The sequence below is a fragment of the Bubalus kerabau genome, chromosome 9 (assembly GCF_029407905.1).
Source record: "Bubalus kerabau isolate K-KA32 ecotype Philippines breed swamp buffalo chromosome 9, PCC_UOA_SB_1v2, whole genome shotgun sequence".
Classification (NCBI taxonomy): Eukaryota; Metazoa; Chordata; class Mammalia; order Artiodactyla; family Bovidae; genus Bubalus; species Bubalus kerabau.
The window spans coordinates 62,968,816-63,040,904 of NC_073632.1; the positions used below are offsets into that span (position 1 = coordinate 62,968,816).

The 72,089-nt window shown below is 35.5% G+C and overlaps 1 long non-coding RNA gene across 1 annotated transcript; it reads left to right on the top strand.

The window, feature by feature from the left end:
* The first annotated feature begins 2,678 nt into the window (after positions 1-2,678).
* LOC129660030 (uncharacterized) lies at positions 2,679-16,694 on the top strand. Its single transcript, XR_008718316.1, has 2 exons — positions 2,679-2,816; positions 16,374-16,694. It is a non-coding gene; the product is annotated as an uncharacterized LOC129660030 (long non-coding RNA).
* The last annotated feature ends 55,395 nt before the right edge of the window (positions 16,695-72,089 follow it).

Sequence of the window (72,089 nt, forward strand, 5' to 3'; positions counted from 1 at the left end):
AGCAATCTGTAATCAGAGGCAAAGGTACTGTATTACTTGTTTATAAGCATAGAGGTAATATCTATAAAAGAATCAGTTTCTTTATTAGCAGAGTAGGGACAGTCAGAGTAATTTTCTCATCAACTGTGGTGAGGCCCAAATGAAAACTTAGTGTGTAAAAGTGTTTGTCAAACTTTGTTATCAATATTAATCTTTTCATTGACATATTTAATAACACAAACTTGAAACCTTGGGGTTAGGCTATACCAAAAGTGATCTCCATTTTAAAGAGGCCAAGAAAAAGTTACCAGGCTTTCCAGAGATGAATTTCACTTCAGTATAATGGTGGGAAAGTGTGTTAGTCATTCAGTCATGTCCAACTCTTTGTGACCCTAGGGACTGTAGACTGCCAGGCTCCTCTGTCCATGGAATTCTCCGAGCAAGAACACTGATATGGGTAGCCATTCCCTTCTTCAGTGGATCTTCCTGACTCAGGGATTGAACTTAGGTCTCCTGCATTGCAGGCAGATTCTTTAACATCTGAGCCACCAGGTCTATTCTAAAAAACAGCTTGGCTTCTCTGTCTGTGGAATTTCCCAGGCAAGAATCCTGGAGTGGGTTGCCAATTCTGGTGGGGGATAGCATTAAATCAGTATGTGTTATCATTAAAGAGGATAGGGTTAGGGCTGTTTTTTTCCCTAGTTCTCAAAATATTCCTAAAGATAAGTACTTTTTCACCAAAAATATAAAGCTCCCAAATGTGCAACAAAAGTGAGGGCTGTCAATATAGTAGCAATTCTGACATCTGGTTTTAGTTTCTACAATTTCTACATTATATACCACATCCCTCACCCCCTGCCAAAGCAGGAGTCCATAGTCAGCTAGTGGCATATTTCCCATGCATAGTCTCTCTCTGTTAATAATTCCCTGTCTCCAGCTAAATCAAAGTCCTTATATGCTGCTCATATGTAAAGAAATAGTTTTTATAAATACCAATCATGTACTGAAAACATTTAAACTACAATATCTTATTTTGATCAAATTTGTTCAGACCTTATGTTTCTCATTACCAGAAAAATCAGTTATTTTTCCTCCCAATGAAGTTTGGAATTTGTCTTTTACTCTTAACCAAAAATCAATAATAATAATAAAAAAGATGTCTCGATAATCTGCCAGAAGAGTCTTCTGCTAGCAAGTAATAACTTAATTTCTGTATAGCTCAGGGTGGTTGCAAAGGGAGTGTGAGAAGTTCATTATTATCCAGAAGTAAAAAAGGGAGCAAGCGAAGAAGAAAGCAACATCTTTCCTACTGGGATTTCTCTTGGACTACATGATTTGCATGAAGGGCACCACATCAAACACAGTGGGTGCCCTTTCTCAAATATTAATGTGAAGCTTGTTTTAAGTTCTCTCTTGACTTTGTGCCACCTCATATCAAAGGAACTTAAAAGTAGGACTTGGGGGTGGGGGAGAACTTTTCCAACTGTTTTAACACTTAGTGGAATTCTTTCTGCATTTGATCAGTGTGCATCAAATTCATAATAATTTGACATACATGCACATTTTTCTAGATGCCTATTTTCATGGTGATCAGGCTTTTTATGTTTTGTTTCTGTTTGGATTGTTTAACTATTCCAAATGGAAAGGATTTAAGAGATTGATAAGTAAATGGCACACAGAAGCAATAAATGCAGACACTGACAGTTACTTGAATTTATTGTGGAGGGAGGATTGCTAGGCACTCTTTATTTTAAATGAAAATTCTCAGCTATCTAAGTAGATGCTTTTAATCTCCTTCCTTCTGGCATGATTAAAACAAATCAGATTTGGGAACTAGTATGGAGATGAGTCTGCCTGGGTGCAGATGTGCATAAAATAGGGTATGGGTCATGGAATGAGATTGTTAAATTGATCCACTGTGAGTAAATCTAGATTTGTCTCTGTCTATGTGGGTCAAATAGCAATTTGATCTTGCTATTGCTCCTTAAATAATTTAGTGCTGCAGCAGGATAGTTCATATTCAGACATGTTTTTGGTTAATAATTTTAAGAATTAAAATTTGAAATATTAATAGCTTGATTTAAATGTAAGTATATTTCTTAAAATACAAGATTGATATGAGATTCAAATTTGGAAAATACCACTTAAAATTTTAAATTGAAGTAAGAGATTCATTAGTTAAAGAAGACCATTGTTTTAAAAACATAACTTCACTGATTATTATCAATCAATATATCACCTGTATGTTCTTCATTGCTCTCCAGCATGTTATCTGTCCTATTTTTTTCTGCTTTCTTCACCTTCCTCCAAAGTTAGATAAACTGAAAAAAATAGTCAGTACTATAAATAGACTTATTTCTTTAATATGCACCATATTGCTAGAACAAATAAAATACAAATGTTAAACAAAGCTGGTTTCAGTTTTCATTCATAATAATCAATAAACATAGCATACCCATTCTGGGGATTCTGAAGGTAACCTCTATGAAAAAAGATTTTCACTTCATTCATTACTCTAGAGGACTTTGTAGAGAATATTTTATGTTGTGAATTGAATCCTTGTTTCCCCCCTCCCCATTTCATATGTTGAAAGCCTATCCCTACCTTCCTGTGATGGTATTAGGAGGGAGGGTCTTTAGGAGGTGACTAGGATCAGATGAGATCATGCAGGTGAATGAGATCAGAGCTCTTGTAAGTCACAAAAGAGCTTGCTTTCTCCCTCTGCTCTTTGCCTTGTAAGGATATAATGAGTGGTATCATTATACAGGCTGCAAGAGGGGCTTCATCAGAACTCAACTGTGCTGCACCTTAATGTTGGACTTCCAGCCTCCACAACTGTAAGAAATAAATTTCCCTTGTTTGTGAGACATCCAACTTTTAGTATTTCTGTTATGTGCTGTGTGCTCAGATGCTCAGTCATGTCTGACTCTTTGAGACCCCATGGACTACAAACCGCCAGACTCTTCTGTCCATGAGATTTCCCAGGCTAGAGAGAATACTGGTGTGGGGTGCCATTTCCTCCTCCAGGGGATCTTCTTGACCCAAAGATTGAACCTGAATCACTTACATTTCCTGCATTAGCAGGAAGATTCTTTACCACTAGCAGTACCTGGGAAGTTAACACTTCTGTAACAGCAGTCCCAAATAGACTAACATGTCTTATTTGAAATGGATGCTTTAAAAATGAAACTGTGTGCTATGGACTGAATTATGTTCCTCCAAAATCCAGTGCTGAAGACTGAAACCCCATAGGTGAGGTTTTGTATATTAGAGTTTGGGGAGGTAACTAGATTTAGATGGGGATTTCATGATTGGATTAGCGCCTCTGTAAGAAGAAACACCAAAGAGCTTTTTCTCTCTCTTCAACCTGTAAGCACACACAGAGAAGGTGGCCTTCTAGAAGCCAGAAAGATACTTCTCACCAGAAATCCAACTATGCAGGCACTCTGATCTCAGACTTCCAGCCTCTAGGACTATGAGGAAAACATTTTTGTTGTTTTAACCACCTAGCTCGATGGTATTTAGTTATGGCAGCCCAAGCTGATTAATGTACTGTTTGACTACATATGTACCCACAAGTGATAAAACTATATTGTTGAGTAAACCGTGTTAGGTGTTTTTGACATTTAATATTTGAGATGAGTTACAGAAATAAATTATGAATTTAAAAATATTATGCTCTCGTGACTCATAATAATGTAGTGATTCAATGAAGTGCCATATTGCTTTCTTCATAATTTACTTCCCTGTGTTTATACGTGCTCAAATACATAATTCATTATACCTGCGGTGCTAGAAACAAATATGTAGACTCTGAAAATAATGTATGTGTTTCTGTTTCCATATTTAATATATTGATTTTTGTTAAACTATATCATTGTAATAGGTAGTATATATAAAGTGATAGATAATACAGTATAGTGCGATGGGTTTTTTACCAAGCAAAGTAAGACATGTAACAATATGCTAAATTATTAAGTATAATTTAAAACCCATGAACATACCCATACTGCCAAACTTAAAGATTTTTACATCGCCAATCTCTTGCAACTAGCTAAGTGCTTCTGTGCTAATTCCTCAGCCTTTCCTAATACCTGCCAAGAAAAACACCACGTTAGATTTTGTCTTCATTATTAAAAAAATAAAATAAAGATATTACCACAGAAGGTGGTATTTCATCTGAAAAAATACACTGTCCTTTTTTGCTTGTTTTCTGAGCTTTATAAAAATATTACAATACTCACTCTAAACATCCATAGAAAACATCCACATTCTAACCCCTGAAACATGTGACTACTTTATGTTACATGGAAAAAGAGAGTTTGCAGATATGAATAGTTGAATGATTTTGAGATGGGGAGGTTATCCTGGGTTGGCCAGCTAATCCAATGCAATCACAAGGGTCATCAAAATGGAAAAGCCAGATAAAAGAGGGAGACAGAGAAGATGTGATGGTGGCACCAGAGGTTGGGGTGATACAAAAACTGACATGGGAAATGGAAGAGGAGTATGAGCCAAGGGACGTAGCAGCCTAAAATCTAGAAAGGGGAAGACAATGTCTTCCCTTTTAGAATCTCTATAAGAAATTCAGGCCTGTTGAATGATTTTAGCCCAGTGAGAAGCATTTATACATCTTATATACTTATGATTTCCAGAATTGTAATATAATTAATTTGTGCTGTTTCAAGCCATTAGTGATATGGTAATTTATTACAAAAGCAATAAGAAATTAAAATAGAACTTGATTGTGTTTTTCAAACAATGTTATGCATCCAAGGTATATCCGTGGCTTTAGAGTTGAACAATTTCAATGTATTAATATGCTACAATCTATTCTTTCATTTTCCTGTCAATGTATATTTGTAATCTTTTCAAAAGCAAAGTTTTGGGGTTTTGTTTATTTGTTTGTTTTTGCCATTGAGTAGAACACTGTTAAGAATACTAAGAATGCCTTGAGAGCTTGTTGGGAAATTCTTGCAGGGGAGGGCAGCTACTTGTATATCTTTCACCAAAGAACAGTATTTTCCTTTATCAAGGAATGTCATCCTCTTTGAGCAAGCATGCAGCTACAGGAAGGATATACATAGAGCTGGGAGGAAGGAAGGGAACACCTTCCTGGCCAGTCAAATCAGCCAAATAACCCTGATAATCAATGGCATGATAGATGTCGCAGTCAGATCTGCCTCACATCTGAGAATGGCTTTATCTGATGGCTGGTGTTAATTTTTTAAAGTTTAACTAGATTATACAGCTGGCATTAGAATTTCCAGATTTTTAGTTTCATAGTAAACAGAAAATTGGTATTTTAACTAGCTGTATCAGTTTTTCTTCTCTCATCAGCTTTCATTGATCCATAAATTCCCTGTTACATGCTATGAACTTTGTAGTGTTCCAGAAGGTGAAAAGAAAATGAATTGGAGAAAGAGTCAAAAAGTAGCGGTAAATTTTTTTCAGAAGTTAGGAGGTTTCAGATATGATGAGCACAACAAACTACTGACCATATAAAAGAAAAATAAAATAATTCAGATATTCTGTAGTGAAATAACAAAGTGTTAAAATCACCAAGAGATTCTGAAAGGCAGATTTTCAGATAAATGAGATTTTCTAGAAAATAATTAAACTTTAAACACACAGCAACTTTTAACAGCAAAAATGAAAGCCAATAGTCAGTGGAATTATAAGTTCTAAGTTTTTAGAGAAGATAATCATCAACCTAGAATTAAATACCCAACTAAATAACCATTCATAGTTCAAAAGCTATATATAGATATTTGAGAAAACAAAAACTTGAGAGGGTGTAAAATCAATGTGTATTTACTAAAGGAAATTCTAAAGATGTACTAAAATAAAATAAAATCACTTCAAAAATGTGAATATACAAGAAGGAATGATGAGCAATTATATTGATGAATAAGAACAGAAATCTAAAGCAACACTGATTTATAAGCCAATAATAATGAAGTTTGTAATTTAAAAACAAACTAAACCTATTGGAATGGTTTGACAGGTGAGATAGGAAAACAGTTCAGTTCAGTTCAGTCACTCAGTCATGTCTGACTCTTTGCGACCCCATGAATCGCAGCATGCCAGGCCTCCCTGTCCATCACCAACTCCCGGAGTTCACTCAGACTCACATCCATTGAGTCAGTGATGCCATCCAGCCATCTCATCCTCTGTGGTCCCCTTCTCCTCCTGCCCCCAATCCCTCCCAGCATCAAAGTCTTTTCCAGTGAGTCAACTCTTTGCATGAGGTGGCCAAAGTACTGGAGTTTCAGCTTTAGCATCATTCCTTCCAAAGAAATATTTACTTGGAGTTAAATCTTTCTAAGGCATAATTTTGGGAGCCAAGAAGATATAATCAATAGCTTTGACTTTGTTTAATTAAGTCTGAATTTAAAACTTTAAATCACTAAATAATAGAGAACATATTTTCCAAACCTATAGAGTGAAAGTGGTCTGAAATTTCAAAGAAAAACCACCAGACTGTTTTCCAAAGTGGCTGAAGCAACATATGAAGGTTACAATTTCTTCACATCCTAATCAATATTCATTATCATTGTCTTTTTTATTGTATTTATCCTAATGGGTATGAAGTAGTGTTTCATTGTGGTTTTGATTTGCATTTCCCTCATGACTAAAGATGCTGAGCATTTTTTAAAGTACTATTGCATTTATTTATTTTCTCTGAGAAATGTCTATCTCACCTTTACCTACTTATAAATTGGACTGTCTTTTAATATTGAAATAATAATCTATTATTATACTTATTGTAAGTGCTATTTATATATTTAAGATCCAAATCTTTATCAGATCCATGAATTTCAATTCTTTTTTCTTATTTGGGGGGAGAAATGACAATATATGTCAACACAGAAATTTTTACATGAATGTTTATAGTGGTATTATTGAGATCACTCCAAAATTGAAAACAACTAAATGTCCATCAACTATGAATGGATAAATAAATTTGTTCTAGCCATACAATGAAATACATTTCAACAATAAAAAGGGATAAAGTACTGATACATGGTATAACATGAATAAAACTTTAAAACATTATATAAAGACAGACAAATCACTTATTATATGATGACATAATTACATTTACATGGAATGTCCAGAATGCACAAATATATAGAACATAAAGTATATTAGAAGTTGCAGAGAGATGAAGTTGAATGTTGGCAGCCTGGGCAGTGATGCCTAAAGGGTATGATACTTCCATCTATGGTTTTGAAAATATTCTAAAATTGATCATGGCAATAGTTGCACAGCTATTTGAATACACCAAATACCTTTGAATTATACACTTTAAATGGGTGAATTGTATCATATGTAAATTATATCTCAATAGAGCTGCTAGCAAAAACAAAAAATTAATAAAGTAGATGAATATGAGGATAAAATATCATGATAAGAAGAGATATATTGTATTATAAAAGGATGTCTTCATTGAAATAAATCATACTTTACAACAGGTATAAATTACATATAATAAAAATATAGTATTGAAATATTGGTTAAACATTTGCTATAGAGAAGCTTCCCTAGTGGTTCAGTTGGTAAAGAATCTGCCTGCAATGCAAAGACCCAGGTTAAATACCTGGATTGGGAAGAGTACCTAGAGAATGGAATGATAACCCACTCCAGTATTCTTGCTTGGAGAATTCCATGGAGAGAGGAGCCTGGCTGGCTACAGTCCATTAGGTTCCAAAGAGTTGGACATGACTGAGTGATTAACAGTTGCACTTTTTTTCATTTACTACAAAGCTATAATCCAATTAATAAGATTGCATCTAAGCTTAAAGCATTGAAATTAAGTAAAGAAAAGGATACATCAGGGAAAAAAGAGGAATAAAAATAAATATATTTGTATATCAATATCAGATCAGTTCAATTCAGTCACTCATTTGTGTCCGACTCTTTGTGACCCCATGGACTGCAGAACACCAGGCTTCCCTGTCCATCACCAACTCCAGGAGCTTGCTCAAACTCATATGTCTACTGAGTCAGTGATGCCATCCAACCATCTCATTCTCTCTTGCCCCACTTCTCCTCCACCTTCTTTATAAATATCAGATAAAATATATCAAATAAAGGTGGTAACTAATAATAAAACAGTTCATAAGGAAAATGTAACAATCTAACTTGTTTGCTACAAAAAGCAAATATATTCATATACAAATATTATATATTATATTTATTTATACCACAGAAACCCTTATACATGGTGATACTATGCATATAAATACAGTCTTCCAATTGTGTTAAGAACTGAAGGATCCCATGGATAGAGGAGACTGGTGGAGTATAATCCATGGGGTCACAAAGAGTCAGACACCACTGAGCCTCTGATCATGTGAATAATATAGAATCTATCCATAAAAATAGAAAATTAAAGAAAGGTAAGTATCCTTCAAGATTAGCCATAAAGGATAAGGGAATCAGGAAAAACACAAATAAAAATATTAGAAATTTTAAAAAATTAGAATATTTTATATCAGTAATGACTGATATAAATAATGTAAAAATAGTATTTTTATTAAATGGGAAATATCCTAAAATAATATTGTTACTGAGTCCAAGCTTGTATTGCTCCCTGTGACATACAATAAATGCAGAGAGGTGGTGTCAGGGCGAGGAATAACAATTTTATTGAGAAGGCAGCAGACCTAGAAGATGGCAGTTCTTTAGTCATTAAGTCATGTCTGACTCTTTATGACCCCATGGTCTGTGTGCCAGGTTCCTCTGTCAATGAGATTTCCCAGGCAAGAATTCTGGAACGGGTTGCCATTTCCTTCTCCAGGGGATCTTCCCAACCCAGGGATAGAAACTTTGTCTCCTGCTGCTAGGCAGCAGATTCTATACCACTGAGCCATTAGGGAAGCCAGAATTTGACAGACTACTGTCCCAAAGAACCATCTTGCCTAAGTTAGAATTCAGGCTTCTTTTACTCTAAAATGGGAAAGGGTGTGGATGGCCATTGCAAATTTCATATTGACAGCCCCATAGGGGTAGGAGGGTGAGAGCAGGGGGAGTGGGAGAATCAACATAGGTCTGGTCAAGATGTTCTAATAAACTTCCAACAAGACGAATGTTATTTTCTGTCCTACAACTTGTTATCTCTATATGAATTAAAAATGTTATGCTTTTAAAAGTCCAGTCTAGGAGCAGAGCCTTTAGAATGTATATTTCAGGCTATAGGCAACATTCCTCTACAAAGCTGTAGATCTAGCATTGATAAGCACAGACAACAAAGCACAAGGTTTAGAGCTAAAGTAATAGATATGGAGCCATGTTTGTTCTCTGTTATAATATAATTTAAGAAAATAAAGATAGTTAATAGATGACTAGATAAAAAAATACATCTATTTAATAATAGAAATCCAAAGCTATTTCATATTTCCACAAAAATGTTTGAAATCAAATAACTTGCAAACAATTTTACAAAGTTTATAAATCATGATACTAAAATCAGACAAGGACATAAAAATTACATTACAAGTAAATCAAAATTGTAAGTACAAATGTTTGAAATAAAAATTTAGCAAATTAAGATAGGAATATATTAAAAACATAATATTGACACACTATGACAAATTTAGGTTTATCTTTGGATGGCAGAAATAATTCAAAACCAGAACATTATCTAATGTAATTCAGCATAATAACAGACATGTCTTTATAGAAGAAAAATGATAGGATAATTGCAATATATTAAAAAAAAATAAAATATAATACCATTTCATGATTTTAAAGTCTCTTGTAAATAAAAATACAAGAGAATATCGAAACATTTTATTTCACATCAGAAATAAAAATAGCATGCCCACTAATATTTCTTCAACTCATTATTTTCTAAAGTCCCCAGCTATTGAAGTCAAAACATAAAATAAATGAATAGAATTATAAATACTGGAAATAAATGTTATAATATAGAAACAATATGGTTTTCTAAGAAATACTGTAAATCAATTTTAAAATTATGAGAAATATTAAAATTTATCAATATGGTAATAAAATATCAATATATTAATATAATTACATTTACAAATACCAACAAAGATATGAGCAATGCAGTTTCATAAAGATTAATATCATTTTGTGCAATATAAAATATGAGTTTCTACTGTTAAGTATAACAATCTGTATGCAAGTCTTTTTTAATATTACAAATGAAAAGTATTAAAGAGATATAATGAATAGAGAAGTAAATAATAAATTATTTATGGAGATTTAGTAAGAAGAAAAATAATAATATAGGAGAAAGGGGACATTTCTAGAGCTAAGTCCTTGAATAATAAAGATAAAGAAGGGTAGAAAACACAAGTCCATATATTAACCTTATGTGATACCAGAGATAATCCATCCATGCTGCTGCTAAGTCACCTCAGTCGTGTCCAACTCTGTGCGACCCCATAGATGGAAGCCCACCAGGCTCCCCCATCCCTGGGATTCTCCAGGCAAGAACACTGGAGTGGGTTTCCATTTCCTTCTTCAATGCATGAAAGTGAAAAGTGAAAGTGAAGTCACTCAGTCGTGTCCGACTCTTAGCGACCCCATGGACTGCAGCCCACCAGGCTCCTCGGTCCATGGGATTTTCCAGACAAGAGTACTGGAGTTGGGTGCCATTGTCTTCTCTGAATCCATCCATAGTAACCAAGTAAAAGTCAGTTTAGGACAGCATGCAGGTAGATGGTAGATGGGGTCTTAGGTACATTGTTTTAGTTGTTTAAGTAAAAGGGGAAGCAAAATCCAAGATAAAGCTATGAGAGAAGTTTGAGAAAAAGTATGAAATAATTATACAAAACAATGGGAGAATGAATGGGATATAAAAGTATAGTGTAACTAACAGACAGTTAGTAACTATAGAAATAAATGAGACCAACACCTAGCAGCAGGTCTTTCCCTTTTTCCCTTGAACATATCCTGATTCATGGTTTTAGGCAGAGAGTCATCAAGAGGTTGGATTGAGCCAAGATGGGATATTGCCAAGGGTGTATGGAGAGAGGAAAAAAGCAACAGCTAGTTGACAACTTAAACAATGATGGACCATGACAAGAGATGTATAATACAGGTGGAGGTCGACAGACAGGTAGCATTAGGATGGTGTGGTGACATGAGTTTTACGGAGAAGAGAGCATTACTAATTCAGAAGTGTGGCAATAAGGAACAAAGGAGGGTACCACCCACTGGAATGGAAGGTACCATTCCAGGCTAGTGGAATGGGAGGTGAGAAAGTAAAAATATCCATTGCTTAAGAGGATTGGAGGTGGTCAGTGTGCTCAGCCTGATGGTAAAGGAATGATCAGAGCAAATAAAAAAATATTTAGAAAACTTAGAAAAATCACTATTTCCAAAAGTACAGGGTGACTCAGATGGTAAAGAATCTTCCATCCCTGGGTCAGGAAGATACCCTGAAAAAGGGACTGGCTACCCACTCCAGTATTCTTGCCTAGAGAATTCCATGGACATCGGAGCTTGGTGAGCTACAGTCCACGGGGTTGCAAAGAGTCTGACATGACTGAGCAACTAACAACAAAAGTACAGGAGGAGTATTTCAGAAGTTGTAAAAGGGTACAAAATTGATTAGAACTGAGGATATAAAGGCTTAAAGGAATGACATTCCAGGAGATGGCTGTGCTAAAAGTCCCGGGCGCCTTGTGTGTTGAGTACAAAAATAAATAAAAGCTAGTTGGCTTCCATTGCCTTAAAACTTAGGTGAACACTTTTGGGGAAAAAAAAAATCTGTAATCCAAAGATCATTGTTACTTCTCTTGCCAATCAGCCTTGAATTTTAAAAGTTGGTTTTAAGTACATATTTTATCCAGAATTTTAGACATTCTTTATTGGGAGAGTTTCTTAGAACAATCTCAAGAATCCTAATTATGTATTCATTTCAAAAGGATTCAACCCTTCTGGATGCTTTATTTCTGCCAGACCATTTGCTATTTGCTCCATCTGATTTTCATGAATCAAACCACCATCTGAGGGCTAAGGTATTACCCAGCCAGTTTTGGGTTGTTTCTGATTGAGTTTGCCCACTCACCTATCCTATAAGCAAAAGGTGGATTCTGTTACAAGTATTCTGAAAATATACAGTAACAATAGCATCTCTTAGTTGTAAATGTTGGGGTTTTTTGTTGTTGTTTTGTTTGATAAGCCAGGAATGAAAGAAAGATTATGAAATCTAAGGGAATAACCTAAGAGACAGGGAGGCTTAATATCACTTTTTGAAAAAGTATTTGGTCAGAAAGCATTCTGATAAAATTTTAGTGTTTCTTGTGGCGTGTGAACTGCAGACTTGAGAAGAAAAGCTTTGGCCTTAGTGTGTGTATGCACGGGGGTGTGTATCACTGTGCAAGATATATGTATTCATTTAAAATTTTTTCCAGAAAGGATGTTCCTCATTTATCAGGATAAAAACAACAGCTTACTCTTAGGAGTTTGATCCAAGAGTTAAGTGTCATTTTATATTAAAGAAAAAAAAATCAGTATTATTTTGAACCTCGTGCTAAGAGGTAAGTGATCCTTGTTGGCTTACTTCATCCTCTACCAAAAAACAAAACAAAGCAACAACAACAACAGAAAACTCACTTATAACTGTAGAAGCCTGCACCTATGGCTGTCTTATTTACCGTATCTAAGACGTCTCTATAAGTCTCTCTTCTAGAATTTCTAAGAAAATTGGGTTTTAATATAGCTTATTTCGGAGAAGGCAATGGCACACCACTCCAGTACTCTTGCCTGGGAAATCCCATGGACAGAGGAGCCTGGTAGGCTACAGTCCATGGGGTCGCGAAGAATCGGACACGACTGAACGACTTCACTTTCACTTTTCACTTTCATGCATTGGAGAAGGAATGGCAACTCACTCCAGTGTTCTTGCCTGGAGAATCCCAGGGATGGGGGAGCCTGGTGGGCTGCCGTCTATGGGGTCGCACAGAGTTGGACACAAATGACACAACTTAGCAGCAGCAGCAGCAGCATAGCTTATTTAGCCAGAAATTGGTTACATGAAGATGCTTAACTTTTCTTTCCTAGATGCATAACAAATAAAGTTTAATTTCCTATCATCTAGTTTTATATATTCTCAGGGAAAACAATTATTGAGAAAGGATGCCCATTAAACTGTTAGTAGTCATTACCTCTGGACAAATAGATGATCAAAGAAGGGTGGAACCCTCATATTGGTTTTATACTCTTTGAAAAATATAGACTTAAGCATGTACTTTAATATTACAAACTGAAAACCTCAAGTTTTAAAAATTCACACTAAGTGTTATGTTAGATGCAGATTATGATACTTGAAGACAAAAACATAAAAATAAATGTGGAGAAAATCACACTTGAACTCAGCTGAATCATTTAGTGAAATACATGTATGAAAACGAAAGACTAGTCAACAATCTTGCTGCCCCCAGGGAAACCAGGAAATTGATGTCAATTCCTTTCTGGGCCTTTAATCAGAAGTGATTCCAGCAAATACCAAAGAAGCCATGGTGTTGATCTAAAATGATTACCAAAAAAGAAGTTCATGTTTTGATCTCCATTCATCTTAGAGTGCAAAGCAGGGATAGATACTCATCCAAAGTTAGTACAGTGATTAAATGCTCTTTCTTTGTATTTCCTATTGTATTTATCTTTCATGTTATGTTATTTAGAACTAGGTAGAAACAAAGATAAACGGATCAATGACACTTCTGTAATGACCGATAATAAGCCATCTATCTTCAATCTACATGTTTCCCACATTTTAACTAAACCTTAACATAAAATCACCTTCTTTATGAACTTTATGTGCTCTTACACATAAACCACTACACTATGGGCTAATGGGCCTCATAGCCATTTGGAAAAGAAATCTAATTTGCAATAGCCGAAGTTTCACATATAAAGCAATGGATGCTTTTAGTTTAGAAAAAAAGCAATGACAGATTGTGGGCAATCTGAAATGATTCAATTCAGGCAACTTTTTTAAATCTATTTTTTATGTGGAACATCAAAATGCTTTTGCTTTTACTCATCATGGCTGCTACAACAGTTTGTTTTAAAATTTCTGAAGTAAATGTCATTGTAATGATAGAGGCCATGTCTTAAACTTGAATGTCATCTAATATTTGTAATGTTTTGATTTTAGTCATATCTGGGAAATTATAAACACTAATTGAAAAAAATTCACATACTCCCTGTGTTCAAATATCTTTAATAAGTTATCTTTCATTATTATGAAACTATATATTTTTAAAAGCTTGAGTGTTATTATGTTGACTCAATTTCTGTACAATTGAATATTTTCCAAGTTATAATAATCCAATAAAATCACATAGAAGAGAACAGCAAGCAAAACATACCTAACTATCCACATTTAGAAATATTCTTTCTATACTGCTTTTGTTGGTCTAATGCTTTTGTTGGTCTAATCAGTGACATCTTAAAAAAATAAGTAAATTTTAGAAATACATTTTATAACACATTTTATGAATACATTTGCCTCAATGGTTGATAGAATAATAAACTTTAACTTGCTTTGATTGTTCAATCTTTGTTTCTTAGTACTTTAGAAAAGTACTCTGTGATTAGTAAGAAATGAAAAATTAATTGGGACAGTGAGGCAAAAAAATGTGCCAATAAAATAAAATCAGTAAATGATATAACTTGGATATATGTTTATTAAACATATGGTAAAAAGGATCATACATAAAAATAAACATGTACTGATTTTCTTTTCTAATTTACATGTTTCCCAACATCTCTTTAAAATTGATTTAGGAAAATAGTAACTCTGATTAAGTGTAAATGTGTAAAAATAATTTCTTTTCCTAGAATACTTCTTCCAGAATTACATGGTATTAATTGTACATATTCCTTCACATTGTATAAAATCCCTGTATGTAATTACATAAAATTCTGAATTTCTATCCATTCAGTAATTCACCTATGCATATCATGAAGACTGACACCGGTTTCATCAGAAAACCTAGAATTTTGTCTACTCACTTAGCTCTTCTCAGATTTATGATTTTCTTTCTTTGGCAGCTATTGATTGAAATGTTCTGCTAATATCTTTCTGGTCCTTGTGAAGGATTTTTTTGGATTTTCTTGAATGACATTCATTTAAACCACCTAGTAGTATATCCTCCTTAACTCATATTTTAAATATATATCTATCTCTATCATCTAGATTTATTTACAGATACTATTCTGATCCAGATATTGGGTTTTCCAATCATATCCTTCTTTCCATGATTTGGAAGACATATATAGAATAGCATGAGGTAGCTGCAAGTTTTTTGCTTTTCCTAACTCTGTCGGTGAGTATTATCGTGGATGCCACTCACTTTTTGTAGAAGATATAGCAGAATTTTTTAATAGGATTATGAAAGAATACATGGGCATCCATTTTGATGGAGTATGTTAGCTTAGTCTATATGTTAGCTTCCAGATTTCCTGACTCAGTATGGCCAGACTAGAAGCTCATGATGAGACAGATCTGTAGAGTCTTTATATATATACATACATACATACTAGGTCCTTAGTATTGATCCTGCTCCATAATCCACCTAAAAATTCAATAAATATCAGTCACCTAAATTAAATTGCTTTCTGTCATCTGCAACTTTATCACAACAATATACCTTTCTGCCCAGTTAGGACTCATAAATTGGACAGGAAGGCTAAATAACTCCCTCTACTGTTGAGTATGTTGGAAATGTATGCATACCTTGCTGAGTGTGGAAATCATTACCACTTCAGTACTTCCCTGAATTACTCTACATGACAACCTTGTTGTTGTTTAGTCACTAAATTGGGTCCAACTCTTTGTGACCCCATGAACTGTAACCAGCCAGGCTATTCTGTCCATGGGGATTCTTCAAGCAAGATTACTGGAGTGGGTGGCCATGCCCTCTTCCAGGGGATCTTCCTAAGCCAGGGATCAAACCCACATTTCCTGCATTGAAAGCAGATTCTTTATCATGGAAGCCCTGCATGAAGATCTGCAGAACCTCAATTTCTTGGTTCTCTCATCCTTGACTATTTTCTTCCTTCTGAAAAGGGCTTCTCTGAAGCTTCTTTATTGGCTAATATGTGTGTGTGTGTGTGTGTGTGTGTGTATGGAACCAGAGAGCAACAACTGGGCAACTTGTGTTAGTTTCAGAACTTTGAAACTGATCTAGGGCACACGGAGATATGCTTTTTAATTAAACACATACATGCTGTGCTGTGCTTGGTTGCTCAGTTGTGTCTGACTCTTTGTGACCCCATGAACTGCAGCCTGCCAGGCTCCTCTGTCCATGGGGATTCTGCAGGCAAGAATACTGGAGTGGGTAGCCATGTCCTCCTCCAGGGGATCTTCCCAACCTAGGATTGAAACCAGGTCTTCTGTGTTGCAGGCAGATTCTTCACCATCTGAGCCACCAGAGAAGTCCATGAATACTGGTGTGGGTAGCCTATCCCTTCTCCAGGGGAACTTCCTGACCCAGGAATGGATCTGGCGTCTCCTTCAATGAAGGTGGATTCTTTATCAGCTGAACTTCCCAGGAAGCCCCAAACACACACATACATGACTGAAAACACAAAAGTGCATAGGCTATTCAAACAGACAATTGCAATTTTGGAGTTTATTAAATGTTCTTTAAGTTTGTGAACTACTCTTGTGAGTCCTCATTTTGATAAGGACAAATCTTAATAAATGTGTTGATATGTTCAATAAATATCAGTTGAGCATTAAATACTTGCCAGGGTACTATCCCATGTCCTGTCGGGGAATCACTGAGTTATTCTATGATGAAAATAGTGTGATTAAATCTGTGCTTTAAAAAGACCTCTGGATCCAGTGTGGAGAACTGATTGAAACTAACAAATGCTGGAGATGAGAAGATCAGTTAAGAAGGTTATTGAAGCAACACAGTATAGGAATGATTGGGACCTGAAATAAAACAGTGGTCAGGGCAAAGATGTGAAATAGATGGATTCCCTCAGTAATAAAGAGGCAGGAGCAGTAGGACTTTAAGGGTGATTAGATGCATGGTTGAAGTAAAGAGGTTGAAGAAGGAAAGAAAACCAAATATTACATCTAAGTTAATTCCTAAGCTACTGATTGTGTGAGGGGTATCAAATACTGTGCTAAGAAACAGGAATAGAAATAAATTTTGAGTCATTTTTAGAGTTAGATAATTGTGCCACTAACTTTTTTTAATATTTGTCATAAAAACTTCAAATATTGAAAGCAGATAGAGCAGTACCACAGTACTATGTATTCTCATAAATAGAATAGTACAATTTACTGACATAGACTTATCATGCAATTTCAGCAAGATCTGTCACATTTCTTTTATCTCTTTTTATTTGTTTTTCATCTTGAACCTCTTTTAAAGCAAGTGGCAAGTATATCTATTTTAGGTCATACTTTAGTAAACAGTATGCACTTCTAAAACTAAGGGCATTTATTTTTATATAACCACAATATCATTCCATACTTAGTAAAATTGACAATAATTCTTTAATTCATCTACTGTGCAGAGAACTATGACATATATATGGTTAACTGTATTGTTAAATTTTTATTGAAGTAGGTTAACATAAAAATGCACAAATCTGAATTGTACAGTTTAGTGATTTATCTTAAACTCATCTCTATAACCACCACCTAGATCAATAAATAACACATGTTATCACATTAGATCTCCATTCTCGCCTCTGTAAATTAGTCCTTGCTCTTTTTTACTTATATATGACCATAACTTTGATTTCTAAAACTATTGACTGTTATTTTATATAAATGGAATAACATGTTAGGCATTATTTTAGACTTCTTTCATCCAGTCTAATGTTTATGATATTATTCCATATTGTTTGTGTGTAGTTACAGTCTATTCATTTTTATTACTGCATGCTATCCAATTATGTAATACACAATTATTTATTTATCCAACATACTGATGATAGTCATTTGATTTGTTTCTAATAGAGATAATAATACTTCTATGAATATTATTGTTGATGTCTTTTATTGTACATACAAATGCATTTCTCTTCTTTATGTACTTAGGAGTACACGCATGGTCATAGAAATATATTTAAGCTTAGTTTGAAACTTAAAAGTTTTCCAAAAGAGTTGTAACAGTTTTTCACTCTTATTTGTAATTTGTTAGAGTCCCAGTTACTTTACTTCCTTTGAAATATTTGGACTTGTTTGCATTTGTTTTTACCCATTATGATTGTTGCTTAGTGCTGTTTAATTGTGTCTTAATTTTAATTTTCTCATACATAATTAAGAATTCACCTCTCTGCCCAGATGCATTGGTTGGATTGCATAAAGTTCCTATCTAAATCTGTTAATAATTTATAATTAGGTTTGCCAATTTCTTATTGATGAAAGTTCACTTTTATGTTTATAATCTCTTTCTCAGTTACATGTGTTGCTAAATTTTTTTCCCTTTTCACTCTCTTAAAGATTATAAAAAAATAATGATATAATGTCATTTAGAAAGTTTTTTTAGTTTTCTTTTCACAGTTATATCCATGAAATAGATGGCATTAATATTAGGATAGAGTTTGACACAGTTATCAAGATTCTTATTTTTCATGTGATCAGACAACAAACTCAACAGCATTTATTCAATGATTATCCTATTACCAATAATTATTTTTAATAATTTTTACATAATAATACCTATGAAAATCTGAGCATGTCTATTTTATCTATAGATTGTGTTTCAGTTCCTAGAATGATGAGTGATATATATAAATGCTATGAGCTCATTATTTTTTTCTGTGGAAACCAACCTTAATCTTAATGAGAAAAGACACAAAACATTTATAACTGCACTTCCCTTCTCCAGTGTCACAAATACCCTAGCTATATTTACCACAATTTTCTGCTAAAACTCTTCATTACAAATTTGGAGGTCAGATAAGATATACATATTTGTACCTGAAGTATATCTGTTAAAGAGTCCATAAGGTCAAAAATGGAGAATAAAATATTCTGACCAAGAGGAACATGGTTTCTATATATTGTTGTTTGTTTGTTTTCTTTTTGGTATAGATGGACTCATAAGATACTACAGAAGAATCTTAGACTTAATAAAGACAAAGGACACAGTTCAACAGTTAAAGAAATACAGTTAAGCAATGGAAATAAGGAGACTTCCAGATGTACTTTCTTTGGATACACTTCATCTTTTCACTTGTTACTTAAATATTTCCTTTCTTATTTAAATTGCCTTAATCTTTTTGCTACTACTTATCATCTTCATTTATTAAAACTACTATACATAAAGATGAAAAAAACAACTGCACAAAATGCAGAGTTCAGGCAGCAAATAAGAACTTGACTGATGTTGCTTATTGGATGTTATTGGACTTTACTACTATAAATACTATTCTGTTTTTAACTTAACAAAGTACCAAGATTTACATCTTTTGTCTTACAAATATTGATTGCACATTTGTTTGGTACCATAATGGTTTTCTGACATTTTAAATTTATAGATATAACATCCACATTTTGGGCAATCAAATATATCATCCATACTGATTTTTGGAAGTGTATGGAATTGTATGTTTGAATGTAAAGGGATGCTCTTTTACACAAATGTGAATATGAACATTATTTCCTTTTTCCTGGCTTTGTGTATAGAGATCTTCAAATCATACTCCAGTTGCTTTAGGTGCTATGTTGACATAACTTTTAAGGCGGACAGGTCTGAGTTATAATCATGTTAAGGGCAATCCAACAAAGGTTTCAGGAAAGTGGAAATTGGACATATATTGAATAGCTGTATGTGCCAGATATCAGATGTTTTCACACACAGTCTCTCCTACAATCAATCATTACACCCTATTTGTTCTTCTTACTAAATATATCTTGATCTACCCTTTTTTTCTTCATAACACTACCTGGCTTTGAATGATTTCAGGTCCAAATCATCACTCCTTCTTGGGATACTATTATTTTCTAACTACTTTTCCTGCCAAAAAGCTTTATTTCAAGACTCCACTATTAGTAATTCTCTTCCCAAATTACAGATTTAACCATGTTTGCATGTGTCTCTCAAAAATCATGTCACTTGCCTATGGAACAAATGACATAGATTATTCCTGACCTACTCACAGTCCTCATTTTCCATAATGTTTACTAATTCTACTTTTCCTTCTCTCTTTTCCATCCCAAATGTACCTAGTGGTCTAATTAATTACAACTTCTGGTTTATAAGTTCCATTTATTCTGTTTCCTAGTTCATCTTTCTCTGACATTTCTGCCACTTGCCCTTCACAATTTTCTCAAACATTCAAGTTGTGAGTCACACTCTTCTCAGTATTCTCGTAGCACCCAGTCAATTCTAATCACTGCCCTACAAAGGTCTTTGAATCTCTATCTAAGCAAATTTAGCCTTTAAAAAGAAAAATACAAATTCCATAGTTTTCCAAATTTCTCTGAAAGATGAATCATATTATTTCATCAAAAGATTTTTCCATGAGATCCATGGAAATATTAAGCTGTTCATTCTATTTTTTTATCTCTATAATTATATACAGGATTCTCAATTACTATAGACTTAACTTTCCTCAAGGGATTCCCAGTGCTAGTGGTAAAGAATTCACCTGCCAATTCAGGAGCTATGAGAGACATGGTTTTGATTCCTGAATCAGGAACATCCTCTGAAGTGGGAAATAACAACCCACTCCAGTATTCTTGCCTGGAAAATTCCATGGACAGAGGACCTTGTCAGGCTACTACCCCAGTTAGTCCATGGGGTTGCAAAGGAGTCGGATACAACTGAGCCCACATACATTACCCGTAAATACAAGTGCTCTTTGCCCATCTTCTTTTTCTATAACTTTCCTCATTGTAAAATTATTAAATTGGAATAATATCTTGAAATATTAATCTCTGTTTCCCTCCTTCTATACAACCCTCCACCAGTTCAGTCAAATTCATTTAGTCAGGTAAGACTAAGATTGATCAGTTTTTCTTAAATTAATAATATATCTTATCTATCTGACAGAATTTTGAAATCATGGCACAAGAATCTTTAAAGCAAATATTTTATTTTGTAACAGTGAGGTTTATGAAGTAGAGAATATGTTTATAACCTAAAGCCAAGTCATGAAAAATTTAGGTTTACAATTTAGAAGAAAAGGTGAATGAGGTACAGATGTGTGCTGCTGCTGCTGCTGCTAAGTCGCTTCAGTCGTGTCCGACCCTGTACAACCCCATAGACGGCAGCCCACCAGGTTCTCCCGTCCCTGGGATTCTCCAGGCAAGAACACTGGAGTGGGTTGCCATTTCCTCCTCCAATGCATGAAAGTGAAAAGTGAAAGTGAAGTTGCTCAGTCGTGTCCGACTCTTAGTGACCCCATGGACTGCAGCCTGCAAGGCTCCTCCGTCCATGGGATTTTCCAAGCAAGAGTACTGGAGTGGGGTGCCATTGCCTTCTCCAGGTCCTCACTAGTTGTTATATATTCTATATTTCTGGCAGTTATTTCTTTTTTGTTGTTGGTACTTTGTAAAATCATATTAGAAATGTCCATACATCTTCCTTTCTCACTGTTTACCTTGCTGTGCCTTTCCAAGGCAATTCTCTCTCAATGTAGATTCTGAAGTAGATATCTAAAAAGCAAAGATGACAAAACATTTCCTTGGCTCAAGCTAAATCTAAACATAAATGACATAGAAATTTGACTATTATCAAATAAATAGATCCATTGAGATAAACAAACAATGTCAGAACAAAGAAAATCAAATTTCCTAGACTGAAAAAAGAAAATGGATAGTTGCCATATGCTCACTTCTCTTTCCACTGTGTGTGTCAAACTAATTGCCAGTGACAGTGCAATGTGTAATCATCTCAGTAGCCCTGCATATGACTTAAAGATGCTTGTACACTCAGAAATTTTAGTTCCAGAAATAAAAATAGAAATGTATTTTTATGTGGATGTATATTCCATTTTAATAAGTGACAAAGTTTGTTTTGGTTTTGAAATGATGGTTGTCAAATAGAAAGCTGTCATTTAAGAAACTGAGAAATCTTTCTTGCAACTCTATGCATAATCCCTAGCTAGATCCAGAGTCAAGGAACAGAAAAAGAAGAGATGGAGGAGGGTAGTGCCCTTTTTCCCACTATATCACTTCTTATTCATAGCTTTTCTTTTTCAGTCCCCAGTCATTTTCTCCCAGGTTGGGCACCAAAGAAGAATGTGCCTAACTGTGGAAGAAGGGGATGTAGTAAGTTTCAAAAATAAAATAATACCTATTTAATATCATTTTCTGGCAAAGGTAAAGATAATGAATTCAAAAACCTAATGATAAAATTGTTAAATTACTATTTTTCTTGAATAATTTGAATAAGATAACTTATTTACTAAGCAAATGATTAAATACTTAAATTCTGGGCATCCAAGGCATAAGTAAAGTTAATTTTTCAATTGTGTAATTGTTGATGCATTTATTTTTGACTTTCAGTCTTGGGTATCCCTGTGTTTTTGGTATTTATATTAAAAAAAAAAACTTGCACTGGAATACTTCAAAATTCTCAAATACACATGAATGATTACTTTCTCCAGGATGTGTCCATTCAAGATAATTTAAGAATGATTCCATCTTTATAGTCTTATTTCCAACAGACCTTCACATCTTTCCTGTGATTCATGATCAATAACTAAATTCTCCTGACAGACTCTAAGTTTCCCCTCTTCTGTGTCTTTGAGCTTGCCTTTCCCTGAGGAATCTTTGCCTGGCCTCACAACTGAAGGTATTAGGGAGCCTTACTCATCTGTCCTCTTTTCTACTATCATTTTCATATTGTGGGCCTTTGTCAGCTCTTGCTTGGACTTATTTACTGATTCTGACTCCAGCTTGGTATTATGCAGGATGATCACATAAGCTATTACATAGGTATTTTATCAGAAGAGCAAATTTTACCTGTTGCTCCTTTGATTAAAATCCTCTACCAACCACAGAAAAATTACAGACTTCTTATAAAATGAAGTCTCCATCAGTTCAGTTCAGTTCAGTCCCTCAGTCGTGTCTCACTCTCTGCGACCCCATGGATTGAAGTCTCTGCAATTTGGGCCAAATCATGTGTACAGTTTCATGTCCCAGATGTCCTGACAGTAAGTCTCTTACTGTATTAATACTTAGTCACTTGTAAATTTACTTTACATATCTTTCTGTAGCTTATCTCTCCTCTCTGCCTAGTGCCCACCTCCTCTGCAACTAGAAAATGTACTATTAAACTTTCAAAGCACAAATTTGCCATAGGCAAAGTTCTATGATGGTCATCAATATTTCTTCCCTGAGTACACATACCTTATATAATCCATGGAACTTGTGAGTATGATGGATTTCATTCCCAGATCAAGTTTTGTGATAAAGCACAGCTGGCTTTAAGAAAGTAAGATTATTTTCAGTGGGTAGGATCTAATTAGGTAAAACCTCAAAAAAAGACTAGCCTCTTTCTGCAAAGAGATTAAAATCATGAGAAAGACTCAACCTGAGGGAGATTCTCCTGAGCTGACATTGAACTTGGTGAGGGGCAAATGGCACAGAATATGAGAGATCTCTAAAAGCTCAGAGTGGTACCTGAGTGACAGCTGGCAATGGAATGGGAAGTCAGTTCCACAACTACAAAGAACTGAATTTTGCCAAACCACATGAGCTTAGAAAGAGACTCACATTCCAGATGCAAACACAACCTGGCTCATATCTGTATGTTCGTATTGTAAGACCCTGAACAGAGAATCAGTTCAATTGTGATAACTTTTGTTCTGGAGACACTGTGAAATAATAAATGAATGGTAAAACCACTAAATTTGTGATACTTTTTAATACAACAGTATTAAATAAATACACATTTCAATATAATTTCTGAAAGGATCTTATCTCCATCCGAAGACTGAGCTAAATGCCCATTCTTTGCTTTCCTTCCAATTGCCTTTTCAATATCATAGTTAGATAGAACTCTTTGTTCTTCACACACTCAAAGAAAAATTGTAACTCCAGCTTAGAACTTTTGCATAGGGCATATAAGATTTGTAAATAGGTTACACCTAATGCAATCAAGACATGCAGATGACACTACCCTTATGGCAGAAAATGAAGAGGAACTAAAAAGCCTCCTGATGAAAGTGAGAGTGGAGAGTGAAAAAGTTGGCTTAAAATTCAACATTCAGAAAACAAAGATCATGGCATCCGGGAGTTGGTGATGGACAGGGAGGCCTGGCGTGCTGTGATTCATGGGGTCGCAGAGTCGGACACGACTGAGCGACTGAATTGAACTGAACTGAACTGAATGCAATCAAGAAACAAACTATGACGGATATTCTATATTCATATAAATATAGATGCCTGCAGAAAAGAAATTATTTTCCAGATTTTTTAATGTAAATATTTACTACTGATAACAATGAGTATACTAGCACCCAAATCCTGGTTTCCAATACTGCCCTCCAATAAAAGGAATAATGGCTCCTTAAAGAAATGGATAATTCAAGGACAGGCAATATATAAGAGGATCTTGAAGCATCTTATATGAGCCAAATTAAGAAACTGAAAAATAAGAAACAAAAAAGGAAATAAATAAAATAAACAACAATAAATATAAATCAAAGGCACATAAAAGCCTACTGAAAGAAGATCCAGCAATCCCACTGCTGGGCATACACACTGAGGAAACCAGAAGGGAAAGAGACACGTGTACCCCAATGTTCATCGCAGCACTGTTTATAATAGCCAGGACATGGAACCAACCTAGATGCCCATCAGCAGATGAATGGCTAAGAAAGGTGTGGTACATATACACAATGGAGTATTACTCAGCCATTAAAAAGAATACATTTGAATCAGTTCTAATGAGGTGGATGAAACTGGAGCCTATTATACAGAGTGAAGTAAGCCAGAAAGAAAAACACCAATACAGTATACTAACGCATATATATGGAATTTAGAAAGATGGTAACAATAACCCTGTGTATGAGACAGCAAAAGAGACACTGATGTATAGAACAGTCTTATGGACTCTGTGGGAGAGGGAGAGGGTGGGAGGATTTGGGAGAATGGCAATGAAACAGGTAAAATATCATGTATGAAACGAGTTGCCAGTCCAGGTTCAATGCACAATACTGGATGCTTGGGGCTAGTGCACTGGGATGACCCAGAGGGATGGTATGGGGAGGGAGGAGGGAGGAGGGATCAGGATGGGGAACACATGTATACCTGTGGCGGATTCATTTTGATATTTGGCAAAACTAATACAATTTTGCAAAGTTTAAAAATAAAATAAAATTAAAAAAAAGAAAAAATATATATAGTTTAAAAATGAACTTTCAAATGTTTATAGACAATACTACATGATTAACTACAATTTATAATTATCAACTAAAGTTCAAAAACTGCATTTATCAAAACTTTGTGTATAAAATTAAATGACAGCAATACAAAAAAAAAAAATAAAAATTAGAACATTACTTTGCCAACAAAGGTCCGTGTAGTCAAGGCTATGGTTTTTCCAGTGGTCATGTATGGATGTAAGAGTTGGACTGTGAAGAAGGCTGAGCGCCGAAGAATTGATGCTTTTGAACCGTGGTGTTGGAGAAGACTCTTGAGAGTCCCTTGGACTGCAAGGAGATCCAACCAGTCCATCCTAAAGGAGATCAGTCCTGGGTGTTCATTGGAAGAACTGATGCTGAGGCTGAAACTCCAGTACTTTGGCCACCTCATGTGAAGAGTTGACTCATTGGAAAAGACCCTGATGCTGGGAGGGATTGGAGGCAGGAGGAGAAGGGACAACAGGGATGAAATTTCTGGACGGCATCACGGACTCAATGGACATGGGTTTGGGTGTACTCCAGGAGTTGGTGATCGACAGGGAGGCCCGACGTGCTGTGATTCATGGGGTCACAAAGAGTCGGACATGACTGAGTGACTGAACTGAACTGAACTGAAATCTGGCTCAACAAAATATCATAATTACAAAAATCACATCATAAACTTTCTAATTTACCAGTATGCCCCATATTAGGTCAAAGAATCTATGCTGAAGAAATTTCTGCCTCACCTTTTGATACACTATGTCTTGCTCAAGAATCTAAAATTCTGGAGTCTGTGTTATATAGCATAGCAGTGAAAGCATAAGCCCAAACTTAGAAATACAAAGGCAAAGAAATATTTTAAATCTGGTTAATTCTAAGAACTTCTAGTGCCACTTAGTTAACGAGGTGTTGAGTAAAAGGAGTTGGACTTCATTTGACTATACTCTGAATTAAATTTTCCTGAAACCAGCCACAAAATATTTTTTTACATTGGTGAAGATTTTGTTCAATAGCTCAGAGCTCTATTCCCATTGAATACTGGCTACCTTTGAACATGGACTACTGGCTTTGGACTTAGCTTTCCTGACTTTTGCTATGCCATTTTTAAATTGGTAGCTTCAATCTGGATGACCATTTTTTTTTTTTTTTACCAATTTCTAATTTCCATAAAATTTTAAACTTTATCTTCAGAAATTGACTTTCTTGCTGCCCAATGATGACCATAAAGTACATTTAATAAATGAGAATAAGACATATATGAAATCACCAAATACTTGTGTTTGATAACAGAATGGGTAGTGTCACTATTAACAGACACTACAGGAAGATCCATATTTGATGGAGTAAACAAGGGTAACACTGGAATCAGGTCTAAAAGGATGCTAAATCACTAAATATAGAAACTAGAAACACAGGTCTTGAAATTATCTTCAAGCAGAATCCAAGTTCCTCCAATAAGAGTTACAAATCTATTCTTATCTTCTAAAGATACTAATAAGTAAATGAATACATAAATTAAAAAAAAAGAAAGGAGTAACAAGCAATTTCTCTTTATGTATTTTCCACAATCCATATTTATTTTCTAATCCTATAATTTTCTTAAGGTATTAATATATTGACCTGTTTTATTTTTTTCCAGTGAAAGTTTTTCTTAGATGAGGGCTTGAAAACTGGATCTCTTTAAAATTTACTGTGGTTCCAATTACTTCATAAAATGAACTCTTCATTGCTATCTCATTAATGAAACTGAGTTTTGAAACAAGTAAATATAGGTCATTAAATGTGCATGTGTGCCTGCGTGTGTGCACACGTGCACTCAGTTGCTCAGTCATATCTGACTCTTTTGAGACTCCATAGACTACAGTCTGCCAGACTCCTCTGTTCATGCAATTTTTCCAGGCAAGTATAATAGAATGGGTTGCCATTTCCGACTTCAGGGGATCTTCCTGACGCTGCATCTCTTGTGTTTCCTGCATTGGCAGGCAGATTCTTTACCAATGCACCACCTGGAAATCCCACAGGCCATTAAATATAAACCATTACTAGGCTAATATCTCTGTACATTCTACATAAAGGAGAATTTAACAAGCAACTCTATGTGGAGGCTATTGACTTCTAGGGGAGGAAAAATGTTCCTCAGAAGTTGTTAGTGTGATTAAATATAAACATTAGTGCTGTGTTAGCAGAAGGAATAATGATCAGGATAAAGCATCTTATCATGAAGGTAAATTAAATAATATAGCAAATATGATAATGAACTCAGTGAAAGAGCTTTCTATGTTTTAGTTTTATATTCAGGATTTTTATTCCTAAAAAATTTAGGAGTTTGGGATTAACATTTATGCCTACTGTTTATAAAATAGACAATCAGCAAGGCCCTACTGTATAGCACAGAGAACTCTACTCAATATTCTGTAATATCTATATGGGAAAAGAACCTGAAAAAGAATGGATATTTGTGTATGTAAAACTGAATCACTTTGCTGTACACCTGAAACTAACACATTGTAAATCAACTATACTCTAATATAAAATAAAAATTTTGAATGATATGTAGAAAATTTCTATTTTACAAATTGTAATTATCAGAAATGTCCAATATTGCCTACTTATTGCCTGGATGATTTTCCTCATGACTAATATGCTTACCTCCTAGACTCACACCAATATTAAACATCTTCTTTCTACTGAGCTATCTTCCAGCTTCTTTTAATGAAATCTCTTGGTTTCATCTCCATTTTACATTCACTGACTCTTATATTCTTAATATTTCCCTAATGGTCTGAATTTCTTATTTCACTGGTCACTCATTTTATGTTTCTTTAACACTCTTAGCAAGGAAATGATCTTTTGCTTGTGTTGAGACTTTCTTTGAATGTCTCTCTGTCAATAAGCTTTACCAAATTTAATATTGATCTGTTTTCATCTCACCATCTTTTTCAAATCTCTTTTCATTCTTGAGACTTTTTATACAACATGCTTTAATATAGCTTCTGTCTTTCTAACAAGTACCTCCCAAGAAGAGTCATAGAGATGGTAACATAATGACTAAGGAGAGAAGGATAAACTTCTCTGAGGCCATATGAGATTGTTTTGAGTCTTAAATATATAAACAAGGAGGATAATCTCATTGTAAGTAGGTTACAGGAGTCATAAACTTTTGTGTTTCATTGGCACTAATTAACAAATAGTGGAAAACTATAGTGCCAAACAGTGAACAGTGAGTAACCATGCCCAACACATTCCCAAAGGTCATAAAAATCATTATCATTATACACTCACTATTTATTAGTGTACTTTGGGAAATCTCCTCTAGGATTCCTTAATAACCAGCATTATGCCCTCTATTATATGAATCTATTTGATAACACGGAGAAGGCAATGGGACCCCACTCCAGTTCTCTTGCCTGGAAAATCCCATGGATGGAGGAGCCTGGTACACTGAACAGTATTAGAACAACTAGAAGGTTGAGACTTAAGACAGGAATGCATTTAATAAGGATTTCAGAATATGTCAGATTCAAAATTGGTGTACATGAGAATATGAAAGGAGTTGAACCTACACAGCAGGATAGTAAGATTGGGTGGCATGCTGGGCTCAAAGGGATGAGTTTTGTGGAGTTCCAGATGGAAGTTATTAATATAATCATGGTACCCAGAAGTATCAACATCTCATATTTCAAATTATGTCACAATTTTCAAAACTGACATAATGGAATAAATTCTTCTTTACTGATACCTATGGAGTTTCCACATTGCTTTCTAACACAGAATATCTCCACTAGATTATAAGAAGTATCCTTAATTTTTATTGTAAATCAAATTTTAAGATGTGTTGAACATATAAGAATTATTTATAACATTTATTTATATATTGCCAATGGCCTCCAATTTTTTACAGTGGCTACAAAAGATGAGAAAAATAAAGACAAGTAGAAATTAATTTAAAAAAAAAACAGGAAAAAATGAAAAAGAGAGCATGTAAATGTGAGACAGTGGTCCTATAATTACCCAATGAGAAAACTATTATAAAAGTAAAGCAAAATTAAAAGAACATTAAAAAATCTGAGAAGTGTCCAAGAGTAGACAAACACAGGAGGACAGTTTTATCTCAAACAGCTTCAAATGGTAAGAATAAGAATTGAATTTTCCTTTATCCAGGACACTGACAAAGCCCCAGAGCTATGGCTACAGAAATTACAAGCTGGAAATTTCAGCGCTCAGTGTTATAAGTGTTGGAGATAAAAGCTGAGTGGTAGAAAAGCAAGTGGTAATATAAAAGGAAAATGCAATAGTATAACATGCATACTAAGGATGAGAACGAGTATATTACAAGAGAAGAAAATTTTAAGTCAAGAAGCCTGTTTACATACGTGTAAAAATTCTCAACAAAATATTAGCAGACGAAATTTAAAAACACCATGAAAGGATCACATATCATAAATGAATGGGAGTTTTTGCTGAGATGCAAGGATGGTCCAACATATGCAAACCAACAAATGTGATAAACTACAACAGTATGAAAAATAAAATCACATCATCATCAAAATAGATGCATAAAAAGAATTTGATAAAATTCAACATTCTTTCATGATACAAACTCTAATATACCTCAACATAATAAAGACCGGCCTACAGCTAGATTCACATTTAGACATTAGAAGTGGAAACCATTTTCTCTAAGTCCAGGACAAGGATGCCCACTGGAGGGGTGTTATTCAACATAGCACCAGAAGTCCTAACTAGAGTTAGGACTAATTAGGCAATATCAGTCCTGAGTATTCATTGGAAGGACTGATGATGAAGCTGAAACTCCAATACTTTGGCCACCTGATACGAAAAATTGACTACTTGGAAAAGACCCTGACTCTGGGAAAGATTGAAGGCAGGAGGAGAAGGGGATGAGATGGTTGGATGGCATCACTGACTCAATGGACATGAGTTTGAGCAAGCTCTGGGAGTTGGTGATGGACAGGGAAAACTGGTGTGTTGCAGTTCATGGGGTCGCAAAGAGTCAGACATGACTGAGTGACTGAACTGACCTGAATAGATGGATTTATTAATAAATGGAAACATGAATCCTTCAAAAAAAAAAAGGAAATATAAGGCATCCAAGTAGAAAAACAAAGGCAAAACTGTCTTTACTTGCAGATGGCATGATACTGTGTATAGAAAACAATAGAGACTCTACTAAAAAAACTATTGGAATTAATAAACAAATTTAATATGGTGCTCAAAGCCACAGAGAAATCAGAAATTTTGAGTATCTCTAACAGCAAAGAAATCAAAGAGAAGGTAAACCCTACTTATGTTTATATATGGGCAAGGAGAGGAGTCATGGTAAATAAACATATAACATTTTAATGTATATTTTACCTGAAGTAATTCAACATTTACACTAAGTAAATTACCATAGGTAAAATAGTGATGATATCTAGAAATCATCAGATAAATGAAAATGAAATGTTAAAGATGATTAATGCAAAAGAGAAAAAAATAGAGAAAATATTAGAGATAATAAAATAGCAAATTTTCAGAGTAAACACAAAAATATCAACACTTGCACTAAATGCAAATTGATGCTCCCAAGAAATAGGCAGGACTGTCATATTGGATAAAAAAGAAAAACCACCTATCTGCTGCACCAGACACATTTTAAATACACAGCACAAAGAGAATAATAGTAAGAAACAGGAAAAAAGATGCTATATAGAAAATAGCCATAAGTTAGCTTGAGTTGTTCCAAAAATATCAGGAAAAATAAAATGAAGAATTACTGTAATGCCGTTTTCCCAAATCATCCCACCCTCTCCCTCTCTCACAGAGTCCAAAAGACTGTTCTATACATCGACGACCCAGAGGGATGGTACAGAGAGGAAGGAGGGAGGAGGGTTCAGGATGGGGAACATGTGTATACCTGTGGCTGATTCATGTTGATATATGGCAAAACCAATACAATATTGTAAAGTTAAAAAATAAAATTAAATTAAAAAAAAGAATTACTGTAAGAGTAACTTTATAATGGTAATGAATCAGTATAACATGGCAATATAACAATTCTAAACTAATAATTTCTGTAACTAATAAACAGAGCATCAATATACGTGAAGCAAAAAACTGAAACAAACAGTTCTGTGATTTTTTATGATTTTTTCCTATTTGTTCCAACAATCCCACATTTAGGTATATATAAAATTAAAGCTCTGGGAGTTGGTGATGGACAGGGAAGCCTGACATCCTGCAGTCAATGGGGTCATAAAGAGTTGGATATGACTGAGTGACTGGACTGAACTGCACTGAAAAGAAATAAAATATATGTCCACATAAGGAGCTGCATGAAGACATTTATATAACCTTTATAATATTCTCAAACTGGAGTCAACCCAATTGTTCATGAGCTTAAGAACATAACAAATTTTTTTTTTTTTAGCTGAAGAACAAATTGTTTTTTCTCTATGATGAAATACTACTCAGTTATATAAAATAAGTGACTACTAATAAATACAAGTCAGACACAAAAGATTATATAGAGTAGGATTTATAATGTAAAACTATCTGATAGGAAGTAGATTAATGATTGTAAGGAGCTAGGACTCAGGAGAGGAAATTACAGAGGGACACAAGAAGAATTTTGGAGAAATGTTCTATCATAATCATGATTATTGTGCCAGAATTTACACAAGTGTATACATTTGTTAACTTAAATGTGGTAAATTTTACTGTTTATAAATAGCATATCAATTTTAAACTGGGAAAGAATTGAGACCAAGGTAAAATTATATTAAGAAAGTGATCGGAAGACAAAAGTGGGGTTAGTATGCTATTATATAGTTGTTACTCCACCATTCATCTTGCTTAAAATTCTAATCTGTAGCAAAAGATGGTGTGATCTAGTACAAATTATAAGATCTGTATGATAAAAATTAATATAAATCTACAAATCAAGTACAGAAGAAGTTTTCATAATTAATCAATGGAGAAAAAAAAAATTTGATGATATGGTAGAGGTTTGTAACAGTGTACAAGCAGCAGTGCCAGGCTCATCCCTAAGAAAAATAAACGGAAGAAGGCAAAGGGGTTGTCTGAGGACACTTTACAAATAGCTGAAGAAAGAAGAGAAGGGAAAAACAAGGGAGAAAGGACAAGACACACCCAACTGAATGCAGGTCAAAAAGCAACAGTTAGAACAGGACATGGAAAAATGGATGGGTTCCAAATTGGAAAAGGAGTACATAAAGGCTGTATATTGTCACCCTGCTTATTTTACTTTTATGCAGAGTACATCATGCAAAATGCCAGACTGGATGAAGGACAAGCTGAAATCAAGATTGCTGGAAGAAATATCAATAACTTCAGATATCCAGATGACACCACCCTTATGGAAGAAAGTGAAGAAGAATTAAAGAGCCTCTGATGAAAGCAAAAGAGGAGAGTGAAAAAGCTGGCTTAAAACTCAACAGTCAAAAAACTGTGATCATGGCATTTGGTCCCATCACTTCACGGCAACTATATGGGAAACGATGGAAATAGTGACAGACTTTATTTTCTTGGCCTCCAAAATCACTGCAGATGGTGATTGCAGACATGAAATTAAAAGATGCTTGCTCCCTGGAAGAAAAACTATGACCAACCTAGACAGCATATATAAAAGAGACATTACTTTGCCAACAAAGGTCCATCTAGTCAAAGCTATGCTTTCTCAAGTAATCTTGTGTGGATGTGAGAGTTGGACCATAAAGAAAGCTGATCATGGAAGAATTGATGCTTTTGAACTGTGGTGTTGGAGAAGACTCTTGAAAGTCCCTTGGACTGCAAGGAGATCAAACCAGTCCATCCTAAAGGAAATCAGTCCTGAATATTCATTGGAAGGACTGAGGCTGAAGCTAAAACTCCAATACTTTGGCCATCTGATGGGAAGAACTGACTCCTTGGAAAAGACCCTGATGCTGGAAAGATTGAAGGCAAGAGGAGAAGGGGACGACAGTGGATGAGATGGTTGTATGGCATCATTTACTCGAAGGGCATGAGTTTGAGCAAGCTCCAGGAGTTGGTGATAGATAGGGAAGCCTGGTGTGCTGCAGTCCATGGAGTTGCAAAAATCAGACATGACTGAGTGACTGAAATGAACTGAACTGAATGCAGAGTTTCAGAGAACAGTATGAAGAGATAAGATCTTCTTCAATGACCAATGCAAAGAAGTAGAGGGAAAAAAAAAAAAAAGAATGGAAAAAACTAGAGAACTCTTAAAGAAAACTGGAGATATCAAGGGAATAATTCATGCAAGGATAAGTACAATAAAAGACAGAAACACTAAGAATATAAAAGAAGCAAAAGAGATTAAGAAGTGGCAAGAATACACAGAACTATATATGTAAAAAAAAAGTCTTAATGACCTGGATAACCACAATTGTGTGGTAATTCAACTAGAGACAGACATTCTGGAAGTAAAATCAAGTGGGCCTTAGGAAGCATTACTACAAACAAAGCTAGTGGAGGTGATGGGATTCCAGCTAAGCTATTTAAAATCCAGCTAACCTACTAAAAATCCTGTTAAAGTGCTGCACTAAATATGTCAGCTAATTTGGAAACTCAGCAGTGGCCACAGGACTGGAAAAGGTCAGTTTTCATTCCTATCCTAAAGGAAGGCAATACCAAAGAATGCTCAAACTACTACACAATTACACTTATCTCACATGCTAGCAAAGTAATGCTCAAAATTCTCCAAGCCAGGCTTTAACAGTACACGAACCAAGAACTTGCAGATATTCAAGCTGGATTTAGAAAAGGCAGAGGAACCAGAGATCAAATTGCCAACATCCATTGGATCATCGATAAAGCAAGAGAGTTCAGAAAAGCATCTACTTCTGCTTTAGTGATTACACCAAAGCCTTTGACTATGTGGATCAAAACAAACTGTGAAAAATTCCTAAAGAGATGGGAATATCAGACCACCTTACCTCCCTTTTGAGAAATCTGTATGCAGGTCAAGAAACAACAGTTAAAACTGGACATGGAACAACCAATTGGTTCCAAATTGGGAAAGCAGTACATCAAAGCTGTATATTGCCACCCTGCTTATTTAACTTATGCAAAATGTTGGGCTGGATTCAGCACAGCTGGAATCAAGATTGCTGGGAGAAATATCAATGACCTCAGATATGCAGATGACACCACCCTTATGACAGAAAGAGAAGAACTAAAGAGCCTCTTGATGAAAGTAAAAGAGGACAGTAAAAAAGTCCTGGCTTAAAACTCAATATACAGAAATCAAAGACCATGGCATCTGGTCCCATCACTTCATGGCAAATAGATGGCTACATTTACATGTAAACAGGGACAGACTTTATTTTGGGGAGCTCCAAAATCTCTGTGGATGATGACCGCAGCCATGAAATTGAAAGACATTTGCCCTTGGAAGGAAAGCTATTACAAACTTAGACACTGTATTAAAAAGCAGAGATATTGCTTTTCCAATAAAGGTCTGTGTAGTCAAAATGATTGTTTTTCCAGTAGTCATGTATGGATGTGAGAACTGGACCATAAAGAAGGCTGAATGCTGAATAATTGATGCTTTTGAATTGCAGTGTTGGAGAAGACTCTCGAGAGTCCCTTGGCTAACAGGGAGATCAAACCGGTCTTCTTAAAATAACTCAATGCTGCATATTCATTGGAAGGATTGATGCTGACGCTGGACCTCCAATACTTTGGATACCAGATGGGAAGTATGGACTCATTGGAAATGTCTGATTCTGAGCACATTGAAGGCAAAAGGAGAAGAGGGTGGCAGAAGATGAGAGAGTTAGATAGCACCATTGACTCAATGGCTAAGTATTTGAGCAAACTCTGGGAGATAGTGAAGGACAGGAAAGGCTGGCATTCTACAGTCCATTGGGGACACAAAGACTTGAACACAACTTAGTGACTGAACAAGAACAATACAATATTTTTCCAAAACTTTGCTGTTCTTTCCCAAGGGAAGAATATATACCTCTGTCCTATCACTTCAGAGTCAAGCTTGACTCTGAACCTCAAAATGTTCCTCTAAAATAAGGCACAAACAGTCTCCTTGATGATACAGGAAGTATCTATATTAATCCCATTGACTTGCTCTGCCAGATGACAAATAAGAAGTAATGCAAGTGTTGCTTCTGAATATAAACTCTCACTTCAACTACTGGTTCATCTCAACATTCTCTTCTCCCTCTCAATGTACAGGAAGGATCCAGTTAGATTCTTCTTGATCAGGCAGGGTCTCAGTGTTACAGCAATATTAAGCCAAAGCATATCAATGATGGAAATGTAATGTGAGTACTTCTTTTTAAAGGAAGCTAAGATGTTGGGGTATTTGTTTATAAAGTATAACTAAGTCTGTCCAAAATTATGCTAGTTATAAGAACCAGATGCTTTTATTTCTATTTCCTCTGTTGCTAAATTTTTAGGTCTGAGAAATAATTTTATATTCCAAAATGAAATCTGAATAGAAATGCATGAGATAAAAGGTTTTAAGAGGGGAATTTTAAAATATCTTTTTGACAAAATGGTATTTGTTTAATAATATGTTATGTACTGAATGTTGTGGACCCCTCCCCCAAATTCATATAATGAAATCCTAACACCCATTGTGATGGGTATGTAGTAGGTAATTCGATCCTGAGAATGAAGCTCTCATGAACAGGACTTGCACCTTTATAAGGACAGACACAGTATTTGCTTCCTTTCTCTGTACTTCTCACCACATGAGGATAAAATGAGAAGATGGCCAACTGCAAACCAGAAAAAGGGCTCTCATCAGGCACAGCACCTGCTGGCACCTTGACCTTAAACTTTCTGGCCTTCAGCACTGTGGGAAATAAATGTTTGCTGTTTAGGCCACCCTGTCTGTCGTAATTTTTATAGTAGCCTGAACTAAGACAAAGATTTTAACAAACTTAAAAAACAAAAGGAAGCAAAACAGATGCTCCCTGAATCAAAGACCATGAGTTCTAAGCACAGTTTTTACTAAGCCAGGTTAAAGGCAAACCATAAGTGCCAAGCATATGCGATAACCTATTTTATGATCTTGGTATCAGGAAAATGATAAACAGAAAACACTGTAGATTTTAAATATGTTAGTTTAAAAGACTTTCCTGTCTATTTTAGTTTATGGGTAAAATACACTTCTCTGATATGGACTAATCAAGGCAAGACGGGTCAGTAGCAGCTCTGGAATAACAACTTGAGAATCCACACCATCCCCCACTTCATCCAGCACACTTTCTACAGACTCATATGACTTCTTTGGTCAGTAAAGATTTAAAAACTTCTTTAATATCATGCAATGGACTGGTTAAAGATACTAACATCATAGACAATACTTAGATTTTAAATGTTGAAAAATGAATACATCAAAAAATATTTAATACTTATCTTGTGTAGTATATGGAATAATGTCCTCTCCTCCACCCAAAGATGTCCACTTCCTAATTCCCAGAACCAATAAACAGATTGACTTACATGACAAAAAGGACTTTGCTGATGTGATTAAGGCAAGGATTTTGAGATCCTGAGAGCATCTTGAATTATGTGGGTGGCCCCAATGTAATCACAAGAATCCTTATAAATGTCAAAAGAAAGGAGAGTCAGAATCAGACAATATGTGATGATGGAAGATGAAGACACAATGACACAACTTTAAGCTTTAAAGATGAAGGAAGGAATGGAGGTGAGTTCTAGACAACGAGAATGACAAAAACAAAATAGAAACAGGCTCTTTCCTAAGTCTTCCAGAAGGAATACAGTCATGTGAACATTTTTATTTTAGACTATATATTTTATATTTCTAACTAAATGAAATGTAAAATAATAAATTTGTATTAAGATACTATTTGTGGTAATTTGTTACAACAAAAATAAGATATTAATACAACATGTGTTCAACATTGATATAAAAAAACTATTAGATAATTTTGTGAATTTCAAAGACTTTAAGAAATAGGCACTGATAATATTGTCAATGTGATTTAATATAATATCAAAAGGAAGAAACTGAGTATCATAATTTAAGTGAGTTTGTTATTACCTAGAATAAAATAAAATTATAGTTTAGAAAAACATAATACACAGAACATGATCTGGAAGAAATATGACAATATCGTGGAACACATTAAGGCCCCCCTGGTGGCTCAGCAATAAAGAATCCACCTGCAAAGCAGGAAACATGGGTTCTGTCACTGGGTCAGGAAGATACCCTGGAGAAGGAAATGGAAATGCACTCCAGTGTTCTTGCCTGAGAAATGCATGGGCAGGAGCCTGGCAGATTACAGTCCATGGGGTCACAAAAAGTCAGATACAGCTTAGCGACTAAATAACAACAGAAAAATGCTTGCTATGGAAATTTAGGTGCTTGTAAATAAGCCAAGATTAAAACAGTCTATATAGGATCTTAGTAATAAAACAAAATGATGTATGATTACATATGAAATTGTCCTACAGCTTTTATTGAAATATCACTTCACAGATTGGCATGTTAATACAGTTTGGCCTAATAAATATAGAAAATATAAAGAACATGTCTTTTTTGAAGTTACTGATCCCAGCTTTAACTTCATAGTTGAGCAGCCTTGAGAACATTTCTGAATCTCACTGCATCTCAATATTCTCAAAAATAAATTGTGAAAAACTATGCTCTCCTTATATGGAAGAGGTATGAAAAATATGTAAAACACCTGACATGGTGTTTGACACATAAAAAATCCTAGTGAATATCAGGTTTCTTTCTTCTCTATGCCCCTCACCCTGCACTAAAAATGCCAGCATACCTAGTTTTTATAATGTTACCGTGTCATATTTGGCACATATTCTGCAAAATACCTCTGAAAATTCTTGTGAAAATTGTTTATTGTAAGGTCTAATCCCAGTTTCTATAAATACAAATAATTTCAACTCACAGTTCTTTAAGGATAGCAGAGTTCCATTAAAATAAATTCTTATTCAAGGGTATATACTTGCTATAAGCTATTTTTTAGCTGGAATTTACATAGTGATATAACAACTAACTTGAGGAGGGAAATATTAATGAGGAAGATAATTTTGGGTCTATGTCCTTCTTAGATGCAATAATTAAATAATGTATGACAGGAAAAATCTCCTGGAAATGCTATGAATGATTGAAGTGTAATTATTCTAATTAAGAAATTATAATTGTTCATTAGGAGAAAATTCCACAAAAGCTATTCTGTCTCAGCATTTCAAATGTTGATATTATGGTAATTATTTTTATATTAAAACTAGTATGATAAGGATGAAAATTTAATTTTTGGTGTTTGACTCTTGACAGCTTTCAAGACTCATGCTTTCCTCCTCACCTTTACTCCACATCTGAGCAAGCCTTAAAGAAATTAGCAGTATATCTCAGCCAAAATAAATACGTTGGGTCTGTTTCACTCCAGACCCAACCCGAGCCCTTCCCTTTGGAAATTCTTTTTGTTGTTTTCTAGATAAGCAATAACTTTTTTATTCATACCAATTGATGCCTGTGTGTTGTTTGTCCTGACCATCCCTAGTGTGGGGGCTGTTCAGAGCACCTCGATAAAACAAGACAACCAATATGCCATCTGGGAAAATGATCTGTAATTTCTTCATCCTCTTTCAATTTAGTTCAGTCACTCAATCATGTCCAACTCTTTGTGACTCCATGGACTGCAGCACTCCAGGCTTCCCTATCCATCACCAACTCCTGGAGCTTGCTTAAACTCATCTCCATCAAGTTGGTGATGCTATCCAGCCATCTTATCTATTTAGCCATTTATTTTTTTCTCTTGCCCACTCCCCCAAATTGTAAGAGTAGCTTCTATATTAACCATCACGTTGGCCAATTTAAAAGTAAATTTGAGAATACACACACACACACACACACACATATATGCATATCTGTATTCATGCCAATGAGGAACTACACATGTAATTACTAAAAAAAAGAACAACAACAAAAAACACAAAAATTGTGATTCCTTTACATGTGTTATGTGACTTCACAGACTATTCTCTTCATTTGTCTACTCAGGGAAGAGACAAGTTCCAATGTATACAAAGCACAAAGAGCTAAACCCTGTTTTCAGTTGTTTCTATCTTGAAAGGCAAATCCATGAACATGTTTGTGAATTGAACTAAAACTGTCCCTGAGGTTTAGGCAGAGACATATAGGAGCCAGATTGTACCTGTCAAAAGTCACTATTGAAAAAGCACTGGTGTGGGAGAATGTATTAATGTCCTTAATTGTTAATGTTTGCTTTGTGACCTTCCCATCAGCAGATCTGTGTGCCTCTCCTTACTGATCTATTCATCCATCTCTCTAATGGCTCTGCCTCTATAGCTGCTGTTAGTACCAGTTATTCATCACGGCAAGTAGAACATGTTCTACTCCTGACATGGCCTTCATTTCAGCTGAACGTGGGTTGGAAAAGTTACACATCCAGGCAAATTTCTCATTTTTTATTTTTTATGGGGTTTAATACTGCAAATTTGAAACTCAGAAACATAGATGTCTTCCTCCTTTGGAATTTGAGGGAAAATATATTATCTGAGCTAAAATATAAAGTGAGATGGAAGACAAACTTACTTAAAGTGACAGATTATTATATGTTGAAATATATTACTTTATACCTTAAATCAATATTTGCCATACTTTGATAGTATCAGAAATTAAATCAAAGATAGATAATATATTAAAAGGACAGTTTTATTCTTAGGGAAATATAATCAAAGATAGTCCTCTTACACCATTCATGTGGTTCTTTCCATTTATTATACACATTTTAACTTTCTTAGAATGAATTATCTTTTCAGTATTCACATTTTATTGTTGTGTGTATTTTCATTTTATTTCTCATGCATATAGATTTATTATATAAACACTTTTATTCCATTTCTTAATGATTTTTCTATGATTGCTGTTTTGAACAAGCCCATGCTGGTTTCTCTGAGATGCCTCAAAACATGTATATTTACCTCACTAAAACACGCATGCAACAATTGATTTTTTAAATAATCTATTTTAAAATATGTTAAAAATACTGGGAAAAAATATATTAAAAGAATAAAATTTTGAAAAATAACTACAATGTTGTTGAAACTGTAAAAATAGATAATTTCTATGTTTTAATGTAAAACTGTGAGTTTACAGATTCTTTATCTTTCCAGATTTAAATTTTTTGTGTATATTTTAATGTCCTGACTGGTACCCATAGTTTGTAAGAATGATTAAGAAGTAGACGCTTCTGTTACATTCCTGAAATTTAATTATTTATTGGTACAGTGTGTGCCCTGCCACAGCTAAGTCTGATTGGATTTGAGGCATACTGAGAACCCTGTCCCACTGAATAATGAGAATTTAGGTAGGTTGTCTCTCTGGATGGGTCAGAGACATAGTTTAAAATAGTGCATTGCAGTCTTTCAGGGAATCTAGTATGTTAGTGAATCATGGGAGCAGAATGTTCTAGGCATTAAGTGACTGACTTGAGAATTCAGTGGATGGCACTTCATTCATTTTCTGTCATTAAGTTGTTTAGAACAAGACCTTTATTCCACTAGATTTCTATAAAGATGTTTTATAACATTGGTTTTAGTTTCTTAGACGTTGGATGGCAAAGTAAACAGGACTTCAGGAAACTTATAATTCATCTTTGGGAACAGGACATATGTGAAAGAAAGAAAGTGTGTTCTCTTGTAGCAGAATGTCAAGAGTTAAGGAAGACTGGAGTCTGGGAGAACACAAGTTTAGAGTTTGTCTTATACCTAATGGAAATCTGACCAGATCTAGACCATGATTAAGAAGGCGGTGACTCTGACTGCTCTAGTCCTGAGTGAGTGAGCCCATGGACTGATGACATCACTTCACCAGCAGATGTAACTGCCTATCTTTCAAAACTATCTGTTTGATTTTAAGTGATTAAAGCCAAAAGTAAGTAGAGAAGAAAGAGCACATCCAAAGAAGTACAGAGGACGGTGGGCAGATCAAAATATAGCTCATTAAATGTTCCAGGCCAGAATACTTGAGCGGGTGGCTGTTCCCTTCTCTAGTTACTAAATGTTAGCCCTTTTATTACCATATTTCTATTTTAAAGGTTCAGTGCTTTTAAAATGGAAATATCTTATAATTTACTACAAAATGAATTTTACTTGATGCTCTGATCATTATAAATATAAAAGATTTCAATTGCAATGCTATTCACTGAGATGATGAACAATTTTAATAAATAAAATTGCCAAAAATATGATCCCATTGTTTATGGTTTATAAGTAAGTATTTACTTTCATACCTAAGCCCAAAGTTAGATGTCTATTATATAAAAAACAGTTTTGCTGGTCTAGAACAATCTCTGAAATATGTCATTCCATAAATGATACCTCTGTCAAGACTGTGAATGAATTCCCAATTATTAAGAATCCATTTCCTAAAAAAGAATCCATTTCCTAAAATATCTAAATATTTAAAGTTAATAGGGAATCAAACTTAAAAGTATGAGATTGTGTATTCATGTTGAAATTCAATCTAAGATTATTTATTTAATACTTTGGCAAATAAGTTGAATGAATGACATAAATTATGAAATTATGCTGGTAAAGACTCTCAACACATAATGTATATAAAATTTTTAAAAAATATGACTCTATTGACAGGAATTATAATTCCAAGTTTGGAAATTTATATTAGAAAAAACCCACACACATTGACTGTAAAATTTCTTATAGAAACAAAATTCAATTGAAAGTGCAGGATAATGGTTAAAGCTTAGACTTTGGACTGACAATGAACACTGGGTATACGATTTACTAATTGGGTGACCTTGGCCAGTTATTTAGCTTCATGGTTCAGTTTCCCCAGTCAAAAATAGGAATAATGATAACTATATAAATAATAACTAACTCTCTCATAGTCTTTTTGAGGATTACATGAATCAATTATAAAATACTTAGAACTGTGAGTGATTAATATATAATAAACACCATTGTATTTTGCTATTGTTATTACTGAGCTGTTTAACCATAAAGGTAACAACAAAAACTAGCAAGTAATTTTGAAAAAACCTATTTTTATCTAGTTTTTGTTTTTCAATATTCCACATAGAAACCAAAGTTAGTAAGAAATTAAATGACTTTCTCAGATTCCCTAGTTGTAACAAGAAGCAGGAACTCCATTTATGTTATATGCTAAATGGTCTGAGAAAGGTCTATCTAGTCAATGTTATGGTTTTACCAGTAGTCATGTATAGGTATGAGAGTTGGACTATAAAGAAAGTTGAGCACTGAAGAATTGATGCTTTTGAACAGTGGTGTTGGAGAAGACTCTTGAGAGTCCCTTCGACTGGAAGGAAATCAAACCAGTCAATCCTAAAGGAAATTAGTCCTGAATATTCATTGGAAGGACTGATGCTGAAGCTGAAACTCCAATATTTTGGCCACCTCATGAGAAGAACTTACTCCTTGGAAAAGACCCTGATGCTGGGAAAGATTGAAGGCAGGAGGAAAAGGGGATGGCAGAGAATGAAGCATCACCGACTCAATGGACATGAGTTTGAGTAATCTCCAGGAGTTAGTGATGGATAAGGAAGCCTAACATGCTGCAGTCTGTGTGATCAAAAGAGTTGGACATGACTGAGTGACTGAACTGAATTGAATGGTCCCTACTCGAAAAATCAGTAGTATCCCAAATAACAAACAGCTGGTTGCCAGAGGGGAGGAAGGTTGAGAAATGAGTGAGATGGGTGAGGAAAGTTAAGATGAACAAACTTTCAGTTACAAAACAAATGTGTCACAGTAATGAAATGTACAATCTGGGGAGTATAATCATTATATTCTTTTTTATGGTGTTAGATGGTAACTAGACTTTTCCTGGTGATTGCTTTACTATATATAGAAATATTGAATTACTATGTGGTATACTAGAAACTAACACAGTTTTGTAAGTCAACTGTACCTTAAAAAACAAACAAACAAAAAAACATAGAAAAAGAGATCAATTCTGTGGTGTCTAGATGTGGGGAGTCAAGGGAGGCGGAATTTCATGCAGTTGATCAAAAGGTACAAACATCTAACTATAAGATAAATAAGGACTAGGGATATAACGTACAACATGATTAACATAACTAACACTGCCCTATATAATGTATAGGCTACCCAGGTGGCACAGTGGTAAAGAATCCACCCGCCAATCAGAAGATGGAAAAGATGTGGGTTCAATCTCTGGGTTGAGAAGATCCCCTGGAGGAGGAAATGGCAACCCATTCCAGTGTTCTTGTCTAGAAAATTCCATGGACAGAGGAGCCTGGTGGGTTACAATGGGGTCAAAAAGAACCCTACATGACTGAACACACACACACAATATGTAATGTATGAAAGTTCTTATGAGAGTTAATTCTAAGGGTTCTCATACAAGGAAAATTATTATCTATTTCTTTAATTTTGTATCTATATGAGACTATGGATATTCACTAGACTTATTATGATAATCATTTCATGATTTATGTAAGTCAAATAATTATACCATACACCTTAAACTTAGAGTGATGTATGTCAATTATATCCCAATAAAATTGGAAGAAGAAATTAGCTCTCAGAAAATTCAATGTGTATCATAAATTTGTTGATGTACTTTGTATTTCCTAAGTGGTAAGCTCCTTGCTCACAAATATTATATCTCATTATCTTTATAACTCCAGCACCTAGCACAGTTTAAGCTCACATAATAGGTATCCAATAGAAGTTTCAAAATTGAACTTAGGTGACACTTGGAACTTCAAGGATGAATAAAAATTAAGCTGGCAAATAAGTCAGTAAAAGATTCCAGGAAGAAGAAAGAAAATTTGAAAAACGTAAATGTGTGAGAAAATATGGTATTAGCTAATGCTATAATATGATTCAGAAATGGATTTCATTCTAGGAATTTGCCTAATGTATTATCTTATCTTCATATAAGGCAACATAGTTACACTAAAAAAAAAAATGTGTAGTTTGTAAGCCTGGGATAATGAAATTCAGAGACCATGACTTCCCTTTAATGATCTTCAATATGCTGATTTCTCCTGTCATCCATGTGGCAAAATGAGCCTGATCAAGAGACTAGAACAGAAAGAAAACATAAAGAACAAAAACAAAATCGCAGAGAATACAAGTAAAAAAGAGCTATAAATTATCAAAATATCTATCCATCTTGAGCTTAAATATCTCCTCCGAGATCTAAATTTTTAATTGTGACCTGAACAGCATCATTCCACAGATACACAAGCATTTTGTTCATCCTCAAATCTTTTCCCCTACCTGCATTAATGCCTTCAATTAATGACATGCTTATTTATTACATTCACAAATAATTATTAATCAGCTAGATTGTATCTTTTAATGTATTAAAAATTTTGGTATATTCCAGTGAACAAAATACACATAGTTTCTACATTTGAGGGAATATTCCATCTGTGTAGCCGATAATCCCTCTTGCATGCACACTCAGTCACTTCAGAGGTGTCTCTTTGCAACCCCATGGACTGTAGCCTGCCAGGCCTCTTCTTTTCCTTGAATTTTCCATAGCCTCTCAATTATTTGGTCACCAGACCTTTTAGTCTATTTCCTTATTACTGGGCTGACCAAAAAGCTAATTTTAGTTTTCCTGTGACCTCTCACGGAAAAACTTGAAGGAGCATTTTGGCCAACTGAATACAATGTCTCTCAAGTTTACCTCTTCTCTATTTCTATAATTAATTAAATTTGGATTCTTAGACTACTTGCACTAGAATTTTAATAGCTTCTTAAGAATAATTTCCCTGTCTTGTACTTAATATGTATCTTCCACAATATTTTTTCTTTTTTTTTCTATATACTATCACTTTTTTACAACTAATTATTTTAATTGGAGGATAATTGCTTTACAATAGTGATGGTTTTTGCCACATATCAACATGAATCGGCCACAAGTATACATGTGTCTCCCCTATCATGAGCCCCCTTGCCACCTCCCTCCCAACCCTGTCCCTCTGGGTTGTCCCAGAGCACCAGCTGTGGGTGCTCTGTCTCATCTATTTCATATATGGTAATATACATGGTTCAGTGCTATTCTCTCAAATCATACCACCCTCACCTTCTCTGACTGAGTCCAAAAATCTGTTCTTTACATCTATGTCTCCTTTGTTGCCCTGCAAGTAGGACTGTGAGTACCGTCTTTCTAAATTCCTTATATATGCATTAATATACAGTACTTGACTTTCTCTTTCAAACTTATTTCACTCAGTATAATAGGCTCCAGGTTCATCCACCTCATTAGAACTCACTGAAATGCATTGCTTTTTATAGCTGAGTTATATTCCATTTTTAAATATATACCACAAATTCTTTATCCATTTATTTGACAATGGATATCTAGGTTGTTTCCAAGTCAAGCTGTATTAAATAGTGCTGCAATGAAAATTGGGGTACATGTGTCTCATTCAATTCTGGTTTCCTCAGGGTGTCTGCCCACCAGTGGGATTTCTGGGTTGTATGACAGTTTTATTCCCAGTTTTTAAAGGAATCTCCACACTGTTCCCCATGCTGCCTGTATCAGTTTGCATTCCCACCAACAGTGTACAATGATTTCCTTTTCTCCACACTTTTTCCAATATTTATTATTTTTAGACTTTTTGATGATGGCCATTCTGACTGGTGTGAGATGATACTTAATTGCAGTTTTGATTTGCAACTCTCTAATAATAAGTGAAGTTGAGCATCTTTTCATGTGTTTATTAGCCATCTGTATGGCTTCTTTGGAGAAATGCCTGTCTAGGTATTTTGCCTAATTTTTTATTAGGTTTTTTATTTTTCTGGTTTTGAGCTGCATGTGCTGCTTGTATAGTGTGGAGATCAATTCTTTGTCAGTTGTTTCATTTGATTTTATTTTCTCCCATTCTGAGGGCTGTCTTTTCACCTTGCTTATAGTTTTCTTTGTGGTGCAAAAGCTTTAAAGTTTAATTAGGTTCTGTTTGTTTATTTTCATTTCTATTTCCATTACTCTGGGAGGTGCGTCATAGAAGATCTTGCTCTGATTTATGTCATCAAGTGTTCTGCCTATGTTTTCCTCTAGGAGTTTTATAGTTTCTGGCCTTAAATTTAGGTCTTTAATCCATTTTGAGTTTATTTCTGTGTATGGTATTAGAAAATGTTCTAGTTTTATTCTTTTACATGTATTTGACCAGTTTTCCCAGCACCACTTGTTGAAGAGACTGTCTTTTCTCCATTGCATATTTTTGCCTCCTTTCTCGAAGATATGGTATCCAGTGAGTGTGGAATTGTCTCTGGACTTTCTATTTTGTTACATTGATCTATATTTATGGCTTTGTGCCAGTACCATACTGTCTTGATGACTGTAGCTTTGTAGTATAGTCTGAAGTCAGGAAGATTGCTTCCTCCAACTCCATTCTTCCTTCTTAAGATTGCTGTAACTATTCAGGGTCTTATGTGCTTCCATACAAAACTGTGAAATTATTTGTGCTAGTTCTTTGAAAAATAATATTGGTAGTTTGATAGGGATTGCATTGAGTCTATAGATTGCTTTGGGTAGAATACTAATTTTCACTATATTGATTCTTCCAATCCAAGAATATGGTATATTTCTTCCTCTATTTGTGTCATCTTTGATTTCTTTCATTAGTGTTTTATAGCCTTCTGTATACAGGTCTTTTGTTTCTTTAGGTAAATTTATTACTAAGTATTATATTCTTTTCATGGCAATGGTGAATGGGAATGCTTCCTTAATTTCTCTTCCTGATTTTTCATTTTTAGTAAATAGGAATGCAAGGGATTTCTGTATTAATATTCTGTATTAATTTCATATCCTTAAACTTTCCCATATTCACTGATTACTTCTAGTAATTTTGTGGTGGCATCTTTAGTTTTCTATGTAGAGGATCATATCTGCAAACAGTGAGAGTTTTACTTCTTCTTTTCCTTTTTTTTTAATTTAATATTCTTTGATTGCCTGTGGGTTTGTCATACATGGCTTTTATTATGTTAAGGTCTGTTAAGGTCTGTTCTTTTATGCCTATTTTCTGGAGAGTTTTTTTTTTTTATCATAAATCAGTGTTGAATTTTTTCAAAGGCTTTCTTTGTATCTATTGAAATAATCATATGATTTTTATCTTTCAATTTGTTAATATGGTGTATCACATTGATAGATTTGTGAATATTGAAGAATCCTTGCTTCCCTGGAATAAAGTCCACTTGATCATGATGTATAATCTTTTAAATATGTTATTGGATTCTGTTTACTAGAATTTTCTTGAGGATTTTTTTCATCTATGTTTCCCAGTGATATTGGCCTGTAATTTTCTTATTTTGTGGCATCTTTGTCTGGTTTTCATACAGGGTAATGGTGGCCTCATAGAATGAATTTGGGAGTTTATCTTCCTCTGCAATTTTCTGGAAGATCTTGAGTAGGATAGGTGTTAGCTCTTCTCTAAATTTTTGGTAGAATTCACCTGTCAAATCATCTGGAACTGGGCTTTTGTTTTGGGGGAGATTTTTGATACACTTTTGATTTCCATGCTTGTGATTGGTCTGTTCAAATTTTCTATTTCTTCCTGGTACAGTTTTAGAAGATTATACTTTTCTAAGAATGTGTCCATTTCTTCCAAGTTGTCCATTTTAACGGCATATAGTTGCTCATAATAGTCTCTTGCAATCGCTTGTATTTCTGTGTTGTCTGTTGTAGTTTCTCCATTTTCATTTCTAATATTATTGATTCGAATCTGTACCTTTTTATTTGTTGCTGTTAAGTCTGACTAACTGTTTGTCTATTTTGTTTATCTTCTCAGAGAACCAACTGAAGAGGTTTATAAAAATGCAACCATAACAATAAAGTAAATGGTAATGGGATCATACTTATCAATAATTACATTAAACATAAATGGGTCAAATGCTCCCATCAAAAGACAAAGACTGGATGAATGGATATAAAAACAAGATCCCTATAAATGCTGTCTACAAGAGACCTACCTCAAGGCTAGGGACACATACATACTGAAAACGGAGGGCTGGAAAAAGATATTTCATGCAAATGGAGACCAAAAGAAAGTAAGAATAGTAATACTCATATCAGATAAAATAGACTTTAAAGACTGCTATAAGAGACAAAGAAGGACACTATATAATGATCAAGGATCAATCCAAGAAGAAGATATAACAATTATTATTATATATACACCCAACATAGGAGCAACTCAATATATAAGACAAATGCTAGCAACTATTAAAGGGGAAATTGATAGTAACACAATAATAGTGGGGGACTTCAATACCCTACTCACATCAATGGACAAATAGATCATCCAGACTGAAAAACAAGGAAACACAAACTTTAAATAATACACTGGACCAGTTAGACCTAATTGATATCTATAGGACCTATTGATATCTATACCCAGAAGCAATGGATTATACCTTTTCCTCAAGTGCAAAGAGAACATTCTCCAGGATGGATCACATCTAGCCTTGGTAATTTTTAAAAAAAATTGAAATTATCTTAAGCATCTTTTCTGATTACAATGTTGTAAGATTAGATATCAACCACAGGGTGGGGGGGGGGAACAATTAAAGACACAAACATACAGAGGCTAAACCATGCATTTCTGAATAACCAATAGACCACTGAAGAAATAAAAAAGGAAATCAAAATATGCATAGAAACAAATGATAATGAAAACACGACAATCCAAAACCTATGGGATTCAGCAAAAGCAGGGCTTAGATGGAAGTTCATAACAATATAAACCTATCTCAAGAAACTAGAGAAACATCAAATAAATAACCTAACTTTACTCCTAAAGCATCTTTAAAAAGAAGAAGAATAACAACACCCCAAAAGTTAGTAGAAGGAAAGTAATCTAAAATCAGAGAATATATAATTGAAAAAGAAATTAAAGAAACTATAGCAAAGCTCAATAAAACTAAAAGCAAGTTCTTTGAAAAGATGAACAAAATATTTTTTCTTATAAATAGATTTAATCATTACTATCCCACTTAAAAATCTTTCAGTCTTTCCACATTGACTCTGGAGGAAGTTGGCTACAAAAAAACCCCCTCTTTTTTCCCTTTATTTAACCCAACACAACACCTATTTTTCAAATTTTCTTGCTAACTTTATATGAATCGTGGGAAAATGACCCCAAGTTGAGCTTCTGAGACTGATGTTGATTATCTAAGCTAATCATGGTGATCTCTTTTTCCAGGGCCACTAATTGTTTTAGGGATAAGCATGGTCCAGTTTTGGACAATGAGAAACAATAAATGTTCTCCGAGGGAATTCTTGGAATTTCTCTTTTCTCCTATAAAACATATATGGAAATGTCAGGCTAGTGTATGTTTCTTGGTTCTTATCTCATCACAACAATCATCTGGGGTGATGGACATTAAAGCCCTCTGTGCGTCAAAGCTCTCAGGTGTTGAACAAAACATGTCATAGCTCTTAGACAAATCAGTGTTACAGCTCTATTTTATTTAGAAGATAGCAGGAGAATCCATCCTCGAAGAACAGAAGAGAGTGGAGAAGCGTGCCAGTGCGCATGAGGGGTGGGGGTGGGGGGAGAGAGAGAAAGAGTGTAACACGCAGGAGAGATAGAAAGCACTTTGGCTCCTCCTTTTATATATTTTTTTCTCCCCCCGGGCCTGCCCTATGCAAATTGGGCTCAGCCGGGAGTGCTGTTCTACCTAAGTCCTGACTCCAGCCCTCGGACATTTCTTTGACTTTCTTTTGTTCTATTTTCTCAGACTTTTCCCTTCCTTGTCTTTTAGCCACCGCCATCTTGGACTCCTTTTTCCCTATTCTAACTACCTAACAGAAAGAAATGACACCACTTGATGTAGCCTCCAGAAGACCTGCACCTATTATGCTGCCAGTGTGAGAATTAAATCAGAATGAACTGTAATGATATTTAACTCACCTTTCTAAGTTACTATCCTTGGGGCCACCTTGACTCTGGACATTAAACAAATCTCTTTCTTTTTAAAGTCCACTGAGTGAAGAAGTCTTTTACATACATCTTTATGCCAGCCAGATAAAACCTTCTATGATCTTCCCTTGTTTTTCAACCTTAGCTCTTGTACCCCCAACACTTGGAATTACAGTTTTAGCTACATTGGGTTGAAACATCAAGTGTTAGTTGCTCAGTCATGTCCAACTTTTTGTGAGCCATGGACTTCAGCTTGCCAGGCTCCTCCATCCATGGGATTTTCCAGGCAAGAATACTGAAGTGGGTTGCCATACCCTTCACCAGAAAATCTTCCTGACCCAGGGATTGAACCCTGGTCTTTTGTATTTCAGGCAGACTCTACTATCTGAGCCACCAGCGAAGTCAAGGGGTTCAGACAAATCATCTGGAAACTTGTTAGAAGTGTCCTAGAAGTTTCCTAGAAACCTAGAAGGCAGACTCTGATTTAGTAGATTTCAGATAGGGTTTGGGATTCTGTCTTCTAGGTTATACAATACTGCTGCTGCTAAGTCGCTTCAGTAGTGTCTGACTCTGTGCGACCCCATAGATGGAAGCCTACCAGGCTGCCCTGTCCCTGGGATTCTCCAGGCAAGAACACTAGAGTGGGTTGCCATTTCCTTTTTCAATGCAGGAAAATGAAAAGTGAAAGTGAAGTCACTCAGTCGTGTCCAACTCTGTGTAACCCCATGGACCGCAGCCCACCAGGCTCCTCTGTCCATGTAATTTCCCAGGCAAGAGTACTGGAGTGGGGTGCCATTGCCTTCTCCGAGGTTAACAATGCTGCTGCTGCTGCTGCTAAGTCGCTTCAGTCGTGTCCAACTCTGTGCAACCCCATAGACGGCAGCCCATCAGGGTCCCCCGTCCCTGGGATTCTCCAGGCACGGGGGACCCTGATGAGCTGGAGCGGGTTGCCATTTCCTTCTCCAATGTGTGAAAGTGAAGTCGCTCAGTCATGTCCGACTCTTCACGACCCCATGGACTGCAGCTTACCAGGCTCCTCTGGCCATGGGATTTTCCAGGCAAGAGTACTGGAGTGGGGTGCCATCGCCTTCTCCTTCTTCAAGGTTAACAATGCTACTGGTTCATAAATCACACTTTGGTTAAGAAGGAACTAGATTACCTATGAGGAGGCTTTTTAAATAATTAAGGCAGAGAAATGACAAATCCAGAACTGAAGCTATGTGTATTATGATTGTTTTTTTTCTGTCTTGTAAATCTTTTCTTTGTAAAATGCCAGTTCCTTTTGAAGACAGTTAAATTCTCTAGTAAAATAAAAAGAATGGACCACACATTTTTAACACAGAGAATCAAAGGTTATCTAGCTATACACACACACACACACACACACACACACACACACAAATATACTCAAAATGGTTTGACTTCATCCTTATTGTCATGTTTCCTTGTTTGCTCTGTGTGTTTCCTTTAGATTAATGCCAACAATAATCTAAACCAGAGATTTGAATGTGGTATTTTTCCTAAATTGGTTCATTAATTTTAAAAATCTATGCCATTTAGGAAGAACTCTTTAAGAAGGAGCTCCAGATAAAGTTTAAGGCAATATTAATTACAAAGAACTAGCTTCCTGCAGTTAAGGAAAGCAAATTATCTGGGGTAATTGAAAATAAATACCTACTGTTATTAGTATAAAACTTTGTTTTCTAAATTACTGTTAAAAATTGTCTGGCTTTTATCATTTTTCTCTATTCATTGGTTTCCAAGCTGCTCTTTTTCTTTGGAGCTGAAAAAGTTTGAAATACTGATAATTAGCTTGTAAAGGATTCTGACATTTGAAACATTTAAACCATAGGAAAGATTTTTCCATCTTCTCTTATGCACTTTTCTCTTATGTGAGAAAATGTAATTACTGATATCAAGAAGATCACACATGACAACCATTACTCAAATCAAGACATTCGTAAGTACTGCAGTGTAAATATTTAATAATTTATACCTAGAATAACTATGAAATCACAACTTACTTAAACTTTAGTTAGAATGTTAGTGCTTTTTAATGAAGACTACAGTCCCTAAAGTACCCCAATGAATATATTTACAATGACCGCTTTTTGAGAATAAGATTTATGATTTTCTTACATTTAGTTGGCTGTAGTTTATTTTTCATAAAGATTCAATTTAAAATTAATCACACGAATATAATCTTAGTTATAAAGGAAAACTTTTATAGGCTCTTTTCCCCATTCCATTTGAACTGAGTCAAAGAATCACATACTTAAAAAAACAATCACAGGAAAAGTTTTTTCATACTTAAATTCCTCCTTACCTCTGCTCACATTACAATAAATTAGCCTGGGACAAGTCTCTTTGTAAAATTCTCTTTTTACTGGGGGACATCCAGAGGTCCATTACTTATAATCATCTGTGAAAATTAATATTATACTATTTGTTTTTTCAAATATGGCAAGATTGTTTAAAATCATTAGGTGTAATGGACTAAAAGATATGTTACTCTTGCTAGAAGAATTATTAATCTCTTCAATGATTTTAAAGAATCAGATTAACAAATAGAATAATATCAATAATAATCAAAGGAACAGTTACTCTGTACCAAACTATTCTATCCTACTCTTCACAACCAGTTTAATATTGTTGTTTCTTCCACACTAGTCTGCTGCAGAGTAAAGTAAATTTACCTGGGTAAATGATTTTCTTAAAATTCTTTTTTTTTCTAGAAACATTCTGAGGTCAATATTCATAGATGTATATTTGAATAGTATGTTACCTTGGAACATAAAGATCTATTACTTTTGTGTTGTCAGTTATGATGTTTAATTATTGTTTAATTATGAAAATATTATCTCACAATTATGCTATGAAATGGATTCAAGATATATTAATTACTCCTTCAAAGATTATTAACTTTATAGGAATTTAAATGAATCTACTTAGCAATTAAAATAATTATAGTAGCAGTAATAATAAAATAATGATAATAATAGGCACATTTACTCTGTGCTAAACTAACAAGTTTGCTCTCATTATCAAGCCATGCTTCAACACGTTTCTCCATGGTCCTACTACACAGATATTCCCCTCCTCTATAAGACAGGGTGTCTCATGAAATCTCAATTTTATTTCATCATGGTAAAATCTTTACTTGGTCTCTCAGGTTCAGGTTTCTTGTTTCTCCTTCTCCCTGGTATAGACAGAAAATTGGGCGCCACTGTGATTTTTAAAGCATTTTTGTAAGAATGCTTATTTATTTCCTTATACTTTAAATGTGCCCAGAGGCTCCATGCTCTATATCTGTAAATTTAAATGTAGGTCTAGTTGTTTAGAAATAAATGAGAAAATAAATAAAATATGTAGGATGGATGCAAGCAGATATACAGCAGAGCACAACACATTTTGATTGTTGACTAGAAAACATGGGAAATTTTGTCATCTTCAATTTACCTTGCTTCATTCTGACCAAAACTTTCTTGACACAAATAATGATGTGCAGAATGGAGATGTGGTTTGTGAAACAGTTGAAATTTTGTATATATGTATGTGTGTTTTCCCCTGAAGCAGAATATAAGCACAAATGCCATTCAGTTGGAACACCGCCTACAGGTTGAACACAAAAGGTCCTGGCCTCATTGAAACAGTTATTTATGGTGAGGCAATGTCTGCAAATAGCATCCATTAGGAATAAATGCCTAGTGCATGAGATGGAGAAAAGACACCTTCACACAAAAATGTAATATCCAGATTAGGTGCCTATTCTTGAAATTATTGAGTTTAGTAAAGGAAAGCTGTATTTGCTCTCAGCCCTGAGAACTACAAAATGTATTTTCCTATCTCCAAAAATCATCCCTGAGTAGAAGAGATACACTTTTAGAAGTAGAAAGATGCTAATATTGATTGGATATATTTCGAATTTTTCTTGACAGGGCATTTTCCCTCTAAATTCTTTTATATTCTAAGGCATGTCTTGGCAGTATATGCATATTTGTACATGTGCAAATAATACTGATATACAAATGTTAGAACTTGCTGAACTAAAATAGATGGGGTAATTAATTTTACTAAATCTGCTAAGATGTTAATACAGATATCAAGTTTCAAACTGAAGCATATATTCTTCTTATACAATGCCATCACCTCTTAGAATGTGGTAGTGGTTTAAGCTTTAAGTAAGAAGTTGAGGAGGAGAGGGTTTTAGGGTAACTATGTTCCAGGAACAGTTTGGGAGCTGTTACATGCATTTCTAATTAAATATCTTAACATGTACACATTAAGAATTAAAGCCCTGTGTACGAGACAGCAAAAAAGACACTGATGTATAGAACAGTCTTATGGACTCTGAGGGAGAGGGAGAGGGTGGGAAGATTTTGGAGAATGGCATTGAAACATGTATAATATCATGTATGAAACGAGTCGCCAGTTCAGGTTCGATGCACATTACTGGATGCTTAGGGCTGGTGTACTGGGATGACCCAGAGGGATGGTATGGGGAAGGATGAGGGAGGAGGGTTCAAGATGGGGAACACATGTATACCTGTGGCAGATTCATTTTGATATTTGGCAAAACTAATACAATATTGTAAAGTTTTAAAATAAAATAAAATTAAGACAAAAACAAACAAACAAAAAAAAGAATTAAAGTTGTACTTTAATCTTTTAACTTTAAAGCTCATATAAGGCAAATGTCATGCTCAAAAGGATTTCACTCATGAAAATTTGTGTTTTGATATTAGTTCTGTGGAGGAAAAATAGCTTTAAGGATAGACACATAGATCAGAAAAATATATAGTTAATTGTTAGAGTTTTGTGGCACACCTATTTTTCCAAGGCCTGGCACTAGGTGAGGGAGAATTTACAAATACAACTTTTAAATCAATAAAGCCACTGAAGTATTAGAACTCAAACTGCTTATGCTTTACCCAGACCAGAAAGATAACATGTCCATAGTACTATGACAATCAGAGGAGGTTTGTATGTTTATGCTTACCTCTTTCCTGGATTGTTCTCTTTTTATCTATCAACTCATTTACTAGAACTAACTTCCATCATGTAGAATAAATTCAGCCTTTTGAACCACAGCAATGATGGTGACTGCAGCCATGAAATTAAAAGACGCTTACTCCTTGGAAGGAAACTTATGACCAACCTAGATAGCATATTCAAAAGCAGAGGCATTACTTTGCCAACAAAGGTCCATCTAGTCAAGGCTATGGTTTTTCCAGTGGTCATGTATGGATGTGAGAGTTGGACTGTGAAGAAGGCTGAGTGCCAAAGAATTGATGCTTTTGAACTGTGGTGTTGGAGAAGACTCTTGAGAGTCCCTTGGACTGCAAGGAGATCCAACCAGTCCATCCTAAAGGAGATCAGTCTTGGGTGTTCATTGGAAGGCCTGATGCTAAAGCTGAAACTCCAGTACTTTGGCCACCTAATGCAAAGAGTTGACTCATTGGAAAAGACCCTGATGCTGGGAGGGATTGGAGGAGAAGGGGACAACACAGGATGAGATGGCTGGATGTCATCACTGACTCGATGGACATGAGTTTGGGGGAACTCCGGGAGTTGGTGATGGACAGGGAGGCCTGACGTATTGCAGTTCATGAGGTCACAAAGAATTGGACACAACTGAGCGACTGAACTGAACTGAATGGAAAATTGTTTCTTTCTTGGATCGTGGTAACAATAGTCATTTCAAAACATTATGCTCACTTGTCTAACTACCCCAAACTCTATAAAGACAACAAGGGTAGAAACTTAGAGGCAGTATTCACCACAATTTTCTTATACAATATGGAAGAGCAGATGATCAATAGATATTTGCTAAATTAATATGCATATGTAATTGCATACACTATTTCTCACTATAAGTTCTTTTGCTTCCTGTGTGCATAGGCTAATTGATCAAATATGTTTGTAATATTCTTGAAGAGGAAGAATATGTTCTACATTTCTCTGTATCTTTTATGTACTTGCCCAGTGATTTTCACGTAATTGGTTCTCGATATATATTTTTTCTTTTTTTTTTTTTTCTATCAAGGAGCTCTGTAAAGTGAATTTAAGTAGATATATTGTTAAATTGGGCTTCCCTCATGGCTTAGATGGTGAGGACTCTGCCAGCAATGTGGGAGACCTGGGTTCGATCTCTTGGTCTGGAAGATCCACTGGAAAAGGGAATGGCAACCCACTCCAGTATTCTTGCCTGGAGAATTCTGTGGACAGAGGAGCCTGGAAAGCTACTGTCTTTGGGGTTCCAAAGAGTGATGTGCACCTGAGCAACTAACACACACACACATACACACATTGCTAAATTAGAAAAATAATAAATAAACAAAAAAGCACAAACATTTGCTTACATATGCCCACATTGTCAATTAGCAGTGTTTCCTGTGGGATTTCACTTTGCATATCATCCATCATAATATATTTTAAACATAATTAGCTGACTGAGTTTTTGAAATTTAGTTACCAAGGTAGATAAGAAAAAACTAATTTCTCTGTTAATGCATTTACTTTTAGTTTTATCAATGAATTTTTTTTCCTTCTATAATTGTGTAAGGAGAGATGCTTTAGATCCTGGAAAAAACTAATGAAACTGTCCTCACACTAATAGGCACAATATTTGGCTCTTGATATCCAGTGACTCAAAGCATGATACTCTATGGTTCTCATCTTTTATACTGACAACTGTTGGTTCTTCCAGTTTTGTGCATAACACATAGATAGTACTGTGAAATGGAGATCAAGACACTGGTTCAAGTCCCTTCATTTGATCTAAGTTACCTAGAGGAAGTTGTTATATTTCTCTGTAACCAGCTCAACAGTACACAAGAAAGCCTTTTACATTACCACTGTTTCGTGAGGCACTAGCTTGAGTCTTTTCTACTTTTTGTCTCTTATTTCTCAATAAATGAGAATGAAGCACCAGCAAAGAGTGATAGATACATTTCCAAATGCAGAATAAAATTGATTGATGGAGTTATAAGTAACTGTTCATATACTATATAGTATGTAATCAACTATAACCTGCTGGAGGAGTATTAATAACTTGACATTAGAATAGGGTTCCATTTTATTAAAACATAATGTCTAGGTTTATTATTACTACTTTTACTTTTATTCATTTTTGTTTTTTCCCATCCTATTGGTATAATTCTTAAGAGTTTGAGTATTTTGAGATTTCTCATTTTGCAGTAAACAATTTCAGGTAATTTGCTCAGCACTTTAACAGTCTGTCTACTCTGAGTATTGATCAGAAAAATGCCTCTAACTTTTGAGACACTTGTAATATACCTATATTACATACTATTGCCAACTTTGAGTTAAATGTGTAGTTTTTATATATGTCAAGTGAAAGGCAAATACCAAATGAAATAGTTTCTCTTTCAGAAAAAAAAATACAATATTTTGAGAGGTGCAAGAGAAAGGAATCATTCAAAAAAAAAATGCCATTGTCCTGCTGGGAACAGTAAACTTTCACCAGTAATAAAATTCAAGTTTTAAGAATCAGCCAGAAACTCCCCATCACCCTGTGTCTTGGCTGAAATCTGTAGCTGCCAGAAATAAACAGAAGGAACTCCTCTTCAGGACACTGACATTTATTTCTATTTGAGGCTTGTTAAAGGTCATTCAATTTCTTTGCTTGCATTTTGCTTTCATTATCTTGCAAGCTACTTTGGTGAATTAATTCATTTAATACTGTGAAGATGAAAATTGATTTGTATCAGATCATCTCACTTTATAGATAAGTTGCTAATTTCAGAAACATCTCATTCCTATTTGTAATGAGGAAAGGGGGATGAAAAAGATTCATAAGAATGAGAAGATCAAGGAAATTGGATATTATACTAAAGGCATTAATTTCCTGAGTTTCTTTTTAAAAAAATGACCATATTTTTATTTTGTTATAATAGTAAATGGGAGAAGGAAATGATAGCTATAAAAAAACTGTTATCAAAAACCAAGGGAAACAAATAAAAGTATAAACATTACTAGAAACATCATACTGAGACCCAAATAAAAATATCCGGAGAGATCTAAAGTATGTGTTCAAGCTGAGAGCAGCTATAACAAACACAGGGAAGACAAAATTATCTCTACAAAACCTTATAGTTACAAATGCAAACAAAAGAGGAGTGTAAAATTGATAAGAGAATAGAATGAGCATGATTAGATCAATTCTATTAAAAGCTATGAAAGACAATAAATGATTCAATAGAAGTAATCTGCATCCAGGTTTGTTCAGTAATCCACTGGAGGACTTTGTCAAAATCTTTTGACAAGCTAATTAAAAGCAGACAGTTATGCAGCATTTGGTGTTTACCTTTGTAAAATGAATCAACTCATCTTCAAGCTTCTATATTCATATTTCCACTGCCCTGTCATAGTGACCTTTATGGTACAATACTGTGAATAAACTGCATATTTATCAAGACAGCCTCAAAGTCACAGTGAAAATAAAATGTCCCCCAGAAAAATATCTTAACCAGGAATAAACTCAATGAAATAAATATTCACTGAACATCGGATATGTCCTGGACATTGCACAGAATGAAAGTGTCACACAAGAAAGTCAAAGTCCGTGCCCTTGAGGAGGTCGTGATATATCAAATATTTTTTTAAAAGATGTAGTCTAAAATTTTCATCATTAGCTTGCTCTTTAAATGTTTTTTTCAAAGTGAAATGGGACATATTTTCCTCAGGGTAATTATGTTCCTTTTACAATACTGAATGCCTCATAGTACTGTGTTAACATGCAACAAATCCCAAGAAGGTTACTAAAATAAGGAAAAGATAGGAAAAAGGTTGATTTTGTTTTGTTGCTGATTTTAATACATATTTTGGAATGATTTTGCAGTGGTTCCACAGGATAAGCTGCTGCCTTGAGACCAATATAGTTTATATTTTCCCTAGTGTCTAATAAATAAGTAGAAACTGGAGTGAACTATTCTTTACACTAACAGTGTCCTTCAGGGTCATTTTTGCTTTAACAAACTCCTTCTATCTAAAAATTCAAAGGAGGCCAACTTTTCTTCTGGTAATCCATCTCAGACTCAGGCTCACAACTAGGCCAGGAAGCTTGGCCAGGCCAGCTGTTTCTCCACACTTCTGGTTTTGAAAAATCATATTGCAAGGTTTTGTGGCTTTGAAAAAATTTATTGAGTGGACATGTTTTGAGCAAAATGGGGAATCAGAATCTGACTAATGTGCTCAGAAGCATTTCTTTAAGCAGATATGTCTGTGTCTGCTGTCTCTCAGTCATGTCCAATCTGGAAAGTCCTTTAAACAGATTTAGGAGCATCGAAAACAACTTAGTTTTTAAAATTTTTGAATATTTTAAATCAATGCAAAAGCTTAAGGTAAAGTGATACTTCTGCATTTTTGGCATTGATTTTCACTGTAGATTTTTAAATGAAGCCAAAGTAACATTCCTACAACATTTTATTAGTATCATTTTTTTGTTTGTTTTTTATTATAATACACTAGAAATGAGCACTCACTATGGGCCCATCCCAATACTAAGCACTTCACAAATATTACCCCATTGGAGCTCCCTAATAGCCATATGAGGCATATACAGCTACCATTTCCATTTAGCAGACTAGAGGATTAAGTCATCAGTGGTGAAGCAACATTTTCAGTATAACTTAATCACACAGCAGAGCAGAGATTCTAAATCTGGATGCAGATTCTTAGCTTTTAAATAGACACATTGAAGCTTCTAAGTGTAAGTTGTAATATGAGATAACTTTTGATTTAATTTATATTTATTTCAATCAAAATAATATATGTACATAGATATACAAACATTAATAATCAATAGCAGTCTTCTGATCTAATTCCTACTGCCTCAAAACAATTATTTTTAATTTTCTTTCTTTGTAATTTGTTTATATAATTCTAAAAATAAAACAAAGTATGTTCATACTATTCTTTCTTGATTTTTAAGTGCATTATACTTTTTACCAGCTACAAAGAGATTAGAATCACCATAGACACACATTCATGCATCTACACCTGCCTTCTTACAAATGGTATTTCATCTTTATCTTAAATCTTTTTCTTAAATCAATATTCAGAATGGCATTATGCTATCTAAACTTGGGCCTGGCTAAATAATCACAGAAGTTACATTTTAATTCCTGCACAGCTTTTCATTTTCCATGAAGTTGCTAAATGCCTCATTTCATTCACTTAGATTTCTAGGTATCTACCATTACCACTACACTTCATTCCCAAGTATACTGACTAACTATAAACTTTCTTTCAGCACAGTAAAATGCATAGTTAATCTGTCAAGTGCTTTCATTTCCTGTATCAGCTAACCATACTTTCTTGGAGTCCTCTGACTCCTTGCATTGATCTGAACAGAATGGTCCCGGTTCTGGAGAGTCCCAGGAAATTCTTTCATCATGATTCTGAAAAGCTGTCTCCTACTTGTCTAGGTTTGGCCGTTGTTCCTTAAAAGGATTTCAATGAATTCTCCAGTTTTCAAATCCACCCTCAAAAGCAACCCACACTCACAAGCATCTGGTATCACCAAATCCCCAGCCTTTCTAGAAATAATGTAAACAAATGATGATAGCCTTTATTCTGTCTCCGCTCTCACATACGTGTGTGAGAGAGTGTTAGTCGCTCAGTTGTGTCTGACTCTTTTGACCCCATCGCCTATAGTTTGCCAGGTGCCTCTGTCTCTGGATTTCTCCAGGGAGGAACACTGGAGTGGGTTGCCATTCCCTTCTCTGGGGGATCTTCCCAAACCAGGGGTCAAACCTGGGTCTCCTGTTACTGCAAGCAGATTTTTTTTTTTTTTTAACCGACTGAGCCACCACCTACTCCAGTCTCATGAGCATAAGTCTGCAGCTTTATCTCTTCTTCTAATAAATATTTATTTATTTATTTCAGGGAGGTTGAAATCAGATGACCCTGGTGGATCTCTGAGTTAAGAAGACAGAGATGGGCTTGAGGAGACCAAAGACAAGTGGCATATGTATAGTGCTACCGCTACTGCTGCTAAGTCACTTCAGTCGTGTCTGACTCTGTGCGACCCCATAGACAACAGCCCACCAGGCTCCCCCATCCCTGGGATTCTCCAGGCAAGAACACTGGAGTGGGTTGCCATTTCCCTCTCCAAGGCATGAAAGTGAAAAGTGAAAGTGAAGTCGCTCAGTTATGTCCTACTCTTTGCGACCCCATGGACTGCAGCCTACCAGGCTCCTCCATCCATGGGATTTTCCAGGCAAGAGTACTGGAGTGGAGTGCCATTGCCTTCTACTACTATGCATAAAACAGATAACTTATGAAAACCTAATGTATAGCACAGGAAACTCTGCTCAATGCTTTGTGTATATGTATAGCTGATTCACTTTTCTATACAGCACAAACTAATGCAACATATTAAAGCAAATATACTCCAAGATAATTTTTTAAGAAAAGGATCAGAATTAACAGAAAAGAAGAATGGAGAAAGCTATACAAAAATGTTGTGACGAATATGAAAATCAGTCATTTTTTGAAATATTATGAACAATAAAACAAAAATTGAAAATAAAATGATAATATTGATATACATATAATTGTATCATAGTATCAAAACATGATAAGTTAAGTCTCACGGTGGCTCAGAGGTTAAAGCATCTGCCTCCAGTGTGGGAGACTTGGTTTCGATCCCTGGGTTGGGAAGATACCCTGGAGAAGGAAATGGCAACCCACTCCAGTATTCTTGCCTGGAGAATCCCATGGATGGAGGAGCCTGGTAGGTTACAGTCCACGGTGTAGCAAAGAGTCAGACACGACTGAGCAACTTAACTATCAAAACATCAAATACAGGTATATTTGAAAAAAGACATAAAAACTGCTGGATTAAAAAAGTCCTAAATAAATGGAGAGCTTTACATAAACAGATGTGATGTGATGCCTCCCAAATTGATTTATATGTTAAATGTATAACCTAAATTAAAACTCCAAGAAGCTTTTATGTTTTGTGTTTGTTTTGGAGGAAATTGGAAGGCTGATTCTAAAATTCATACAGAAAAAACAAAGAATATAGAGTACCAAAACATCTTTCAAAAAGAACACAGAGATGAAAGGCTAATAACAACTGATTTCAAGTCTTATTATGAAGATAAGGTAACAAAAATTTCAAGGAATTGACAAAAGTATAAACATATAAGTTGGTGGAACAGAATAGAGAGTCTAGGATTATACCCTTGCACATATAAACAACAGATTTTTGAAACATCTGCAAAGATAATTACAGAACAGAGGATATTTTTACCATGACACTGATAAATATAAATATATATGAAAGATTAATTTTATCCCTACCTTACAGCATATACAAAATTTACTTATAATTCTTTTATCTACTGCATGGATAACAGATTTAAAGTAAAATGTAAAATTAAAAAATTATGAAAAATAACATAAAAGGCTTAGGTTAAACAAACAGGACTTAGATATGGCATCAACAAGTAATAAATTGATAAAATGAAATTCATCAAAATTTAAAACATTTTATATATATATATATATATATGCACATAGAATCAAATAAAAATGAAACATTTCCATAAATATATACAGTTCAGTTCAGTCTCTCAGTCCTGTCCGACTGTTTGCGACCCCATGAATCGCAGCACGCCAGACCTCCTTGTCCATCCCAACTCCCGAAATTCACCCAGACTCACATCCATTGAGTCAGTGATGCCATCCAGCCATCTCATCCTCTGTCATCCCCTTCTCCTCCTGCCCCCAATCCCTCCCAGCATCAGAGTCTTTACCAATGAATCAACTCTTCCCATCAGGTGGCCAAAGTACTGGAGTTTCAGCTTTAGCATCATTCCTTCCAAAGAAATCCCAGGGCTGATCTCCTTCAGAATGGACTGGTTGGATCTCCTTGCAGTCCAAGGGACTCTCAAGAGTCTTCTCCAACACCACAGTTCAAAAGCATCAATTCTTCGGCGCTCAGCCTTCTTCACAGTCCAACTCTCACATCCATACATGACCACAGGAAAAACCATAGCCTTGACTAGATGAACTTTTGTTGGCAAAGTAATGTCTCTGCTTTTGAATATGCTATCTAGGTTAGTCAAAACTTTCCTTCCAAGGAGTAAGCGTCTTTTAATTTCATGGCTGCAGTCACCATCTGCAGTGCTTTTGGAGCCCAGAAAAATAAAGTCTGACACTGCTTCCACTGTTTCCCCATCTATTTCCCATGAAGTGATGGGACCAGATACCATGATCTTCGTTTTCTGAATGTTGAGCTTTAAGCCAACTTTTTCACTCTCCACTTTCACTTTTATCAAGAGGCTTTTGAGGTCCTCCTCACTTTCTGCCATAAGGATGGTGTCATCTGCATATCTGAGGTTATTGATATTTCTCCCGGCAATCTTGATTCCAGCTTGTGCTTCTTCCAGCCCAGCGTTTCTCATGATGTACTCTGCATATAAGTTAAATAAGCAGGGTGACAATATACAGAATTGACATACTCCTTTTCCTATTTGGAACCAGTCTCTTGTTCCATGTCCAGTTCTAACTGTTGCTTCCTGACCTGCATACAAATTTCTCAAGAGGCAGGTCAGGTGGTCTGTGCAGAAATAGATGTTTTTCTGGAACTCTCTTGCTTTTTCCATGATCCAGCGGATGTTGGCAATTTGATCTCTGGTTCCTCTGCCTTTTGTAAAACCAGCTTGAATATCTGGAAGTTCACGGTTCACATATTGCTAAAGCCTGGCTTGGAGAATTTTGAGCATTACTTTACTAGCATGTGAGATGAGTGCAATTGTGCAGTAGTTTGAGCATTCTTTGGCATTGCCTTTCTTTGGGATTGGAATGAAAACTGACCTTTTCCAGTCCTGTGGCCACTGCTGAGTGTTCCAAATGTGCTGGCATATTGAGTGCAGCACTTTCACAGCATCATCTTTCAGGATTTGAAAGAGCTCAACTGGAATTCCATCACCTCCAATAGCTTTGTTCGTAGTGATGCTTTCTAAGGCCCACTTGACTTCACATTCCAGGATGTATGGCTCTAGGTCAGTGATCACACTATCGTGATTATCTGTGTCGTGATGATCTTTTTTGTACAGTTCTTCTGTGTATTCTTGCCACCGCTTCTTGATATATTCTTCTTCTGTTAGGTCTGTACCATTTCTGTCCTTTATTGAGCCCATCTTTGCATGAAATGTTCCCTTGGTATCTCGAATTTTCTTGAAGAGATCTCTAGTCTTTCCCATTCTGTTGTTTTCCTCTATTTCTTTGCATTGGTCACTGAGGAAGGCTTTCTTATCTTTTCTTGCTATTCTTTGGAACTCTGCATTCAGATGTTTATATCTTTCCTTTTCTCCTTTGCTTTTCGCTTCTCTTCTTTTCACAGCTATTTGTAAGGCCTCCCCAGACACCCATTTTTCTTTTTTGCATTTCTTTTCCATGGGGAAGGTCTTGATCCCTGTCTCTTGTACAATGTCATGAACCTCATTCCATAGTTCACCAGGCACTCTATCTATCAGATCTAGGCCCTTAAATCTATTTCTCACTTCCACTGTATAATCATAAGGGATTTGATTTAGGTCATACCTGAATGGTCTAGTGGTTTTCCCTACTTTCTTCAATTTCAGTCTGAACTTGGTAATAAGGAGTTCATGATCTGAGCCACAGTCAGCTCCCGGTCTTGTTTTTGCTAACTGTATAGAGCTTCTCCATCTTTGGCTGCAAAGAATATAATCAACCTGATTTCGGTGTTGACCATCTGGTGATGTCCATGTGTAGAGTCTTCTCTTGTGTTGTTGGATGAGGGTGTTTGCTATGACCAGTGCATTTTCTTGGAAAAACTCTATTAGTCTTTGCCCTGCTTCATTCCATATTCCAAGGTCAAATTTGCCTGTTACTCCAGGTGTTAGTTGCCTTCCTGCTTTTGCATTCCAGTCCCCTATAATGTAAAGGACATCTTTTTTGGGTGTTAGTTATAAAAGGTCTTGTAGGTCTTCATAGAACTGTTCAACTTCAGCTTCTTCGGCGTTACTGGTTGGATTACTGTGATATTGAATGTTTTCCCTTGGAAACGAACAGAGATCATTCTGTCGTTTTTGAGATTACATCCAAGTACTACATTTTGGACTCTTTTGTTGACCATGATGGTTACTCCATTTCTTCTGAGGGACTCCTGCCCACAGTAGTAGATATAATGGTCATCTGAGTTAAATTCACCCATTCCAGTCCAATTTAGTTCTCTGACTCCTAGAATGTCGACATTCACTCTTGCCATCTCTTGTTTGACCACTTCCAATTTGCCTTGATTCAATGACCTGACATTCCAGGTTCCTATGCAATATTGCTCTTTACAGCATTGGATCTTGCTTCTATCACCAGTCACATCCACAACTGGGTATTGTTTTTGCTTTGGCTTCATCCCTTCATTCTTTCTGGAGTTATTTCTCCACTGATCTCCAGTAGCATATTGGGCACCTACTGACCTGGTGAGTTCCTCTTTCAGTATCCTATTATTTTGCCTTTTCATACTGTTCATGGGGTTCTCAAGGCAAGAATACTGAAGTGGTTTGCCATTCCCTTCTCCAGTGGACCACAGTCTGTCAGACCTCTTCACCATGACCCGCCCATCTTGGGTTGCCCCATGGGCATGGCTTAGTTTCATTGAGTTAGACAAGGCTGTGGTCCTAGTGTGATTAGATTGACTAGTTTTCTGTGAGTATGGTTTCAGTGTGTTTGCCCTCTGATGCCCTCTTGCAACAACTACCATCTTACCTGGGTTTCTCTTACCTTGGGCTGTGGTATCTCTTCACGGCTGCTCCAGCAAAGTGCAGCCGCTGCTCCTTACCTTGGAAGAGGGGTATCTCCTCACCACCGCCCTTCCTGACCTTCAACGTGGGATAGCTTCTCTCGGCCCTCCTGCACCCACGAAGCCACTGCTCCTTGGAGGTGGAATTGCTCCTCCCAGCCACTGCCCCTGGCCTCAGGCATGGGGTAGCTCCTCTCGGCTGCTGCCCCTGATCTCGGACTTGGGTAGCTCTTCTCGGCCGTTCCTGCGCCATTGCAGCCTGGCACTCTTGGCTCCTGCCCCTGACCTCAGACGTGGGGTAACTCCTCTTGGCCGCTGCCCTTCGGGCATGGGGTCCTCCCGGCTTCTGCCCCTGACTTTGGACGTGGGGTAGCTCCTCTCTGCCGTGCTTAGTGCGCGGGACACAGCCACTGCCATTGTTAAAGTACTGAACTCACTATGTCAGCAAATTTGGAAAACTTGTCAGTAGCCACAAGACTGGAAATGTCAGTTTTCATTCCAACCCCAATGAAAGGGCAATGCCCAAGAATGCTCAAACTACCAAATGATTTCCCTCATTTCACATGCTAGTAAGGTTATGCTCAAAATCCTTCAACTTAGGTTTCAGCAGTAGGTACAAGCTGGATTTAGAAAAGGCAGAGGAATTTGAAATCAAATTGCAATATCTATTGGGTCATAAAAAAGGAAGGGAATAAAAAAAAATCTACTTCTGCTTCATTGACTATGCTAAAGCCTTTGACTCTAAGCATCATAACAAACTGTGGAAAATTCTTAAAGAGATGGGAACACCAGAGCACCTTACCCACCTCCTGAGTAACCTGCATGAAGGTCAAGAAGCAATAGTTAGAACTGGACATGGAACAATAGGACTGATTCCAAATTGGGAAAGGAGTATGGCTCTATATTGTCATCCTGCTTATTTAGCTTTTAAGCAGAGTGAAAGTGAAAGGCGCTCAGTCATGTCCGACTCTTTGCAACCCCATGGATTATATAGTCCATTGAATTCTCCAGGCCAGAATACTAGAGTGGGTAGTCTTTCCCTTCTCCAGGTAATCTTCTCAACCCAGGAATCGAACCAGGATCTCCTGCATTGCAGGCGGATTCTTTACCAACTGAGCTATAAGGGAAATTTTACATCATGTAAAATGCCAAGCTGGATGACTCACAAGCTGGAATAAAAATTGCCAAGAAAAATATCAACAGCCTTAGATAATGCTGGTGATAATCACTCTAATGGCAGAGAGTGAATAGGAACTGAAATGCCTCCTGAATAGGGTAAAAGAGGAGCGTGGAAAAGCTAGCTTAAAACTCAATATTCAGAAAACTAAAATTATGACATCTGGTACCATTAGTTCACAGCAAATAGAAGGGGGAAAATTGGTAGCAATGACAGATTTTATTTTCTTGGGTTCCAAAATCATTGTGGATGGCGACTGCACCCATGAAATTAGAAAACACTTGCTCCTTGGAAGGAAAGCTATGACAAACCTAGAAAGCATAATAAAAAGCTTTGAGACATCACTTTGCTGACAAAGGTCTAAGGCAAAGCTATGCATAGTCAAAGCTATGGTTTTTTCAGTAGTCATGTATGGATGTGAGAGTTTGACCATAAAGAAGACTGAACACTGAAGAATTGATACTTTTGAATTGTGGTGCTGGAGAAGACTCCTGGACAGCAAGGAGATCAAACCAGTCAGTCCTAAAGGGAATCAACCCTAAATATTATTTGGAGGGACTAATGCTGAAGCAGAAGTTCCAATACTTTAGCCACCTGATGCAAAGATTTGACTCAATGGAAAAGACACCGATGCTGGGAAAGACTGAAGGCAGGAGAAGCGGAGCAGCAGAGGATGAGAGAATTAGATAGTGTCATCAACTCAATGGACATGAATCGGAGCAAACTCTGAGAGATGGTGAAAGAATAGGGGAGCCTGGTATGTTGCAGTCCACGTGGTCTCAAAGAGTTGGACATGACTTAGCAAGTGAACAACAACAAAATATATAGTGGATCTTATAATTCAATAATGATATAAAAAGCAATCCAATTTTTAAAGACTTGGGAAATATTTGAGTCATAGCTTCACCAAGAAAGACATATGGAAGACAAATATACACAGAAAATGCTACTTGACATCATTTGTTGTTGTTGTTTAATGGCTAAGTTGTTTTCCAACTCTCTTGTGACCCCATGGGACTTTAGCCACCAGTCTCCTCTGTCCATGGGATTTCTCAGGTAAGAATACTGGAGTGGGTTGCCATTTCCTTCTCCAGGGGATCTTCCTGACCCAGGGATTGAACCCATGTTTCCTGCATTGGCAGGTGGATTCTTTATTGCTAAGCCAACAGGGAAGCCCAGTTGACATAATTTGTCAAGCTAGTTATGAATTTTAGTCATAATTAGTCAAGAAAATGCAACTAAAATCATAACTAGATACCACTACATACCTATTTGGAGAAGGCAATGGTACCCCACTCCAGTCCTCTTGTCTGGAAAATCCCATGGACGGAGGAGCCTGGTAGGCTGCAGTCCATGGGGTCGCTAAGAGTCGGACACAACTGAGTGACTTCACTTTCACTTTTCACTTTCATGCATTGGAGAAGGAAATGGCAACCCACTCCAGTGTTCTTGTCTGGAGAATCCTAGGGATGGGGGAGCCTGGTAGGCTCCCGTCTATGGGGTCACACAGAGTCAGACATGACTGAAGTGACTTAGCAGCAGTAGCATATACCTATTAAAATGAGTAAAATATAAAAGTCTGATTATTCTTTGTCTTGTCAAGGATGGGAAACAACTTGAGCTCTCATACTACCAAAGAGAATGAATTTAGTCCCACCACTTTAGAAAACAATTTTGGATTTTCTTAAATTGTCATACATTCATCAACCAGATAAACCAGTCATTCTATTCCTAGGAACATATTCAAGAAAAATGAAACCACATGTCCATATGAAAACTCACTCATCAATGTTCATAGCTGTTTAATTTAGAAAAATCCAAATTCGAAAGCAACTGAAATATCGACCAAATAGTCAATGGATAAATACATTGGAATACTACTTAATTAAAGGATTTAACTACTGGTACAGCAACAACATGGGTGAATCTCTTATGCTGAGTGAAAAAAAAATGTAAATTTTAATTTATATAGATTTCTAGAAAATGGAAAACTAACCTAGGGATAGAAGCAGATCAGTAGTTGCCTAAAGATGGGTGGTAGTTATGGTAAGAGAGAGATGAAAATGAGTAGGATTACAAAGCGATACAGGGACTCTTCTGGATGATGGGTAAATTTATTATCTAGATTGTGATGATGAATCTTAATTTTGTACAAATGTTGAAAAAGTTTTAAATTTTACAAATAATATAACCAGGTCAATGAAAAGTAAGAAAAATATATTTGCTCTATTGTTTATTTTTTCTTTATAGGGTTATGCGTTTCAAAATTCCACTTTTTAAAGTTTTACTTGAGGGAGTGGTGAAAGCTAAGCTGAGATAAACATATATATTCAGTCATAATTAACCAGAGGCATCATTTATGTTTAGTTTATAGTTTATTTCATTTTAAACTGAGACTCCATTATATAACAATCCCAAATAAAATTGTGTTCCAAAAGAAAGTTTTTAAATGAGAAAACAGTTAATTTCCTCTATATCAGCAAGGACTAGACTACTATAGCCTATCTCTTGGTGAGAAATTCCATACAGGACAATAGGAAAAATGATGAAAATTTTCTTGCTGATACCCTACAAATTATTTTATCTGCACCTTTAAAACTTGTGAATGTGGTAGGATTTGGGATTATGAAAGATCATGGGAGACTGCAGAACATTATACAAAAGAAAGGTGACCTTACCACTCAGCCAGCTGAAGGAAGGATATGAATCTGAACTAGGTTGTTATGGTTAGATTCAGGGATAACAAGCTATATAACCAATAGTAGATGTATTCCTACAAAAGAGGCTCAGATTTTTGTGTCCCTAGAACATGTTTGACAGGAAGAGAAAGGGGTCTTGGTTGTCATTGGGCCTAACTCCTCGAGGTGTATAAGACAATCCTGAAACCCTGTGAGCTGAGGACATCTGTCCATGATACCCAGTCACCAAGAAATTACCATGTTCTGGTCAGAAGGTCAATGTCTACTGACTCCTTGCTTGAATCTCATTCCAGTACACCCCATATTCCCTAAGTCCCTGTTATCTAGGGAACAGAACTTAATAATTAAAAGTCTCAACTTTCCAGCCAGATTGTCTGAGTTTGCAACTTGCCTCCACTACTTACTGGCTGTAACCGTTAGATATTAAAACTGTAATGTCACATCTGTTTTTTTCAGGAATATGTTAGGATTGCACTTTGAAAGTTGGTGTGATCCGGTGATGTGCTTTAACCAACATCCCCCACCCCCCACCCCGCCCCCCCCACCCCCACGCCCCCGCCAAATGTGAAAAGAACGTGTATCTCTTCTGGGAAAAAGCTTTAGGATCAGTGCGATTTGTCATGTCTGTTTCCTCTTGTCAAAGTAAGGGGGAGAGCTGGTTCTGAACAAGGACTTGGTCAGCTTGGGTTCCTAAGCAACAGTAATGAATGTGAACCCCTGGAAACTTATTAACTTGTAGTTTCAGAAAGAAACTTTGTTAAGCCTCTAAAATTTGACTTTGTTTATTGCAGAATGACCTAGTATATCCTAATCAGTAATTTATATGACCCTAGACAAGTTGCTTACCTCTTACTCCTCAGTTTCCTTGTACAGTCATAATGGTATTTATTCTGAGTGCTATTATGCATATTAAATGATAAAACGCATGTAAAGTTCTAAGAATATCCCAAGCACATAATAATTTTTATTAGTAATACATTGTTAGTAGTAGTATCTCATCTGAAAAGTTGAAAAACTAAGTGATTCCCAATTATATTAAGATACTATTTAAAGAATATTAACTACAATCCTGATAACATAATGATAACATTACATAAAACATAAAAAATAATCATCAGGACAACACTGTAAAACTTTATGAGCATTAGAAGCATTACTCAGATATATAGTTTCCATATATGAGTACTGAGAAATACTTGTATAGCTTTGTATTTGGCAATAAATGTCCTATTTTGATTTTAGCACGTTTTACTTTTCAAGTTTTTATTAGGAGGATTTAATTGAATCAAAATATATGAAAGTAACTTATTCTGCTCAGCATGATTAGAGTAGATTTCTGTCTTGCTTAGGTTTATTGGACTGCTATAACAAATTGACCCAAATCTGCATCATAGATTATTTTTCCCTTACAGGTCAACAATGCATCTCCCTCTCTTGATAGTTATTTATTGACTATGGAAGCAAGGACTTTGCCACTTTGAACAATGTGTGCCCAAGGTCACCTTGCTACTTGTCTCCATTCCAGCATTTTGAAGTGAAAAAAGGACTGTAAACAAGTCTACATAGGAGGTTTTTATGGGGCAGGTCTGGGAGTCAAATACATCATTCTGCTCATAGTCTTTTGAATGCAGCTGAGTCGCAGGGTCACACAAAACAGAAGATTTAGAAAAGTATCTTAACTGTGCACTCAGGCAAAGTAGCTTTGTGTGACGTTTATAGCAATATCTACCTCAGTATTTTAGACTCTGAAATCTGTGATTAAAGGATCTATCCCCTCAAGGTAGCTCCTAATAGAATAATTCCAACATATTTATTTCAAAATTTTTAACTTATGAACCTCCTTTCACTTTCTTTTTTTTTCCACTTTCACTTTCATTCATTCTCATTTTGCTCCCCACAACAACCCTCTGAGGAATAACACAGATGTTATTATTCTTTACTTAAAATGGAGAGAATTGAAACAAGGGTTAAGAGTGCCTGGGTCAAATGAAGTGGAGCTACTTAACAGAGAAATTAAGTGGATGTAGTTAAAAGGGTGTGAAGCTATTCTTGATTCTCAAACCTCCAGAGAGGGCTCAGGCGAGAGGTAGATTTAATAAGTCTTTACTCTTAGGGACATTGCTTTATGTATATCCTCACTTCAAGTTACACTTAAACTATTTTTTAATAAT